The 71341-nt window shown below is 50.5% G+C and overlaps 1 long non-coding RNA gene across 1 annotated transcript; it reads right to left on the reverse strand.

Annotated features, from left to right (window-relative positions):
• Nucleotides 1-20488: 20488 nt before the first annotated feature.
• Nucleotides 20489-28647, reverse strand: LOC115335239. The gene is made up of 3 exons (XR_003921399.1): nt 28567-28647; nt 23017-23077; nt 20489-20772 (listed from the first exon to the last, which is right to left on the reverse strand). It is a non-coding gene; the product is annotated as an uncharacterized LOC115335239 (long non-coding RNA).
• Nucleotides 28648-71341: the final 42694 nt, after the last annotated feature.

Genomic DNA, 71341 nt, shown 5'->3' on the forward strand with positions numbered 1-71341 from the left:
CGCCTCTCCCCCCCTGTTCGAATGGTAGGCGTAATATCATGAGCTGGGTGGTAACACTACGAAGAAACTAAGTGATGTTTGCACGAGATGTGCCACAGAATATCAAAGACTCGTCATCTTTTTATTCCTCTTCGGATATGTAAAACTCTAAGACTCGAGCAAATGGAAAAAAAAAAATTCTTTTATGTACTCTCTCAGCCAGCGCCCTTGACAGATTTGTACACCGAAGAAACAGAGTGGTGTCAAGGCTGCAGTTAAAACCAGGACATGATCGTCAGTTGGGAGGGCAGGCTGCAATACGCAGGAATACAAATCTGGGAAGCGAGCAGCCTGCCCGAGCCAGCAGCTCTGCCTGCCTCTGCCTGCCCTGCCGCCCCGGGCCAGTCGCTTACCCTCTGTAAGGGCAGAACGAGGACGATCTCCCAAACCGGAGCTTCGTTTTCCATCGAGCTCCCGACAACCTGTACGAGGCTGGGCTCTGCCCTGCACCTGGGAGCAGGACGAGGGGCTGCTGGCTCTTCTTCTTTGCTAAGAGAGCAATGAAAGCGCCAGTTCCCCCCCAAGAATTCACTTTGTTTTATTCTGCGAGGCACTGTTGCTAAGTGAAGAACCCATCATGTGTTATCAGTACATTTAAAAAAAAATTAGCTGATATTTAACTCTAAAATTATGTTGCCAAATAGCACGAATTCATTCAGAAGATGATTAGGAAGAGTCTTAAAATGATATGGGCTAATTTCAGGCTGTGTCTTTGTGTGCCGTTGTTTGGGAAGCCCTGACAGTGAGATAGATGCTGGTGGGAAGTTATTAGAAATGGCAATTCATTTTTAATCCCATTACCTTGACACACATCAGTTTTTAAATCAAGGGATATACCTTTTCAGATGATCCTGCTGTTATTAGGTGCTGTCTATTGCTCGGGGCGGGGGGGAGAATAGGTAGAATTAATTCTAAATATGCACTATAATGTTAGATTGATTTCTTTATTAGCACCTTTTATAGTCAGTTCTCTTCATAGAAGAGCTCTGTCATATCTCCTGCTGACATAAAAAGATAGCCATGATGTTTTAAAATGAAGCCAATAAATGTAGAAATTTGTGAATGTGGGATATTTAATGGCAAATCGTTATAGATGGTCCACCAAATTGGGGAAGCGAAGACTGAATTAAGCCTCCTGAGATCTGACATCCTATTTGCAAGATAAAAAGCACAAGCAGAGGCCTGGGTTGGGGACTGATGAATAATTCGGAGGTTTTACGCTACCCTTCCTGGGTTTATAATAGTTCCTTCAGTCGTGGTCTGCATTGTTCTAAGTTGATGAATCACCACCAGGTTTCGTCATGTCTTCCCAGTACAGGCAGTGTCGCCAATTTTAACCTTGCTCCTCCACTGGTTCCAGCAAAGCAAAACAAAAATTATCTCGCAGATCAGCTTGTATCCATCTAATATCCCAACGGTGAAAAAAGCAGCTACAATTTATTAGCAACATCAGTGTATTTTACTGCTCATCTAAGAATATCGTTAATATTCTTTCATCACCTTCTCTACAGCTTTAAAACCTGCTTCATAATATTGAACTCACAGCTAACCAGGAACAAGCAAAATTCAAAATTTTTATTCCTTGGAAAATCCCTGTGTTTTCACATTTTGGCATTGTGTCATAACATCTCAAAGGATGGTGTGTAAAAAACAAAACTGGATTTCAGAAGTTTTGGAACATTTCATTTGCTATTTTTCCACTAGCACATTTTCTCACTCCAAAGGTGAAATGTTTTGGAGCAGTTGATTAAATTGCCCCGCTGTCACTGGATTCTGAATCAGTTCGAGATTGGTTTAATATTGAAAAATAACATTTCCCTCCATCAGCAGGTTCCTGCCAGGGGTGGTGCCCGGGACATCAAGGCGTTCGTCATCCTTCTGCCTGACTTAAATACCCTTTCTCTCTCTTTTACATTTATGAAAATGGCAATTTCCACGGGAATATCATTCCAGTGCAGCATTGCCAGCCATGGCTGCTGCTTTCTGTGGACTTATTCCAGCAATGGGAACACATCAGCAGGTTTCTCCCACAGCCCTGCTGAGCTACACGTGGGATGGAGGGATGGAGGGATGGAGGGATGGAGGGAGGGAGGGCAGGCAGCCACACGCTGCCCATGGCCAGGGCAGATGGGGCTGGTTGAGGATGCCTGGGCACACGCACGGGTGCATCACCTGAGCCTGCAGAAGCATGCAGAAACATAGCCGAAGAGTCAGCCTTGGCCTTGAGGAGCTCAGAGTGTTAGTTGCTGGCAGGGTGCAGGCAGGGAGAGCCTTGCCTCCCCCGAGGCTGGATCCCCAGGATGTGCGAAAGCTCTGTAAAATCCCTGGGAGAGCAGGAATTTCACTTACCTCATCTGTTTTCTCCTACTCTACCGCACTTAGAGCTCTCTTCCCTAATTGCTTTGCCTGTTGGTTTGCGCTCAAAGGCTTTCAGTGTGAGGATCTGCCCCCGTACTGCAGGAACTGGGCTGCTGCTGTCTGCGGGGTGTGTTTGGCACTCAGGAGTTATGGCTCAGGGTGGTCCATGGGGGAGACACCAGACCCCTCGTCTTCCCCACAGGCACCTCTCTGACTCTGGATCTCGTGGCCAGATCTGATGAACAAATCCTCTCTCTGCGCTGATCACAGATCCCCCCCTGGGGCTCCCCCAGATGCACCCCCTTCCCTTGGCCTGTGCAGACGGGACAATACAGTGACTCTTCAGAGAGGAAGGGGATAAAGATGTGCTCTAGCATCGCTCGTGGTCCATCACGTGCCATGGGAAATTTGGGGTCCTTTGGTGGGATTCCTAATGGTGGTGGCTGGAAAGGGGCAGTTCTCCAACGGCCAGACTCCACAATCCAGTGAAATACTGTGTTTTGTAATCTGTGTACATGTCATGTAAATCAGTGTCCTTACAGAGCTGCAACATGTGTCTGGGTTTTAATTCTGGGAACTAACAGCAACATAGCAGGAAAGAGCATTCATCATCTTGAGTAATGGATTTTCTATGACTATATACTTGCTCCTGCATTCTTCAAGGGCAATGTCTTGACTCTCCCTCCTCTCTCTTCCTCCCCTTGAGGCATGGAGGAGGACAGCTCTCCGGAGCTAACAGCAGCAAAATGCTTTACATGGAGGGGAAATTGCAGTTGGTTTTCCTCCCAGCAGACCCGAGTGCAGCAGTTGCAGTAAAGCTCCGCGTGCTGCTTGTGTTCCTCTGATTAGCTGAGCAAAAAACAGAGCACGTGGGGACAAAGAAATGGGTGAAAAGTTTCCCCATGTTGTACAGTTATTGTCTGGTACCCAACGGAGGTGGATGGGGACCTGCAAGGTCTGGGCTGCTGTTGGCTCTAAATCAGCAGCTAGCAGGGGGTTGGTTTCAGCAGGAGTGAAATTGAGCTCTGTGTGATCATTGCAGTAAAAACATCCCCTCCGTTAAAGCCAGATGCCTCCTCCAACAAAATGCATGGTCGTGGGAAGAAAATGTTTTAAGGTCCTCCTTGGAACGGCAGGAGAGGAGAGGGCAGCGGTGGGTGGGCATTGCCCGGGGTGGTCACCTCGGTGGCCGGAGCCCAGCACCTCTGCCCTGCGGGGGTCTGCTCGTGCCCTTCATTGTAGGCAGAAATTAGAGTTTGGTGTTTGAGCAGAGCGAGCTAGGAAGAGATTTCATCACTGACGTGAGCAGGAGCAGCAGCGGTGCATCGATGGATGATCAGGGCAAAGAATGGGAAGTCGGGATTTCTGAGACACGGTCCCTGCCTCTGCCTCGCTTGGCCAAATGGTTTAATTTATCCATGACTCATTTTCATTCTGCGTAAAACCTGGGGATGTTGTTACTCTTTGGCTTCACAAGACACAGTGCAAATGAATTATTATTTGTAAAGTGCTGCAGGTGCTTTGGGTGAAAGGGAATGTTGTAATTGCAAAGCAATGCTATTAAGTGGCAAATTGGATGAAACCTTTTACTAAATGAACTGTGTTTCAAAACACTGCATTTGCAAAGACTGTTCCGTTGTAAAATGATCCCACTTTTTAATGTTTCTTGCTTTAATCTTAGTTCTTAAAGAAGATTTACAGTCTCATCAAGTCCTGAGAGTCAATGTTAAATTATTGTAATTTATTCCACATTATGTTACGTTAGGTTTTGCCACATATGGTATGTTACATTAATTTAGCTAATGTATGCTAATTTTTTGCTAAATTTATGTCACAGGACCCAGATAGTATGGAGATTGATGCCTTAGAAATTAATGTAATAATAGTAATAATTAATAGTAATAATATGAAGGCTTTGGCATTGCTGCATTGGAATCCCTGAATGCTCAAACGGAGTTTATTGTAGCTTTGTAGTGCGACACACTAGCTACTCAAAGAGAAAAGAAAGAGATCTTGTCTCTCCTTTATAGAGTCATATATCAGCCCCATAAAACACAATCCCAATTCTTGATAGCCCCATTGCAGCAAAAATTGTTAGTCTCTGTGGCATAGGACCTCCGAGCACAATAATCTTTTATGTCTGTAAACTCCACAACAGCTGGACATTAAATCTCTGGATTAATTCAACAAGTTTCCCTGTTTCTCTCCGCCCAGTAACCAAAGGCTTTTTTCTTAAAGAAAGTACTTAATATTTAATGGCAGGGCAGGACTCTGTCTCTCTCCATCCCCGCGCTGGCACTCTGAGCGGCGTGATGCCGGTGCATTGCTTTCCAGCCTGCTTCCAGATGTGGCTTTTGCATCTGGTCCAGCTCAGCGGCCAACGCTGGCTTCACCCTCCCACCGTGCAGGGCTGCGGGGTGGGGGAAAGCACCCACCCACGCACCCTCTTCCCCGTGCTGCCTTTTTCTGGCGTTCATCGTTCGCCAGATCTTTTGGGATTTTGCACGTGAAGAATTTAACCGGTACGTCGTGGTGCGAGGAGAGTGTGGCCCCTTCCCTGGAGCCTTCCAGCCCCTGCTCCAGGCTTCCCCCGGGACTGCCAGGATGCAAACGCTCCTGGGTTTGCAGGGACACACGTACCCCAGTGAAGGCAAGTGGAGACCAGCCCCGCTGTGGAGCAGCAGGCTGGTTGATCTTCAGCAGGATTGAGCCCGCAGCCAAAAACACCCTGAACTGCATTTTCTGGTTGAAATTCCTTTTGTGCAAACTCTTCCTAATAAATCTGTCCTGCATTTATAGAGTTATTAGCGTGTACGTTAATTACAACAGGCTTTGATTAAAGGCATGGACCGTAAAAGCAGATTAACGTTCCCCTGATTTTAAGCTTTTACATGAAACGGTGTCTGCACCGGTTCAGAAAAACCCCATTGTTTCAGGAAAAATAAATCCTGTACCTTGCTGTGGGCAGACCCTGACCCCACCCCTTTAATCTCATGTCCCTTCGCTGCGCTGAATTAATGGGAGCTCAGAAGAATTTCATCTGTTGCTCTAAGCCTTTTTGGTGTTATTATTTAAGAATACTTAATCTCAAGGACAACAAACAAATATGAAATCAGCGTCAAACCATTTGTCCCACTTCGGTGGCTGAAATGCTGTTATTACCAGGGAGGGAGGAGGAATGCTGGATCATGAAATGGAAATATCTTTTAAGAAGGGAAACCACCAGCAAATCTGCGGCTGAGGGAGGGGAGCCGTTCCAAGTCCTCCAGCCCTGCCCCTGGAGAGGACACAGCTCTTGGGCTCGCTTGCAGCGTGGGGTGAGAAATCAGGGAGATTTAAGGCTATTCAAGCCAATCCCCTGAACAAACCATGCTCTGAACTCTGCCCTTGACCTCTCTTTCCCCTAAACCTGGTTGCGGCAGGGGAGGAAGAAGCAGGCGGGTGCTTGGTTCCTCTCCCTCCCTTCTCCCCAGGGCATCGCTGCACTTCTCCATCGTGAACCATCCCTATCCCAGCCTGGTGGGAATCATGACTTCAAGGCGAACCACACATCCCTTCGGTGCTTCAGACTTGCTCTTTACTATTTATAACGGCAGGGCAGCCTGGGGGTTGTCGGATTATTTTTTGTAGAGACAGTGGAGCTGCTGCGCAGGCAGGCAGGGTTAGGTCCCCTGCGTCTGCGGTGTGTCTGCAAGGATCCCGGCTGGCACCTCCGGAGCATCCAGCACTCGTGCCCGGGGTCTCTGCTGTGTCCTCTGCCTGTTGCTGCCAGGCGGAAAACCCACAAAGCAGTAAAATGGCTCCTCGGTCTCGTGGCAGGGACCTGCTGAGGCCTGTAATGCACGTTCCTTTATTATTTTTTTTTTGCAGAAAGGAAATGGCTTTTGTTCTGAATATGTTATTTGCAAACTATTGGAAATCTGTTTCCTCAAACCCCAGGCTGATGTGAATAATAGATTTTGAAGATTTGGTGCAGGCAACACAACCATGCGGGATGATGAAGGGAGCAATATAACTTGGCCTGAGGCCCATGTCTCGGTAGCCCTGGAGAAACTTTCCTGGTGACAATGACAGAGATTTTATAAATGAATCTGTTTGTTATTGGCAGGCAAGCAGGCAGGTGCCGTCACGGGTAGGAAAATCAGACTCCCTTTAGACGCAGTCCTCTCTGTTATACAATGTTGGCTGACAAAATATTACTTGAAATATGTGCATAGATATGCAACATCTTTAGAGAACTGAGGCTTGCCTTCTGATCTGCCTTATTTTGGGCTCAGTCTAAAACACACCTTGAATGTCCAGGCGTGGCCCCTGGTTTCTCCCTTACCTGGGTGCTGGGTCTGCAGGCAGCGAGCGCTGGGCACTGCGGTGGGATGCTGGGGTTTGGTCCTCGCCCTCAGATTTCAAGTTATTCCTGAGAGGGAACGCCCCAAGAAGTTGTTTGTTTTATAGAAGTACAGACCAGAAGAAAGGACCCTTTAACTAGCTAGTCTAGGAGTAGCTGAATTTTCTGAGCCTTGGCCAGTGCCCCAGACCGTGTATCACAGACTGGGAGAGACAAAGACCTCTCTGGCTTTGCTTTTCGCTGCAGATTTAGGCAATGACAACATGGTCTCAAGTAAAAGCCTCCTGCTTCCCCAGGCATTGGTCTCGGAGGCTGCCAGGCAGCAGGAGCTCTGAAAGAGCCCTTGCTTTTTGAGAAACCAGCTCCCACCTTCGCTTTATTTTGCTTGCTGGCAAACTGTCTGATGGAAATGGATTTCAGCTCCTCCTGCCAGATGGTGATGTGAACCAAGGGCTGCAGACAGAGATTGCCTCCAGGCTGAATTTAAAATGCCTCAGTACATTTTATTTTTGTCCAGGATGCCTTTTAAGAGCCATTCGGCTCAGCAACAGTGAGCCATCCTGCAAGCAGTCTCCAGGACGTGCAAGGGGCTCCTCCAGCAGAGCCTTTCACTGCAGCAGCCATCGGCAATTGCTTGTATTCCCCCAGATGGCTTGTATTGACTGGGATGGCTTGCATTCACTCAGAATGGCTTGCATTTACCCAGTTGGCTTGTATTCATCCAGCATGACCCAGTGCAAAGGCTCCCTATATAAAAGAACAGCTTTTTCCGCAGTCACAGTGGCTGTCCTGGGAAGCAGGGGCTGGGTAACAACCCCCTGGTTTTCACCCAGGTCCAGGCTCAGCACAGCTCTACTGTGCTGCAAGTGCCAAGAAAAAGCTAGAGAAATCCTTTATCTCATTGGATCTATTTAACAATCTCAGAGCTTGTGCAGTCCAATGCTGGAGGCCCCCCCAGGGGAGGGCTGGGAATGGGTTAGAACCTGCAAAAGCACTTCTCCAAATGCTAAGTGGAGAGCCCTACTTGTAACAACCCATCTGATGCCTCAGAAAGCAGTGTTCATCCTCAGCAGTGCTTGAGGTAAAAGGACATTTATGCAAAACAATGATCTGTTGTTTACTCAGTTTTCTGTATTCCCCATTCTGCTGCAGGTGATTTTTGCTCTTGAGCAAAAGTTCCTTCTAAACTTGGGTCCTGCCATGAAGTCATACTCCTGCGTTTATGACATCAGTTGTTGCTATGGCGGTGGTGTCAAAAATTCCTCTTTCATTATTGTTTAAAGGGAATTATTCAGCATGTTCCAGATCAAAAGCACTGGGATCTTGGGATGTGCCTCTGAGCTGCAAAGAAACTCGAACAAAGCCAAAAATAGCAATATTTGGATAAACTGGATGACAGCCAGATTGTCCTGTGCTCGTTTTCCTGTCTACATTATTCACTGCCCTTTTTAAGCTGCAGGGAGCTAATTCAGTGTCTGAGACGCATCTTCCCAGGAGCTTTCCGTGCCGCAAGGCACAGCCTCGGCACGCAGCCACCTCTGCATCGTGCGGGCTGGCTTCAGCCTCCAGCTCTCGCTAGCGGAGCCATGTGCTCATCTGCCCGTGTTTGACACCACTGGTTTCGGTGCGAGTCGTTCTTCTGCCTAGTCTCTTCGGTGACAGATGAGAAGTGGTACTCAGGACATGGCTGATAGCAGGCGCTCCCCTAAATGACCTGGGTTTTGATAGTGTGCAGGAAACTTCGGGAAACTCTATCCATGGGTCCATAGCCATGGATGGGCTTAGGCATCCTCAGTAGCTGTCTCAAAATCCAGACGTGATGCTGTTGAAAGCCCGGAGGTGAGGCTGAGTTTGGCAGGTGATATTTAAAGCAAGCCTTTGCTGGGAATATGAGGAGTCACAGTTCCCAGCCTTTCCCTCCCACCTCTCTCCTGTGGCTGCTCCCAGAGGGAGGTCATGCTGGAGTCACTTGCCTCTGGGGACAGCGGTGGAGACTCTCTACTTATTTTGCCAAAATTTTAAAAAACTTATTATCTTAGAGATGTTCAGTCTCTGTCAGCATCAGCTGATATCGGCCGTGGGCTGAAATGTTGGGAGAGGAAAAGGAAAGGCATGTGAATGCACACATTCACATGTACATGCCACTGTCATGCAAGCCTTCTTTCATTAGGCTAAAAATATTAAGGTGCAGGAGTTAAGCTGTTCATTTGTCTCACACCTGCTCTCGAAGATCTCTCTTCCCCCACCTCCTCCCCTTCGTACATCTAGCCGTTCTTCAAACTGCGACACAGGATCAGTCACTTGGCTCCTACAGCCTTTCCCTTGATCACCCAGCTGAGGGGTAGGTTTGAAGCTGGCAGTTACTGTCTAATGACCATTGATTTCCAATGGCAGTTAGATACCTAAAAATAAATAAATGAATGAATGAAATATATGCTTTTGCATTTGGCCCTGTATCCCCAAAGCTGGGGCCCTACAAGAGCTGGCTGCAGATGCAGAAGCATTTCAGTGCCTTCCCTAGAGGTATCTTCCAAGAAGGAGAGAGGACAAAACGTGCCACTGATTATGAGGATAAATGCTCCTCTCAGTAATGTGATACTCAGCACCATCTATATTCATTGCTGACAGACTGCAGTGGGTTGGCCTGGTATTGTCCTGCTTCTATACCATCTGGAAATCTTATTTTGCAAATGGCTTTGATCCCCGAGCAGCTGGTTGGGAGTGACGCCCATGCTTCCTGACCTCTCCTGGAAACAATCTGCATGGCCGGGTTCACTTCTCACCCATCTCACCACCTTCCCTCGCTCCAAATTGTCATTCTGGGCCACCTCTCCAAGAAATTGCATCTGATGTTTCCAGTCAGTGCAGCTAAGGAAGACAGATGCCAATGGGATGGATATTTCACAGCTCTCCCGAGCTCCCCGACCCATTGATGTAATCTGACTTTTATATCAATACCAGAGAGATCTCAAAAAGAGCTGGGGTATTTCAGCAATACAATACCACACATTGGTATGGCTCAGCGTGTGCAATAGTGATTTTTTAAGTAATCAAATGGTTTTCACAAATGAAGGGTAATTTCTTACAAGAATAAACTTTTTCCATTAAGAAAATATAAAGTGTGGAAGATTGGGTGGTTTTGTATGTGTGTGGTGGTGTCTTTTTAAGGCGAAATGTTGGAATTACTACTCATCATCAAAAATAGAGAGCTGCTTTGGAGACTGCATGTGAGAAAATTGCCAACTCTTATTGAATATCTTATTTACTTGCAAAGTAAAGAAGAAAGTAAATAAGAAGCTCTGCAAAATATCTGCATCTCAGGCAATTTCCTTGTGTGCAATCACATATGCCGCCTATGGTCTCTGCAATAAATTGTAATCCCGGTCGTTTACTTCCTCTCCTTATGTACATACATTATATTTTTGGTCAGCAATTTTGACTTCCCCCCACTTTTGTTGATGGGCGGAAGGAGGGGGAATGGAGAATAAAAAATGTTGCCATATTTTCAGCATGACAATTGCAATGGATATTTTATGTCTAGCTGGAAAGTCCGATGATAAATAAATGTGTGTGGTGCTGTGCCCCCAAGGTAGCCAATGGGCATCTGAGTGTTTTATTTCAAATTTCCCTGCATGCAAGGTCTGTGGCATTTTCAAGGTGAGATGGAGCTGTGAGGAAGGAGTTGTCCTGTCGGACTGTTGGAGGAAACAAACAATAGGCTGCTATCGGGCATTGATTTGCGTTGCTGTGCTGTTGTTGGCTTTTTCCCTACTCAATCAACCATGTCTTATAGATTATTAAAGTGGCTTTCTATCAGGGGAACCTAAAGAGGCTTCATAATTATCTGCTGAATTCAGGGCTGTTCTTTTGCATGTGAGTAAGGCCAGTGGAAACGGAGGTACCGAGGTCAGGGAGGCTGATGCATCGCCCCGTCTTGGAGCACACCAGTCTCTGGGCATCCCTTGGGTCTGCATCCATCGCACTGTGACTGAGGACCAGCCTCCCATTTTTGCTCTAGTGTATAACGTAACAGGATGGTCAGTTCACAAGCTATTTTTGCAAGCTCTTGGTCCTCCACTGCAATTCACTGAAGTCCTGAATTTTTTGCTGAAAACCTGTCTTCCTCCTGTCCAAATGTCTCAGCTTTCTGATTATTCAGCTCTGGCGTCAGCCACTTTGCTCCCTTCCCACAACAAAGAAGCACAACCCTGCTTCCAGTCTGGACCCAGCACTGGGCACGGTTTGAAGATGGCTCTTGGGTACGTGATGGAGGCAGGACCATGTCTGGGCATCTCTGGCTTGAAATCTCAGCTAATTCAGCCTTGTCTTCACTGCTTTCAAAACATTAATTCCAGTCAAGATCAGTTTTCCCACATCTGTGTTTTTCTGGCCAGATCCTCAGCCCACACAGCTCAGGCTATTCCATCAGCCCATCATCTTCCAAATCAAACATGTCAGCAGTGTCTCACATGAGCTGGACCTCACTTGGTCTAATTTGCAGATCTATGGTAGCTAGATTAAAGTTTGTTAAAAAAATAATAAGTAGAAACTTCAAAGGATCAGAAGAAGTTTAAATTGAAGTACTGTATATAACCTGTGCTAATCCTCCCCCACTGCCAGATTTTAATTACCCAAAGATATTAAGAAAAAGCTGTGTTTTGTGCTTGCAGTCTTTAAATATGATTTTAGACTTCCTTAAAGGAACAGCCCCAAGGGAGCAGTTTAAATTAATACTCTGAAATGGAAACCCACTTCCTTTCTCATTCTTCTGCTCATCTATTGTGTGTGTAATTGTCCTTAGTAAGGTTTCCATTGACTTCAGCTGCCATTAGATCAGACCCCAAAAGGCAGAGGGCAACCTCAAAACCCATCCAAGCAACAAAAGCACCGCTAGCATTGGCTGGGGTCCAAGCTGGAGCCCTCTCTGTCAGACACATTTAGATGGATGTGTTGGAGGCTTCATGCTATTAACTGCAGGAGTGGAAGTAGTGGAGAAATATCCCTATTCTCAGAGTGTAGCACTTTCCTGCTAATTTTTACTGTGAGCTCCAAACCCATCATTTCTTTCATGTTTGCTCTGGACCAGCAAATGCTGGACCAAGCAAGCCCCTGTTGTTACCTCCTGGGGGTTGTGGTGGGATGTAGGCTGGCGAGCATCACTTCTCGCTCTTGGATGGTGCCACTGAATATTGTGTAAGGCACATCTGAGACTGCAGAATGGGAATTTAATTTCCAGGACCAACAGCCCGGAACCAGAATTTTACAATTTCAAGCCTCAAGGGGTTCGTCTTACTTACGATAAAGATTTTATGACCCAAGTCAAAAATCACTCAGCTTTATACTTTCCTCAGTCATGTTACACTCCTTCAGCTCAGCCTCAGGCTTAGCCTGTCTTCCGAGCATCAGGAGCTGTCAAATCCATCCGTGGGCAGGGGAGGATGTGAGCACATGGGACACCAAAGGTGTTTTTAGGTCACCGGAGATGGAGGTTAAGGAGCTTACAAACCTGGTAGGCTTTTTCTGTGAAATGCTGGCTTTCCCCGAACCAGCAGAAAGAGGAGCTGTGCTGTGTAGTACCGCTGGCCACAACATCGAGATGTCTCACTCATAGGATACCAAGTCACGTCCATCAAGGTGGAGGTGGGGAACTTGCATGTGCCATTTCTTTTCCAATAGTATTTCATGACGCTGTGGTGGAGGGGTGTTTCTGCTGCCAAAATGTCCACGGTCTCCCTAAACAGATGGAGAAAGCATGCAAATTAGGCAGATGTCTAGTGCGTGTGTCCTGTGCCTCTCGACTCTGCATCCTGACCCTGGCTGCCCCTTACGACCGTAGTTTGGTGCTGGCTGAAAATCATTAGAAAGCTGCAGTCCCATTTCAGTAGATTTTGGAGGTGGACCAGCACATTACTCCCTGGAGCCATCTCACTGGCTTGTTTGCTTGTGCGGTTCCCGGGAAGCCACAGGAGGGACTTTAAGTCATTCTGAAAGACGTCCTGTCTTCAGTGGGCTCTCCGAGGGGCCATCATCTCTGGCTGGTGCAAGGCTGAGGACGGGGCTTTATTCAGGGATACTGCATTCCGATTCAGGCAAAATTCCCGTCAGTGACCGGTGGTGAGATGTATCCTATTAATGTGATGTTGGTGGCATTTTGGGGGGAGAAAAAGAAAAAAGTTGTATTTTCCCAAACTGTTATTCTCCTACATGCACGAGCAATTCTGAAATTAAAGCAGTGCGACTCATTCTGCAAGGGCTGTTAACTTTACATCCTAATTGCTTAATTAAGCTGTCTTGATCCAGGTAATAATTGCAAACTTTCTATCTGAGAAAGGTTTGCCAAGTTAAGCAAGAATTGATTAAACATTTATGCTTCTGACAGAGCTGCCTGCCCTTTATTTCCTTCCGTTTGCCGTGAAAAGTCTCTTCAAGCCAGATGTCTCCCCCCTGACAGGTTTTATTTCACCCAAATTTAAGTGTGTAACCAACATCACACTGTCAGCTGATGCCGGGGGAGCGCTGCAAACCGCTCCCGGCACGGCCGTTCTCTCCGACCCGCGAGCAGGGACGGTGAAGGAACATGAAACCCGGCCAGCTTTGCATTTACCTTAAAGGACAGTAAGGCACTTTAGCAGCAATAAAAATAGATTTAAGAGCTCGTCAGCAAAATTGCATTAAAAGTACCCACAGAAAAGGCGTGATACATATTCATCTGCTGTTCTTCGGGAGTGTGCTGGGTCATGCTTTAAGCACAGATCAAAAAAACTAGTGCAAAAGCTGCTTGCCCGTCTGAAAGAAAACATCGATTCCTTACAAGAGCCGAGCAGGCAGGCAGGGTGTCAGCATCGCCTCGGACACTGCCGACACGCTCTAATTCTGGAGGCACGACCTAATCCCTCACTCCTAGCTGGAGCATCTGTGATTCAGCACAAATCATAACACTTTGTCCAGCAACCTGTTAAGGGTAACCGCTACCACCGCCACGGCTGCGCTAGGCTAAGGGATGAAGAATTGAAGCCGGTGGGAGTTTAGGAAGGGAGATGCAGAGCGGGTCTTCCTTTGGGGGCATTTTCTGCTTCAGGGGGATGCAGCATCTGGCTGGCTGCCCTGGAGGACAGCTCTGTTCTCCAGGAGGTTTGGAGCAGCCCGGCTGGGAGCAGCCCCACGGCAGCCCCTCTCCACGCTGCTCCTGCTCCCTTCACGTATTAAGCAGGCACCCCCATGCTGTCAATGCTTTGCATCAGAAAGAGGGACAGAAGCAAAAAAAAAAAAAAAAACCAAAACAAAACAAAAAGACCTTGCAGGGCTGGGGATGTGGAAGCCTGTGAAATGTCCTGACCTTGAGCTCCTTGCATCCCTCCATCCCTGCAAATCTTGTTCATCTTGATGTGGGACTAGCATGGAACACGCCAGCTCCATCAGGCAGTGCCCACCACAGTTTTTCTGAGTGTGTTTTATCCTTGCTGTCCCCAGTTATATTTGTTTCCGCAGCGGGATGAGGGCGTGTAATTTTTTTCCTGCCACTTAGAGATTCGGATCAGGAAGCAACTAGTTGAGGTTGATATTGTCATGGTCTGACTTTCTGGGAGCCTTCTGAATAAATTTCCCTTTATTAGACACAAAGGGACACAAAGACACCTTCGTCCTCATTACTCTGGGATAAGTGCCCATCTCAAGTTCTGCTTTGGTATTCAAGGTCTCGTGTCTCTCACAGCTCCTGCTCATGTGTGTGAGAGCCGGGAGGGAAATGAGAGTCTTCTCCAGCAACCGATTAAGCAACCTCCCTGTGTCTGCTGCTGTCTCCATCTCCTGCAAAAACGCTGAGCACCGTAAATTAGAACCGCTTGATGGATTTCCTTGTGCCTGCAAATGAGGATGGATTCCACTGATGAGTACGTTAAGTGAAAGAATATATTTTCCCATTTTGTGGGGAAAAAAAAGAAGAAATTTTTAATTGTCTCCGCATTTTCAGTGTTGAAGAACTTCCACTTTCATGGGGGATTGGCACTGCTGGTCTAAATGAGAACATTTGTTCAGAGGCATTTTGGAGGAGAAATCCCTGCAACATCTTTTTTCCCACAGGCATGGCAGCAGAAGTGGGTAGATTAGTGTCTCTCTGAACTGAAATACCCTGGTCTGTAAGTGACATCAAGGGCTGTCTGATGTACAGTTATATCCACGGTTAAATACTTCCCCTCACTCTTACTTCTCAAAAGGAGCGGGTGACAGAGCCGAAGGCTGAGTTCACATCCTTGGGTGGTTCACCACTGATCCGTGGAGCTCAAAGACTGACTACAGGGAGGGCATCTCGCATTTATCCCCACTGGCCCTTTGAAACGCAGGGACCTTCTGAAGTTTCTAACGCTGTGAGACTGCAGACCTGATCTGTATATATGAGTGGTGGAGGTGGGACAGGCATTAGGAGGTTGAAAGCAAAGGGAAAGGCCGGGGAGGTGTGTTAAGTGATCGCAGGGAAGAGACGGACACGCCGGCAGAGCTCCGGGCAGGGGTAGCGGTGAGAGGCAAACAGCCCCTCTCGGCTCTCAGCTCTCGTCCCTGTTGTTCAGTACCAGGGAAGGGGACGTTGGCAAGCACAGAAATGCCCGTCTGGTTAATTTGGTTAGCTTGCTTTCTTTTCTGCACCTTGTGGCTGCAGCAAAACCAGATGATGAAGCAAAGCTGGTCGCTGTAGCATCATTTCAGCCCCTGGAGCGGTGGGAGAGTCAAGTGCAAAAAACTGCCTGTTTGTTTAAATTCTAAGCTGTTAAAATCAGGTGGAAGATGAGAGGGGACAGAGGGAAAGGACGGGGACAGCAGTCACTTTCCTCTTGTTTGCAGGCGAAGGGAAGAGCTGGCTGAAATGCATGCAGGAGCATGAGAGAGCCTGAAGAACAAATATTGGCTTCTGCCCCTGCATGAAAAGGAAGTTTGAAGCACTGGGAAGGATGCAAAACAAACCCCATCCCTCCTGTTCACTTCAGCTATCTAAACATCTCACAAGGTGAAAAGCATTTTGCACCAAGCAGTGGACGTGCCCTGTATTTCAAAAGCCCAGACGGTCCCCTCCTGTATAAGGAGAAAGTTGTGTTGAATACACAGAACGAGAATGAATATCAGGATGGGGAGTCCTTGCAGCAGCGTTTGCTGAGTCCAGCAAGGGACAGAGGCAGGGGTTTGGACGTGAAGAGAGTCAAGTGGACCAAGGAGGAGGCAGGGTCCAAGGGCACAGAGCAAATCAGCCCCACCACCACTCAGCAAAACCAGCGTTATCCACAGAGAGTCCCTCCAGCATCAGTGGTACCACACCAGGGCACAGATCCTGGGGTGTTTGGTAAAGGAAAGCTTTGCTGGTTTTCATTTAATTTTTTTTTTTTTTTTTTTTTTTTTTTTTACTTTATTTTTCTGATAAAAAGCACTGAGCAGTCGGGGCAGAGGGGGGTTTACGTGCTCACTATCGATTTCCCCCCATATTGATGAACTGAGGGAACGGAGAGGTTTGTGACAAGGTGAGCTCAGTTGAGGCACGTGTAAAAACCAGTTATTGGCTGAAGCTGAAAGTACCAGTCAGGTGAGGGCTGAGCAAAACCAGGGCATGAAACTCTAAAATGCTCAGATCTGAAAGAAAAGCTGAGCAACCCCCACAGCTCATCCTGCGACTGTCCCCAAAACATGATTTCTATTTTCTATTATGGCAGATAATGAGAGGGCAATGCGGGGGTTTGCTTTGCCCCCGTTAACGAAGGGGCTCTGAAAGGCCGATGCTCACCGTGCGGAGCTGCAGAGGGACCGTCCCCTATGGCAGGGAGCAGGCTCGAGCCCCCGGGGCTTCTCTTTAACTGGACCCCCCCAGTACTCGCATCCTTCCCCTCTTTAAGCAATTCCCGTATCCCCCACCCCAGAGCCGGCTGCATTTCAGCAGTCGATGGCAGGAAAGCACATCTTGTCGCCAAAGTCACAGCCACCGGCGCAAGGCCATCAGGGTCGCACGCGTCCGTTTAGTATCTTCCCACAAAGTCTATTGATCAGGTTTTACACACAGCAGCACATCGCCATAAAAACCCCAGGGAGCCAACGGCGCGTTGTTGATTTACACCCACCGGCCATCAGCCTTTTATAAGCATTAAGGGATCCATCGCAGTCCTGGCTTTCTGCCTTCCCACAGGCACGGCTCAGCTCTGTGTGCTGCCCCAGAAACAAACCCAGTACTCACAGAATAACTCCGAGGAGAACCCCTGGCTCCCCAGGGCTGTGGGAAATTCAAAAAGAACCCCTTTTCCAGCAGCTGCTTCCCACTGCAGTGCCCTAAGAGCCTGCGGGCTTCTGCAGCCCCTTCCCCCTTTAGAGGAGCGGTCCAGAGCCCATCACTGGTACCACTGGTCTCTGGGGGATGGATGCTGCTGTGGGATTTCCAGCTGCTATCAGCAAATGGCTGGGGTTGGAAAGGGAAGCACCGTGGGTGGGCACTGGTTTGGTCGTGGCGGCATGGGAACCCCCCCGGGGAAGGCAGAGGGGACAAGGGGAGGACAGCCAGCGCTGGCTGGTAGCAGGAGCTTGGCATGGAAAGGACCAGGGGGCTGGGGAATGCTCACTGGGATGGGACAGGGGTGATGGTTACAGGGAGCGTGAATGAGCATCTCTGACGGTGGGATCCTTACTCCACGGTGTTATCGGGGTGCTCAGTGGGATCAGCTCCTCGCTGTGGTGGGTTGGGAGATCAGCCCAGCACACCTTGCTGTTTTCCGCGATGGGCACAGGCATAACACCCCGACAGCCCACGGAGGGAGCAATTCCAGTCTTCTCACCAATCTCTTAATGATTTTGTTCAGCTAAGAACAAAAAAGAGCAGCATCTATTTGCCAGTCGGGTGAGAATTTAGCTTTAAAATCCAACCATCAGGAATAAAATGCAAATTGGTGCACTCAGGGCAGCAAAGAAGTGATCTGATGCCTTTGATTGTTCCTGCCTGGGTCTCGTAAATCATTGCTGCCTCAATCTTGTGCCCTGCTTTCTAATTCCTGCCATTACTACTACATTTATCCACTCGCATAGTTGGTTTGAATTCGAAATGTTAGTTTAATGTGGCACTGATGAGATGGCAGGCATTTATAAAAAGTACAGCATCAACTTGGTTTGTGGAGAATACAGATTTTTTTCTTCAAAACAGTAATAATACAAAAGGAAATAGCATCTCTGGCTGAAACTTCAAAGGCAATTGGAACAATTTTGCAAAAGATTTTATGCTCTCTATAATCATTTACTTATTTTTATTCTTTTGATTTCACCTTCCCTCTGATGCTAAATGCTAGTAGGCTGCGTATGATAAAGTCCATGCCTTGGGGGAATGTGGTCTTTCACCTATTTCATATGCAGCAATTATATGTCTAACACAAGATTGAAATCATATTTAAACCATTGACACGCGTGCCTGGCTTTAGTTCTCGTTTTGAACAGAGCCCGTGGGATGTGAGCGATACTCAGAGCAGATGAGACAGACCCTGGGAAATCTGTCCCTGCTGCCATGAGGACCGACACCGACGAACGCCACCTCCGTGCGAGCTGGCCCTGGGGATCAGCAGTGCCATGAGGGGCCCTGGCAAGGGCTGGCATCGGGCACGGCATCGCTGCGTTTACCCTGTAAATGATGTGTGTGAGGTTACGGAGGAAGGAGCGCCGGGAAGGGACCGGAGCCACGTCCCCCCAGCGCTGCTCCATGTCCCAGCTTCTCGCCGTCTCCCCTCCCTGCCCCACATCCCCCGTGCTGGTGGAGCACCGAGAGGAGAGGAGAGCATCAGCTGCAGCGTAGGGGTGGCTGTGCCCACCCGTGCACCCACCGTCCTCTTGGAACAGGAACGGACTGCAGTCTGATGGAAAAGGAAAAAGAAAAATAAAACAAAAAGAGGATGGAGCCAGCTGGGACCAGACCCCTTTTGATATCACCGCAGAGCGGGGAATGAGTTCATCGCCCCGCCGCAGCCCCTTCCTGCCGGAGCAATCAGGCCTAAAGCACAGTTAATTTCCCATCGATCGCTGTCTCCCAGATTAAGGAAGGGCTTTTGATCAGAAGTGTCATGAGCCCCCATCATGCAGAAAGGCCAGAGCCGATCTGGGATATTGATCCCCGTCCAGGCAGCGAGGCTGGCATTGCCTGCAGGCAGGGGAGCGGAGGATGCGCTGCTGAGCATAAAGCCGGAGCCGGGTGCTCTTGCAAATGGCTTTTCCAGCCGGGTGGGGGGCAGGATGGTGGCCGGGGGCACCCATGGGAAGCAGCAGCATCTCCCCATCACCGCCTGCTCGGGAAGGGCTGACCCATCTGCTCTCCCAGCTACGGCAGAAAACGCCAGACTGGCTCATGTTTTCAAACTGAAACAAAAATAATTTTCTTCTGGAGGCTTCAGAAGGCAAAAAATAAAAGACAATATTTACATTTCCCTGTGATGTGTCACTCTGCGTGGGTTAGTCATCACTCCTCCTGCGGAGGCCCTGCAGGTAACCGAGTGACAGGAGGAGGCTGTGACTCACCAGATGGGATACGTCTCTCCAATGTGACTTCAAACATGGGACATTAAAAAGGGATTGTCACGTTACAATAAATACCACTCTGGATTTCCAAGCAGCGAGCAGAAAGGCTGGTGCTCCGAGGAAACCTGGGTGCCCAAGCACCCTTCCCCTTAAAACCCACTGGTGTCACCTACCGATGACCCTGCACCGACTTGTGTCTGGTCTCTGCGGCTCGGTGTAACCGTCCTCCGTGTTCTTCCAAACAGACAAATAGCAACAAACCCCACCCCGAGCCGGAGAAACTCCCTTTCCCCACGCTGAGCTGCACCGCGGCAGGCGGTCGTGCGCTGACCGTTGCTCGTGGAAGTGTTTTGCCCTGGCGCTGTGACACCGGCTGCGAGGACCGCGGCTTCCCCAGGCGGGCAGCCCCGGCGAGCAGCAGCAGCTCGATGTGCTGATAAACGGGCACGTCGCTGCCAGAGCTGGAGCAGCCCCGGGCAGAGCAGGCTGGTGCTCTGAAGTCACTGCCTGACTTTAGGTACGGGAACTCACCTGGCACTAATGTGACCATTAAAACATCAGATTCCCGAGGGAATCTTAAGATTCTTACGATGCGATGTGAAGAGGGAAAGCAGGATGGGCTATTTTCCAGCACCAATGTGGCAAGGAATTCCCTGGAAGGAAACGTTAGCTGGGGCCAGAGCCGGGTACATCTGCCACCCCAGAGGGCTGGACGGGCTCCCTGCATGTGCCGGGATCCACTTCTATCGGCTTAAAAGGATTTACGTCACTTTGCACCAGCTAAAAATCTGCTCCAGCCCCAAATACAAACCTGGAAGTACACTCAGTAATACCTCTGTCGAAAGCCCAGCACCGGTGGCAGGCATTCAGCACCTCGCAGAAATCGGAGCCCGAGTGTCAGGCTGGCCCTCCGGCACTGCTGGCAAGGCTTCCTGCGTGCCTCAGTTTCCCCATTTCTCCCGGAGACACCCGCCGTCCTCCCGAGCCAGCAGCAAGGGGAACCCAAGGGGACGTAAAGCACCTTGAGCGCTTGGCAAGGAGCTTGCATGCAAACATTAATACCCATATACAGAATGATTAATTACTATTTGCCTGCTATTATCATTTGTTTTCTATCAGCATCCTTGGTCTGGTTCTCTTCTGAATCCAACTCCTGATGCCCAGCCAGGGATATTTTAGGAAATGCAGATTATATAATATTTACATCTGTGCCACTTGTTTATTCCTCTCTGTTGGTTAATTTTATTACTGCTCCTCTCTCACAAAAGCAATGATTTGCAGAGCCAAAAGCATGCTACGTGTTTTCAACGCTGCACTAATTTTAATAATTAAAAAGCTGCTGCCTTCCATCTGTCCAGGCAGGGATGGAGAGGGGCAGCGGGAGGGCACGCGGCTCTCATGCCCTCTCGTCGGGAAATCCCTCTCTGCACCAACTCGATGCTCTCCCAAAATGCGCTGGACTTTCATGCAGTAGGTCTGGTCTGAGGTCTGCAGGTTTCTCTTGGTTTTCTTGCCTGGAAAGAGGAAAGAGATCCCCAGAGGGGAGAATAAGTCATTAGGGAATTTTTTGAGGGCTCGAGGGAGGAGCTGGAAAACCTGGCCTGAAATAAAACTGTATTTGCCATTGGTCAGTCACCTTTTCTCTTGACAAAAATCAGCAGTTTAAAACAAAGGCCAGGTTGTGCTCCTTGGTGTTGCTGGGGAGGAACACCCAGCCTGGAGGAAGGGCTGGGGATGGAAAAGCTCTTCTCTCCGTCAGGCAGGGCTGCCCCGGGGGCCCCAAACCTCAGCTCTGTCCCCGAGGCGGGCAGGGGGTGCCAGCCCGCAGCGAGGACGGGGACACTGACACGGGGCCACCAAAACGGGGCTTCGCTGGCTCCGCTATAGCAGAGCGGCCGTCTGCAGGGATAAAAAGTCATTTTGACAGAAGCTGTGTCCTCCAGCCCCGGAGCGGATGGGTGGGTATCCGGGATGTCAGAATAAAGTCAATTTTACACTTCCAGAGCATGTCCGGAGGGTAAATGCATGGTTAAAGAAGCCTCCCGAAAGCTGCTGGGTCCAGACCAGCCCCGGGGGCACCCAGAGCTGCTGCCGGGGTGGGTGAGCTCCGCTTGTGCCAGCACCAGCACAAACTAGTGCAGACCGTCAGAGGCGGCTCGGCGCATCCCGCTTGCCAGGGGATGGCAATGCAAATATAAATCGGTCGGTTTGTCTCCTCTCAAGCCTCCATCTCCAGTCTCGGGCTGGGCGCTCGGTTGCCTGCTAAACCTGGCTCTCTGATCTTTCCTCGTTTAAAAGCTTCAGGCATTAACCTCCAGGACTGAAGACGTACACAGCTGCTCATTACCACTACAGAGCCGCCCAGGCTCCCTCCACCCTGCTCTGTTCAGCCACGGTGTTTGATAGCACTCCTATAGGATTCCCCCTCTGATAACAAAAGAAGTATCTGTAGCACATGGGGACGTAAAAGACAAATAATAGCAAAAGGTTAACAGTATTTTGTAATATAAAAACCCCTGGCACTACTACTGCATCTAAGCAAGGAGTCCGACTAGCATAATCCAAAGAAAATATAAAAGATGCAAATCAAAACAGGCAGAAAGGACAGTAGGACACGCGGTAGGAGGTATTTCTCTGTGGTGCAAGCTCTTTTCAGAGGAGCAGATGTCTCAGCTAGCAGGAAGGGGAAGAGGGGATTTGTTTATTGAGGGGAAAAATAATCTTTTAATTTGGCTCATGGATCAAAATCTGAAACTTCATCCCCAAAGACCCTATTCGCCGGCATTTCTTCTCACTGGTGCTAGCAGCAAAATCCAGCAAAGGCTGTTTGCAGCGGGCAGGGCTCTCCTTCGGGAGGCCAGGTCCCCAGAAGGCCAGCGAGGGCTGGCTGGACGATGGCTGTGCCACCAAACACCGTGACTCGGGGGACACTTTGTGGTGCCTGGCACTGCATCATCCCACACATCCATGCTCCAGCCTAATGGAGGGTATAAAAAAAAAAATTGAGCATGATGTATGGCTCCCACAAGACTTGAATAATTCCTGTCTTTTCTCCTCTCCTCCTGCCCAGTAAGTGCTGCCTTGAAAATCAGAAAGTGATGCTGCTAAGTACATCGAGGGCTGCTTTCTGAGACAGCCAGCCCATAATTACATGCAATGTTAAGTGCAGAAACATTTCCAAGGCTCCGCTGAGACCAGGGGCAAAGGGAGGGGGAGATTGTTTTAATTGAAAAAACATCCCCATATCTAAGCAAGCCTGTTGTGCTTTGCAGCAAGGCCAGGTCGGTGTCACGGGCGCCCGCCGTGCCGGTGGCCGTGGCTGGCTGCAGCAGGGGCGAGTGCCGACCCTCCAGCACGACCAGCGGCGCGGAACCGAACGCCGTGACCCGTTGCTGCTGGTTCAGGTGAGGAAGGCGAGGGCATTTCTGAAGGGCTTTTCTCGGAGCCGGCCGGCACAGCTGAAGAGCTGGCGGGGAGCCACGGACCCAGCAGAGCTGCTTCTCCATCCCTGCTGCCTGAATTAATAAGAGCTCGCTCCCGGAGCCACATCAGGAGCAATGCCCATGCAGGTGCCCAAGCCCTTTACAGTGCTCCGGTATCAAACCCTGGCTTAATTTGGCTGGCAAAATATCACAGAGAGCCATTTACCTCCCCTCCCTGTTCCCCTCGGGGGCTCAGGCTGAATATGCTGGAGCCCAGCATCCTTCTGGCAGGGTGACCTGTTCCTGCTGCTGTTAAAATTTGTCAAAAAAACCCACCTTTTCTCCAAGCAAGACCTGGAAGGACACCTCCTTGTATGTTTTGGGATCGCAGGCTTACCTGATGGCCAAAAAGCAACAAAGAAAGAAAAATCAGAGAGGGAGGGTTGTGCCCTCCCCGCCTGCACACGCAGCCCTGCTCGGTACCTGCACCCCGACACAGCCCAAGTGCCCATCGCTGATGTTTTTCGTTTCCTCGCATTTTCTTGAGGCCAAAAAAAGCCAAAAATCACTCGTACAAATATTTTTGGAGCACTAATAAAATGAGTTGTAACCGCTCAAAGGAAAGTGAGATGTTCACTATTTTTCCCCTCCATCCTTACAGGACCAAGCAGCTCAGCTCTGCGGTTTATCGAGCGCATCCCTGCCGCCAGCCCGCTGGTGCTCGGTGCTGGGACAGTGGCAGCCCTCACCCCAAAATTCTATGGGGAAAATAGCTGGGCCATCGAGATGTACAGAGACCCCAAGGCACCTTTCCTTTTTTGCTTTAAATGCCTCAATTTCTAGCCAGCTCCCTGGCTGAGCCCCCTCCAGTTTTCAATGCAGGCTGACCCAATGTACGCTGCTGCCGCTTTGTTAAGGTAAAAAAATCCTTCAAATTGTTTATGATGTTTGACAGAGCAAATGAAGTGTGCCCACCGATACCCCCAGTTGTCATTTTATATCAGGGCTGATCAAGATTACTAGGTTTTGCTGCAACCCAGCGTTCAGGCAGCAATTTCGTGGTGTAGGAGCTGATTTTTAGAAAAAAAGAAGAACCAACCAACCCAATGACTTAAAAATAGCCCTTTTGATGTGCATCACGTAAGAAAGCAAGCAGCCTCTGCAAGGAGAAAATAAGCACAGTTGACACCGCACTTCAGAGACCGCTGACTACTTTGCTCAATATCCCTGGAAGCATCTGACGTTGCCCATGTCGGGAGTTACGGCCCTGCGCCAGGACCAGCCGGTGCCCCTGCCCTCGTCTCTGTGGTTGGGGTGTTCTTTTTAAGTTTGTGGGCAGGAGCCACTGCCCCAAATGGCAAAATGGCTATAAAATACCATGTGTGGGGAGGCGATGGGCATCAGGTTCCTCCTCTACAGCCAACAGGCAGCACCTGGGATGTATGGGAAGGCTCAGAGGAGATGATTCTTCTCCTGATCCAAGTCCCTCCTCTTGCATCTATTAACTTCAGTTATTGGTATTATCAATAAAATTAATTAATAGTCTGTTATCTTCAAACAAAGAAGGGGTTAACCTGAAAAAAGGAAAGTTTGAGTTAGAAGTCTCCAGAATGGTTTCAACTTTTCTTCAGCAGAGGAAAAATTTTCTGTATTTCTTCCCATAAAAAAACAGGTTGTATTTGCCATGAATGTGCAGGCTGCAGTGATGTTCCCAAGCCTGTGTCTATGGCAAAAAAAAGATCTTTGCCAAAGACTTTTTTATTCAGCCCACACACAAGCTCACTTTCTGCTTAGCGAAAGGAATTTTCCCATTTTATAGGAGGAAAGAAAATATATTTGCTATTATATCACAACAGTCATACATACATACACGGGCCAAGCAATTTTCCCCTTGATAACCCCTTCAAAGGAGGTGTTCATCTGACATAAGTTACACATGGAAAAGTAATGAGTTATGTTAATTGAGCTCATCCTTGCAAATTGATATTGCTCCTGCAAATAGACAAAAAATCTTAAATATGTTTGCATATCATCTGTATGGAGCTCATATCCAATAGCAACAGGGTCACGCTGTGGCTCAGCTCTCCAATCTTACTGCTAAACTAAGGGAAACCGCGCTTTGACTGACAGGCGGTTTGACCTTCATTATTGTAGGCGATAAAAAAATCCCTGGCTGGAAGGATGCTGCTGCAGCAACCCCTCCCCTGTACCAGCCCCATTGCACCACCAAAACCTGACCACAAGAGACTCCAGGCTGAATTTAGACTTCGAAAGCGCATCTCTGGATGAAGGGACCAGTTTGTTCCCCTCCTTCTGCTCCTGCCCTCCCCTTCCGACACCCAGATTCAGTTTTCATGACCCGGTGCGGTTTTGGTCCACACTTGAGCCAGGTCGCCCCGGTACAGCCCCAGCCCGGCACATCGGCCAGCAACACCGGGCAGAGAAATCCCAATTATGGCGCTAAGCAGTTCTGAGACCAATTAACAGGGGCTGAACTTTAGGAGGCTGTTTAATTGAAGAGAGTTGAAGGACATGCGCCTGACTTGGGCTCTGCCAAGCCTGGAGGCACCAGGGTGCTGAATGATAATGAATTTTAAATTGCTTTGCTGACCCAGTAGCCTCTCGCCCACAGGGTTTTTGCAGTTGGGAGATTTTCATGTTGATGTGTGCCCTGTGAACTGGTCTAAGTCTGCATTTATTGTGTTTACTTCTCATATCAATGTGTAACACATATACACCAAAGAATTATATGGGTGTGCATCCAATTATGAAAATATAACATGCATGCATACTTCTCGTATGTACTCATTTATACATGCACACACACGTATAGGGCTATGTAGCTAAAAAAATGCAGAGGTGAGTGCTGCCTTAGCTCTTTGCATACAGACCAGCCCCTCGCCGTGAGCACAGCACGGGTCTCACCACTGGACTTGCTGAATGCAGCAGCGCCGAGGGTTTCGGGTGCATTAAAAGGAAAAATATATTCATCTCTGGGGATGCAAATATGAGCATGAGCTCTTAGCTGCTGTAGATGCTCCCATCAGAGCTAGGGCCAGTGCTATCACTCAAAGATGAATGGCTTTATCAGAACAGACACCCCCCCCAGCACTAGAGGACCGTGGTCTCTTGAAGATCCATGTGAAGCAGAGGGATGGTGTTGGGGGGCAGAGCGCTGTGACAGCCCCCAGGACAGCGGTACCCAGGGATGGGGACGGGGACAGGACATTGCAAGGTGTCTCTCTGCAGCGTTCATGGCCTCTCAGCCATGTCGCGTTATCGAACGTCCACTCATTCCTCGGAGCACTGGGTCATATTTTTGTGAATCCAAGAAAGTTTGCAACAAAACGACTGCTTCTAGATCCTATTGATCGAAGGGGAGAAAGATAGAGATCATTAAGTATTTAAATGGAGACAAACGAGTCTCTGTTGCTGTGACATCCAATAACCTTTCAGCCAGCCGCCTTAATTCCTAGTAAGTAAAAAAAAAAAAAAAATCATTTGTTCAATCAGTCATTAATGAAGCCATAAATCATTAGGAGAATAATTCCTCCCAAATTGAATTACTCCTTTCAATTATTTTGCTTTTTTTCCTCCTTTCCTTTCATTCCTTTATTCCCCAAGGAGCTGAGCAGAGTCAATGCATTGGAATTAGACTTAACCAGGCTGATGCTGCTCAGTAACTTTTTGACTTCTCTCTTTTCCTTTTTGGTTTCTTAGACCGTGGCAGGAGAAAATGAAAACTATGATGTCAAAGCCCATGGTTTCCCATGAGGATTACCTAGTAAGGGTTTCTTTTTTTATTTACCTTTTTATGGAATGACTCCTTCTGGAAAACAGAGAGCAGGAGCCTGTCTTTGATTTTATCTTAATGAACATTACTGATCCAGCGAGCTCCAGCTTGCAGCCTTTCAAGCCTTATCATTCGATAAAGCTGTGCCGAGACGTGATAGAGGTCCACACTGAAACAAGATTTAATCTGCCCAACATTTCTGCGCCAGTGCTCCATCCCTAGTGTAATCTTTACTTGTTTGCAGCCCAACACAAAGAAGGAATGTACAAGTGGCAGGTGCAGAAGCAAAAACTTCTCCAGGTCCTACAATGCTACGTGCTCCAAGTCTCAGGGTCCAAAACCAGCAGAGTTCTTCTATCAGGATGAAAAGGGGCATCCCTGGGGTAATTTTAGGAAAGGGTTTTCTTTTTCCTTCTCCATTTCATATTTCCCCCAAAAAACATGTAAGGTTTGTCAACTTCTCCCCAAACCCACACCTCTCCACAACCTGCGATGCAGAGACATAGCCATGCCAGATTTTTTTTCCACAAACTTCATTTACTCTTCCTTTTTCCCCTGACATTCATGCAGGGGTTAAAAACAATTTCTCTGTTTCATTCCTCATCCTCTGCACTGACCGTCAGCTCTCCCTAGCTGTACTTGAAAAAAGTTAATTCTTAATTAAGCTCTTCCATCCTGTTTGATATTCATTATTCTTTTCATTACTTCTTAACTCAGCTGAGTTTCTTACCTTCTTTTTATGCAACTCAGCCTATTCTCCATTCACTAAATCCTTTGAATCCCTGAATTGCATTTTTGTTATCCTTACTGTTATTGCTTACATCCTGTCTCGGCCATCGTGGCATTTAGGTTTTTTTCCCTGAGGCTTAGATTTGTGTTTGTGCGTGTGTGTGTGTATGGATATATAATACATAATTTGCTGAGCAGCATGCAAATTGCAATCTCTGGAAGAATGGCAACCTGCGTATTGCCAAAATGAGCATCAGTGAAATACGGGAAATTAATTTAGCCCCATGAAGTAGATAATTACTATTTTGCAGATTGAGAAAGTGGGGCATAAAGAGATTAAGGCCCAAGGCCCCAATCTAGCCAAAACCCAATCATATGCTTAATTTAAAGGAGATTAGATAGTTCCCTTAAAGCCAGCAGAAACAGTCATTGCTTAATATCAGGCACACAGGGAAATGTTTTGCTGAACAGAGCCGGTGTGGTGTTGGGACGAGGGGATGGAGGGACACGGCTCCGTGAGGAAGGGGTTGTGCAGATTCAACTCTAAGAAACCTGGGCTGAAATTCAAGGGCTGACAGTTGCCAGTGGTAAGAAAAGGGATGTCAGTAGGACTTGTGACCTCCAAACACTGTCAAGAGCCAGTTCAAGGCATCTCAAGGTAAGCAGCCAACGTAGGCAGAGGTTGATTCTTAAAGAGTTGCACCTACAGCCCCACCTGAGGTCTCCTCCGGCTCCTTCAGCAGAGCAATGGAGTGAATATCCAGGAGCTGAGCCCACTCCCAGCTCCCAAACCCTCCAGATTTCACCTTGGTTTTCCCCTGTCCCCACTCAGCATTGAGCCATTTCACACCCGTGCTGGGGTGTTGCACACTCATCGGAGCCACCTCTCCTTCCTGCGCTTTGCTTTTTTTTGAAGTCTACTTAGCTGATGATTGTTCCTTATTAAACTTCCCCTGGGGACAGTTCAAATCCGCTGTTTTTATGCCTGATTAGATTTCAGATACGCCGAGCCTGCCGTGTCACTGCAGCGGAGAGGCGGCACAGCCCGGCTGGGTCGCTCTGCTCCCCTGGGTCCGGAGCAGGGCTGGGCGAGCAGCTCGCACGGACACCCGCACACGACGACAGCCCCCATCCTGCCTGCACCTGAATTGCTGGGGAGGTTTAAAATTAATTGCTGTTACCTACTAATGTGGGTTAAATGCACGGAGGTTCTCAGTTAAGCAGCTTTACAAAATTGTATGAGAATTAATATACTATAGACTGCTGCTTCGTCAGGTTAATCCAGCCACATTTTTATTGCTAGATGCCTTATTACGAAGGTCGTGCCGTGCGTGCGAAATGGCGTGAAAACGTGCTTTTCCTACCTCCCAGAGCTCTTGAGGATGGGCAAATCTCCCTCCTCTCTTCCACTCCTGCCTTCTTTAGCTGGTTGGATGTTGCAGTGCTTGGGGCAGGGACTGTCTCTCCGCACGTCCTCGCCGGAGCCAGCAAAAATGGTCTGCGGGGAAACAACAGCAGTTAAAAAATCCCTGGTCAGTGCGATCCACTTTTGCCTCTGCCACAAGCCGTGAGCACCCGATGCGTGGGGAGAGCAGTTGTGGGGTGGGAGATGAATGCGACACATCCCGCTGTTTGGCCAGGAGTAAAACCTCAGTGGAAAGCAGGAGCCCTCGTTCCATCAGGGATGGAGAGGGTCTGAGCAGCCTGGCCAGGAGCTGCAGCCTGGCCGTGGAGGGGGATGATGTTGGGGGGGTGACGGTCCCGCTGCCTCGCGGGAGAGGGGCGTTGCACTGATGATCCAGAAGACTCAAATGCCGAATTTTACATGTTGGCAACACATTTGGGGGCCTCTCCCTGAAATTTCACCGGCAATCCTCAGCTTTGGAGCTGGCCTGGCATTTTAATGCTGATTTTTTGACATTTTGAGGAAACAGGAAAGCATGGTAAGGACATCTCCTCCTCCTACGGCAGAGCTGTAGCTGTGGGTGCCACACAGCTGCGTGCATCATCTATACCCATATTCACACATGTGTCTTCACTCGTAGCTCCTCGAGTTGCAGTCAGCAATTGCCAAGGCTGCTGTGGTCCATCTAGCCTGTCATATGTATTTCAAACTAATGTGCAAATACAGTTTTACATAAAATACCAGAGCAGAAGAGTTATGCCAGTCTTCTGGGAAAGTAATACCCATCTTAATAAAGTGTGTAAATACGTATTTATTTGCTAGACTGGAACCAAAGAGGCTGTTCTGGTCTGCTGGAGAAAAGAAATACACATTTTAAGACTGCCTAGGTACATAATTACCTTAGAGAGAGAGCAAAATAAATCATCAATGTCTTCTTGCTCTCCGGGAAGGAACTGTCCCGAGCTCTCCTTTAGCTCCCTTTGCCAGCAGTGAGCATCCCCAGGCACCATGTGAACCCACCCAGTGGTAATTAATGAGCCTGCGAGAGAAACCAGTCACAACCAGTATGCACAGTGGTAGGGCAGACCCTTCCTCTGAGCTTTGGAAATGCCTCTGAAAACATTTGCGTCCTACCCAGGGCAGGATATATTTATCACTACTGATGGAACGAGATGTCTACTCTACAGAGACAAAGTTAAATGCAGGAGAATTGATTTGGTAAAGATACACCAGCTTCACCTGCCTTCCGACGGCGCCTGACGCACGGGGAGGGAGTCGGAGACTCCAGGTCCCGGCTCTGAGCCGGGGTTTGGGAGCGGTTTGGCCAGCTCCCCCTCCATCCTTCCTGCCTCTGTTCCAACTCAGGACACAACCTTGCCTCCAAAAAGCAAAGCTCAACTATTTTGGGTGGTTGCAGTTATTCCGGTTTATATTAAAGTTCTGCTCGTCGCCCGTAAAGAGTTAATGGATAGATGTCTTAATGAATGGCCAGTCGATGACGATGGATTGTGCAGCCCTCCAGTCGATAACTCACTGACAAGGTCCTTATGACCATCTGCAGCAAAAACTCCTCATGTCTGCAATATGCTTATAACCGCTATAAATTATTTATTGGTCTTTTAGAAGATGTTTGCAAGTGGGCCCAGGAATAAAAGGCAGCTGGCTCCTCTTTCTGTCTCCCTTCTCCCACTTCTCCTCTGTAATGCATGCACCGGGGACAGGCTGCAGCTCCATCTCCCCCCCCAAACCCGGTCCCAGCCAGGGGGACAGAGCCTTGAACAAGGACACGGCTCCTCTCCTTCATTTTTAAAAGCTCTAGGCTCTCTCCTGAGCTGGTGGAAATTGGCTCGGCTCCTGGGGGGAGCGAGAGCGAGTGAGACATGCAACCCCGAATCTGCGACGCTGTGAAAAGGCTTGAGCGACGCGGCTCCCAGCACCGGGGGATGAGCAGGGAGGACAGGCACCGAGGCAGCACACAGACAGGGATAAACTTAGCAGCAGCCCTCGCCAGACTGTCAAAATCACATGAACATGAAGAGGCCAAGGACTCCGCACACTGAGATGCCCAAGTTGCTTTTTCTGAAGAGCCAGAACACACCGAGGCTGCGGCGGGGAGGTGCCAGACTGGGCTCGGTTTGAGATGCAGCTTCTGAAAAGAAAATGAATTATGCATCATCGCCCAGCCTGGAGATCATTGATGATAAATAATGCTAAGTAGGAGCTCGCTGCATGCTTCAGCTACAGCCTACCCCTATGTTGCCTTTTTCTTTTTTTTCTTTTTTTTTGGTAAGAGTACTATGGATTATGGAGTACAGTTTGCTGTTGAAAGAAGTAGTTTTTGCAATTGTTCTTTAGACTGGAAGACTTGCCTCCTTTTGCAAGATTCCTGGGAGCTGTTCTTCGGTTGCATCCTTCAATCATTGCTCCGAGCTGTGGGTCGAAGTGCACCCCAGAGAATTCAAACACAAATGTCAGGCAGAGCAGGGACTTCCCTGGGATTTGTTCAAACAAATGAATTTCGTATTATTTTGATGGCAGAAGAGCATCGAGCTTTGCTCCCCTCCGCCTCTCCTCTACATCTCCATCCCACACTGCATGGGGGGACTCAGCCCTGGCCGTGCAGCCCCAGGCGGGAGCTGGTGGGGCACCCTGGGGTGCTCAGCACCTCCTGGGTCCCGGTCTCCCCCGCTGCCAGTGGGTGCTGTGCTGTGGGTGTCATCTGTGACAGTTGTACCCCTGTGGTTCCCCATGCTGGGTCTTTCTCCTCCTGCAGAAAAGGGCTCAGAGAAAGGACAAGGGAATATCTCCTGCTGATGCCCACAGGACCGGGGGGCCCCAGCACCAGGCAGGATCGATCCCGAAGCACTGGGTCCCCGTGGGCACGGCTACTGCAATGTGGCCATCTCCTGAAAACTAAGGACATAAAGCTGCGTTGCTGATGGAATGGGGGCAAGGAAAATCACCTGGGGTGCAAGGAAGCCCATGGGCAGGTGAGACCCCCCCAAACACACACCCGCTGCCCCACAGCCCTGTGCACCCCATGAGGCTTTGCCAAATACTTTTAAAAACCACTCTGTCCCCTGTTGCCATGACCTGCCTCATCGCTGCTGTGCCTCCAGTTACCTCCTCCATTCCTCTTCAACCCAGGAGCCCATTTTGGCCACAGGCTCTCTCCAATTTATGCTGAGGGTGCTGCCATCCCCACCCCACCAAGCACACTCGCACTCAGCCTAATAACTGGGGCCAGCACCAGGGGACAGCTGAGCTGTGCAGCTTTATGGAGCAAAAGGGTTTATATCCTTCCCCCCTAATTATTTTTCCCTAAATGAAATACATACAAAGACTCTCTGCACCTCCGCTCCATACTAGGCTGCTTCTCTCCGGGTCACTTTTGCTCAAACTAAAATCAGAATTAAGGTCAGCAAGCTCAGCAGATGCTGAGGCTGGAGAACAGCAAAGGTGCTGCCCCATACTGGGATGGGATGGAGCTTGGGGGAAGCTCCCATCTCTGCTGCAGTTGGGCTTGCTGTTAATCCCTGACATTTCTTTTCCCCACGTGTCTGTCTCTTGGATGCTCTCCTTTTCTGCTTCCTTTGCAGTATAAAAAGGCATAGGGTGGGGGCTGGCAGGGTAGAAGAGCATTTAAGGCTGAAGATTTCTGTTGCTGTGCTTTTATTTTTAAAAAAGTCATTAATAGAGCTTGTCTATAAATGGTGACATCAGCCCTGTTGCAAATGGGACCCATTACAAACATACCAACAGGAGAAGTTTGCCTGTGCTCTATTTTTCAGATGTGGAGTGTAGAAGAAGCTCTAGGGCTGGGCATCTTCCACAGGGGAGATGCTGGTACACAACCCCATCCCTCAATTTACCTGTTTATTGAATAGAGATAAGGACACGTAACCACTTTTGTGCTTTGGAAACTGTGAAACATACCTGCAAAGGGGTTAAATAGCATCATTATAATTAATCACTCCTAATGACCACCTGCAAATAAAGGGACAGACGGTGCCTCCCACCGTGCCCAACCTCTGGCGATGCCTCAGAAGCTGTGCACGAGCCTGAACCAGGTGATTAAAATTCTGTATTTTCTTAACAGCCCATTGCCATTTCTGAAAACCAGATATGTAAATACAGCCTTTTCCTGGACGAGGATTTATTATACCTTCAGCACTTTGACAAGGGATGATTGACAATAAGAGCGATGGGACCATTCACCATGCTCTCGCCACACCTCTGCCAGGCAGCTGCATCAAGAAAAGCACAAAGGAAGGAACAGGGCAGAGCTTAAAGTGGGTGTAATTTATCTGCCAAGGATATCACTTAGAGAAAGCCCATGGGCTACAGCTGCAGGGTCAGGAACTGCTTCTATCTACTGGTTTCAAAACAAGCGGGGTTTGGCAGGAGCATCTGAAATATCGGGCTATGTCTTCGCTGAGGAAAAAGGTAAATGGTCATGATGCGGCCGTGGCAGAGGAGTGCCTGGCCAGCATTGCACCCTCCCTCCTGTCTGCTCTCCTCTCCATCGCTTGCTGAGGCGAGGAATTATCTGCTCGTCATGGTGGTAATTGGGGACATAATGGCCAGGCCAAAAAGAAGCATATCATGAGTAAACTGCCACCTGCCAGCGTATTAGACAGGGCAAACGCGGTTATCGGTACGTGGCTGTGCCTGCACCCCCATGCTCTCACCTGCCCTGCACACCTCCACGGCCCCGAGGTCACCAGATCGCACGTACCCAAAACTCCCGCAGGTTCAGCAAGCCCAGAGGCCACGGTGACAGCAAGAGCGCAGCACAGGGGAACTGTTCGTGTGGCCACAGACGAGGTTTAGACCTCGGCAATGAACCGGTGGGGTGGGGGGAGCGTCTCTCTTTTTTCAGCAGGTTGGCTCTGAATTGCTCTGCTCCCTTTTATTCACTATCCCAGCAAACCAGAGGAACCCTGCAGGCTCCTTTCCATAAATCTAAATAAATTCATCCACAGCACTGGGCAGGAGAGTTTACACCCAGGAAGCTGAAGCAAAGGAAGCATTACAGGCTGCATTTTTCCAGTCGTGCTGAAAACCTGTTGTCCCTATTGACATCAGTGGGAATTTTGAGCCTGCACCAGCTCTGAGCGTTTAATCGTACCTGACCTCTCTGAAGAAACATGGCAAATTAGTGGCAGAGTTAAGAGCAGAGCCTGGGAGTCTGGATCCCTACCTCCTTCGTTTAATCACAAGACGAAGCTTGCTCTTGATGGAAAGCAGACAGATGAGAACCAGAGAAGAGCTTTCCTGTGAATTGCAAATGTTCTGACTATTGCTCAGATCTGAGATGTTAATCCCAGTTTCTCCTGGTTTCTGCTCTTAACTCATTTCCACTTCTCAGCCTGCAAAGGAACCACGCAGTATGTGGCATTGCAAGAGCCTCTGAGCCCACGCTGCCTGGGTTTTGTCCGCTCACAGTCAGTATGGAGGGGCCAGTGGCATTTTGGAAGCCCAGTCTCAGCCATCTCCTCCACCGCTGTGTGAGGTATATTCCACTTGACCCGTACATGTTGCTTGCTAGGACTGGGGGATCTTCATCCCTACAGATTTTAAAGGCAGCTTAACCTGCATCTGCCATAAATGCTGCCAGAGGTTCTGGTCCTGCCTGGGGACAGAAGGAAGGTCTGCTGCCCATGACTCTGTGATTTCCCTGCACCCACAAAACCAGCTGCATAATCCAGAATTAATTTGGGACATCACATTGGGTTGCGGTCACTTCATTGCATGCCTCTTCTGTTATTTTTAAGCAAGCTCCCAACAGCCTGTGGGTCACCCAGTGGTTTGGCTCTGGGATAACTCACAAAACCAGCTGACCTTCTGAGGATGACTCTGTAGTCCTGATGTAATAAAACATGAAACATAACACGTTTTTCCCATAGAAACCTGCCGCCGTTGGTTAGATCTGGGGTTAAGGAGGCTGAGACTGCATGACACAAGCAAAATCTTCCTTTAGAAGATGCATTACTGAAGTAGTTTGTCTTGAATAGGCACTTTGCTTTTCCATGCATTTCTGCACTAGAGAGTGGGGAATTGACTCAGTTTCAACTACTTTAATTAAACTGAGTTAAAAATCCATCAGAGCAAATTTTCCTGCTATGCCTACACGAAATCTGTTAAATGAAAAAACCAAAATACAATGGCTATTACTTTCTGTCAAGTTCTACAGGATTTTCTTTTTTTAAGAGAGAGGTTGAACAGCTCGTTCTGCAGTAGTTAAATTCCAGCTTCCACTTCTAAGCTTTTTATTTCAAATGGATATATCTTTGTTAAACAAGCTGGGCTGAAATCCTGCCTTCTCCATCCATCCCCTTAGGAACTTGATAGATGCAACTGCACCGACACAACCCAGAGAGCGAGACGGAGGGTGATGGGACCAGGGGCAGGGGCCTGCATCGAGGTCCCCACTTTCACAGCAGAAAGGGAGATGTGTGCACCAGTGTGGATCCAGAGCAGGTCAGGTTTGGTTGCAAACAGCATTTAGTGTGTCTTCTCCAGTATGACCACGTCAATTACAAGTGACGGATCCATGGATGTAAAATGGGAAGCTGCTCCCGCCAAGCACAAAGGATTTTTTTTCCCTTTTTTTTTCAGTGAAGGAGGCTCATTTATACACCCCTTGATGGCTTAATATGTGGAATGCCAGCGGCAGCTTGGGCTGGGCTGGGGTAGGTGTGACAGAGGCGGCTGCCCTGGTCTCTGCCCCACTCAACGAGCACAGGGATGCAGGATGCTGCACTCATATCTTAATGACCACGGAATGCTTTGGGAGCCGTGCAGGGAAAGACTCTGTTTAAATGTAAGATGAGGCATTAGGATACATTTGCTGCTCTTACTGTGATAGGTGCCATTTCCAAAGGGTGAAAGGGCAGGTTCTTCATGCAAAAAGAAGCACATGGGATTTAAAATATGCCAACCACTGCTGCTGTGCATCTCTTAGTATCATCTTATACCAGCAACCTCTGCTGGGGAGATTTCCAGGAGGATTAAACTGAAAAACCCTTTTCCAGCATCTGCTGCTTGAAGAGAGAGGGTTGCTATGGAAACCGCATCTGGCCTATTCACATGAGTTTTATAAGGAAAGAAACAAATAAAAAATAAAGCAAAAACAACACACACATCGCACAAAAGAGAGGTGACTTTGTCTGCCTTCATGAAAGAAAGAATAAGAGTAATAATGAATAATAGAGCCTGGCTGTTTGTTTATGTACGCGTGTTTACCACCCAGCCTTCCTGGATCTCCTCCAAAGCCGGGGGCTGGCACACGGGCAGACGGGTGTTAGTTTAGCAAAGAGAGGAGGATCCAAGGCGATAACACGCGTGTTTGTGTGTGTGCCACGGATGCCTGCGGGCTGCCTGCGCGCCGGGGGGAGAAAGGCAGGGCAGGAGGGCTCCGGCCGCTGAGGACTTTCAGCATCTTATAGAGGTTTCAGCAGTCGGACCGACTCTCTGGGCAGTGCTGGTGGTTAGTCACTGACCCCTCCAGCACCCAAACGGCCCCCAGGCACCGCTGGCCGCAGTGGGGTCCCCTGGCTCCCAGCCGTGGGGTCCCTTCCCTCCTCTGCATCCTGAGGGAATGAAGCCTGCTTCCCATCGTCGACCTCCAGTAAGGGCTGTGGGGCTTCTCTGCGAGGATGGGGCCAACAGAGCCCGGGGGGTAATCGGTGTAATATAGCTTTTCTTGGGAAATTGATTGATACGGATCAGGAGGACCCCAGGGATTTCAGAGATGCTCCTCAACCAGTGTGAACGCCTAAAGCAGTGGGCTGCTTTCAGCACACTTCAATGAACATTCCTTGCTTCAGCCCAGCCCGACACAGGGCTGGGCCATTGCTCTTCCCATGCTGGGAGCAGATGGGTTTAGCAGAAGCGTTGTAGGGAAGGACGAGGGATGGGCCCACGCTGGCTGAGGCACCAGCCATTCTCTGCCTTTTCTCCATCAGCTCCAGTGTGTCCTTGGGAGCGGTTTCATTTTTAACGGCCTGATGGCACTGGAGAAATGTTGATGAATGCTCTCTGGAGCCAATCTCTTTATCAGCTTGATTTGTGTTTCAGGGCAGAACAGCAGATATTAATGATGGCTCCAAGCCAGCGCATTTGGACCAAGGTCTGGAGAAAGTCCATGATGGAGAAAGGCAGCCTACATGTGTGAACCTTCTTGTGATGGGGCACTGCCAGCTAACAGGTTAATCATGGCAAAGCACCGGGAAGAGGCAGAGTTTGGCTGGGGAGCTGGTGCCGGCTGGGCAGACACAAGGTGCCCACACGGTCCAGCACCTTCATGCCAGCAGCACTGGGGAGCTGGACCCCAAGTGCTCGCAGCCCTGCTGCTGCTAACTCCGTTATAAGTTGGAGAAATGGTAGCACGCAGAAGAGCAGTAACTTACTCAAGGACGTAAAGTACATCTAGATCAGGTGATTGATCCAAGCCTGATGCGTGCTGGCTTCATTTTGCTGAGCGCTCCTGGGGGGTTACTCCTCCTCCACACCCGCATGGGTGGTTTTAAGGCTGAGCCAGAAAGCTGTGCCGTAACCCAACCGTGGCTTCTTTCCGAGCTCATGCAGGCAGGGTCATTTCAGAGATCCATTAACATCACCAAAACCCCATTCAAGCCCAGCGTATATTACTGTTGTTTTCAGAAACACACACAATTTACCATCTGGCCTGGTACTCTTTATGCTCTGAGCTTGATGCAAATCAACATAGCTCCACTAATTGCTGGGATGCTAATGCTGCTCACACCAAGACATGGTCCGGCTGAGCAGGCCAGTGCCAGCTCTGCACCACACTGGCACACAAGCAGCGTGACTGTCCCGCAGCCTGTGAGATGCCATCGACCCCACAGTCCTGGTCCATGGCTTGTCGTGCAAGATTAACTTGCTTTGGGATGCTTACAGAGTTTAAAATGGAAAGGTGACAGCACCTCTGGAAAAAGGAGAAGGAGCTGTGATGTAAGGAAGGAATTTAGCCCTGCAGATAAGCTGCCCCCTCAAATGCCCCAGCATAGAGAGGAGAGGGCAGGTAGTGACAGACCGGTGTTGGGTGAGTCTTCTCCGGCAGCAGATGGGCTGAAATCCTCATCAGCAGATGCAGACGGGGAGAATATAGGAGTCAGCGCAGTGTGAAAGCTGGTGCCGAGGAAGCGTTGCAGCAATTAGCACTTCAGAAACGGCGAGGCACCTCCTGGATTGGGCAGGCTGCCTGCCCCTGGCCCTCCTGCCCACCACCTGCCTCCTCCTGCGGGCGCAGAGCGAGGCTGGTGCTCCGAAGATGTTGCCCAGAATAGTCACGGCCAACATCCCCCAGCCCCCCCAGGACCAGTCCTACCTCCCTGCTGCTCCAGCCCAAGCGGGGACTTACTGTTTTGCCTGCAGCAGAGAGACTTCACTCTAACAGTTAAAAATGACCCTGTCACTGCAAATCCGTAGAGCTGTGGTCGAGCTGCAAAAGAGTAGCCAATTTGGGAACCCGAAACAAATGTATTCCCGTGGCTGGTGATTAGGAAGAGGTTCAGATTAGATGTAAGGCACTACCTGTGTCTATGCTGGCTCATGGCTGTGAATCCTCAAGCATCCTCCCCAGTAACCTTCCTTTCTTCTTTATTTTGTTCTTTCATGACTGCTCAGCGATTTCTCTTCCCAGCACTTGAAACAAGAGAATAGGAATGTCAGGGCACTCCACTGGACTCATTTATTTACCCCTTACCTTCTCCTGCATGGAGGAAAAGCACCCTTTTACCTGCCTAGACCTTCTGGGACAAGGGCCAGCAGCAGAGCTGAAGCCACCCTGATGTCCCTGGGGAAAAGGCAGTGGCTGTTTGCATACCCCAGAAGGGGCACACAGGCAGTGCCTGGCGGGATTGCCAAAGAAAACAGGGCTGAAAGGGTCTGCAGGGAGCTCAGGTTGTCCTGCGACCTCCCCTTGCTCCAGATTTTTGCTCGGAGTTGAGGAGCTCACACGTGCCATCACAACAGGGTTTGGGGCTCGCAGGGATGGCTCAGGCAGCTCCAGCTGGGGTGAATTGGGAGCGGGGCAGAGGGGACTGCAACCTTCCCACTGCCTTCATGCAAGTTGTCCATAAAGGATTTCTTGTTTCCTTTCATTAGACTACTCAAGCTAATTATTTCAAGTGCACTGTCACAAGCTTAAAAAAACCAAACAAAAACCCGAGTTGCCAAGGAGCCAATGCTGAGCAGCATGGGCAGGGCTGGCAGGATGCAGGCAGGGAGGCAGAGGTCCAGCTTGAGGCAGGAGCAGGGACAAGCAGGCACCTGGTCCAGCTCCCAGTGCTCGCTCGGGTTAGCAGGGTCTGGCTGCTCGCTGGGCTGCCACGTATTGCCTGGTCACGAAGCAGCCGAGGAGGATGGTACCAGCAAGGCTCAACCAAAACCCAGCCAGGTTCATGCAGAAATGACCCGCAGAAAGAGCTGTGGGCTGGCACCAAGGATGATGCCCGGCTCCAGAGAGCCACGACCAGGCCAGGGCTATACAGCTGGCTTTAAAATGTCTGTCCGCCTCTTCCCCTCTTTTTATTATTCCTTGTTCATTAGCAGTGGCATTAAATCCCTTAGGAGTTTTCCACAAATTCCCTCTGAGGACAAGGCAAGGCAAGTGAGCTGCTTTCGTGCTGCCCCGGTGTTTGCTCAGCCCTGATTTACACCCCTTCCCAGAGAGCACATCGTATATTAGGGCCAAGCTCATGCTGCTTACCACGGCAGTATTTCTCCCCCTTTCCTGAACCGTGGCCTATTTTGGAGCTAATAAATCCCCCCAGCAGCCTGCCAGACTCCTCCTGTTCAACCCCAAAGAGGGGAAAGGGAGGAGAAAAAAAAAAAACAGGGAAAAAAAAAAACCCCTGGCATCACCATGGCAACCTGCTCTTCCCTGGCGCTGCAAAACCTTAAAGTTCCCACTCCCCATTTATCAGTTGTATCCGATCAGGCAATGATGACAGTCGGCATCACTATACATGTTACGGGTGTTGGATGCTCATGGCGAAAGGTTGTGCTTCAAAGCAAGTTGCATGTTTGAAGCATCCTCCCTCGGGCCAGCCGGAGCCGCAGGTCCCTCCACGGGCTGTTCTCCAGTGGGTGGCTGTGTGGTTTTGGGAAGCAGGACCATCCCCAGGGCACGGAACAGCTATTGCCTTGCCAAGACCAAGCGTGCCAGACGGGCTTTGTAGGGGCACGGCCCCACTTGGCCGGAGACGCAGCCCTCCCTGGCAGGGGCTGGTGCAAATCAGCCGCTGCAGGTTTGCTTGCTGCCTCGCTCACACTTCCCTTGCTCGCTATTAACCCACCTCTTGTTCAAAGAAAGACCCTCTGTAGCTCTAAGCACAACACGGATTGCTTATGAACCCCCCCAGCATGCCCAGTCCCGGAGCTGGGGGTGCAGGGATGCACATGAGCATCCGTGGGGCCGGCACCTTGCAGAGCAAGCATGCCACAGCAAAACCCTCTGTGCCCTTCACGTCCAACACAGCGGAGACTTCCCAGGCTGGTGAAAGCTGTCGGGAGCCAAGTGGCGAGGAGGGAGCGAGCTGTCCCACCGCTCGCCCTGGTGCCCTTGAGCTGCGGTGCGTGGGGATGGCGGCAGCCTCTGCAGGCAGGCAACGGCTGCGGGGATGGACTGCTCCAGCGGATGTTCAAAAGGGCATGCCAGCTTTCATTATGTCATTTTTATAGCTTATTACCGACCCCGCTGTGCGGAGAAAAGCTGCCAGAGGTGTAAGGGAGGTGGCTGTGTCCCCTGGCAGGGCGGCAGGACGCTGGATGGCTGCGGAGCATCCCACGGTGGGAGCGGGAGTGGGGCTGGGAAACACGGCTCATCCTAATGGATCTCAAAGGATGCTACAGAGGAGCTTCCCCCCCTGGAGGCACCCACCTTGTATAGACCCTCACCCAGGGTCGCCCATTCAGGCACTGCCACCATGTTGACGCATCTTTCTTTACCGCAGGAGAAGATGGTGCTCTGAAAGTGCAGCAGATGGGCCCGCGCCGAAGGAAAATTGCTTTTGCTTCACAGCTCAGGCAGCCACGCTTTATTTATTTATTTCATACCCCCTTATTTGCAAACCCATTTCCTCGCTCTCCAAGCAGGAGGGCAAGCGAGCGCAGCCGCTCCTGTCACCAGATGGGCACTAACGCTGCACCCTGGCCCGCTGGCATGCCCGCAGACAGCTGCCCAAAGCGGCTGCCATGCCGAGCCCCTGAATTCTGAGCGTTAATAAAGCTGGATCCCAATACTCATTTAGGCAAATGAGATGCAAGGCATCCCCTGCTCCTCCAGCAGCCCCGGTGAGCATGGCAGGGGGCTGGTTTTCCTGCAGGTTTGATTAGCTCTCTTGGGCAGGGAACGCAGATGTTGCAGCCGCCTCTTGGTGCCCCTCCAAGACGGGCAACGTTGAAGGCAGCAAGTGGAAGTGGAGTGCGAGTCTGGATGCCATTCAGGGGATTATCATTATTTAATTGTTGGTTTAAGTGAGCGCAGAGCCTTGTTGCCTCCTGGCACAAGCGTACGTTTTTGAACAAAGGGCTTGGAAAAAGCAAAGCGCTGTCCCAGAATGAGCTGGATTTGCTGTCTGTCGTCATGCGAGGTGGCACCGTTGCAGGGTGCTGGGCAGGTCTGGGTGCTGGGCGGGTCTAGGTGCTGGTGGTTTCCAGCAGTGAGCTAATTTAGCCGGTGGGTGCTGAGACCTGAAGGAGGCAGCAGCTTCCCGCCTTGTTCCACCTGGGCGTTACTGAAGTCGTTATTTATTTCATGAGATGTTTGACCAGGCAACTCCCCCCAGGTAAAAATGATGAAATACTTCTCTCCTTCCCAATGCTGGCCTTTGCCAGGGTTTTGCTTTTCCACAGTGCTGCAGGTCATCATTAGCTCTCAGTCCCCCTTTGCATTAAATAGTTGAGCTCTCCTTTACCAGGAGGGAAACTGAGGCACGGACAGGACCTTCCCTTCTTGTGAATGTCCCCTTGCAGCAAGGGCACCACAGAGCAGCCCCTTGCTGTCTGCCCCCCACAGCCCCCCGCAGCCGAGCCGTTCCCCACTGCTTTTGTGCAAGGCAGAGGCTCCGGTGCTCGTCCCGTCCTGCCGCTGCCCCGGCAGCCCTTGCGGTGCGTGCCACCACATCTCCCCGGGGCATTTGCTTAATGAAGATTAAAGAAGTGCTGCTGCAAATATGTCAGTCATAAAATAACATAAAATAATAAAAGAAATAAAGTGCTCCGGCTATCAGCCCAAGTGGAAGTCTCAATTAGCAAATATATCAATCATTGATGACATCTTAAGTAGCATTTACAGTGAAAGCATTACAAAAATGATTCGCAATTACAGCACTGCTGCATCTCTGCTGGGAGCAGAGCTCCCCGGGAAGCGGCGCTGCCTCAGGGAAGCACCACCCAGGTTCCCAGCCCAGTGCAAAGTCGGGGTTCACTGGCCTGGGTGGGATTTAGGGATATGGGCTCTGCAACCCTAAGAACTGTTGTTGTCTTTATAGTTGCCAGGACAGAGTCATGGAGGCTGTTAAGGATGCTGTGGTGTCATGAAATGAGTGGTTTGGACTGCTTAAAGAATCACTTCTAATGGTATTAGCAAAAGAAAAGTGATTTAATAGGAATTTATATAAAAGTGCAACTTCACAGAATTCGATGGCAAGGTTCACTCTATTGCTTAATACATGGATGAAACATACACAGGAAAATTAAGTTAGAAACAGACCAAAATTAGGTATATAGAGACCAAAAATGCAATAGGGAAAAAGAGAAATATACAAAGAAAAAATCGAGTTAGAATTGATTTCTCATGATTTGTACAGAGATAGGGAATGTAAAAAGGTAGGGGAGACCCTCCTGTTGAGTCACGAGGTTCAGAGAAGACCCCCTTTCTTTCTAAACTCCTGTGGGAGTCTAGGTGTGGCTGGATCAACTCTTAGTCCCAGACTTGGTCAATGGTTTATATCCAAAGAGATTATGAGTATAATAGCAGCCTGAGATTCATTCACAGTTGAATAAAGTTCATGACAGTAATTTAAGTATAGATTTGAAAAGCAGTATTTGTAATATACTTGCTATAGAATATTCAGGTTAGTACACACACATGCATAAAGACACTAAGAGATCTATATAAGCGAGTAAAAGAGGTATACCTGTTAAAAATTCCCCTCGAGTTCAGTGAAAATATTCACATCAAATGCTTCGGCATCTTTCTCAATGGGTGAAGGGTTGAGCTTCAAGGAGCAGAGAGTATCAACCCAAGTCTTGTCAGCTTTCGGCCAGCTAAAGAGTTTGCGAGCCCTGAGAGGCGTCCCGCTCAGAGGGAGATGCTGGTCGTAGCCCACTGCAGTCCAGGAGAGCTCAAAGGGTCTCACTTAGCACCACTGCTTATAGGTTTGGGAGATTATTGGCTTTAGTCATCAGCAAATTACTGGGATTCCAGCTGCGCTGGTACCGTTTCACACGAGTTACAATTCAGATAAGGAAGGCTCCAGGGCTGTTGGAGAATGACTTAAGATTCAGATACGGGATGCTGCAAGGTTGTCAGGAGAGGGCTGGGATACGTCTCAAGGTTGTTAGGAGAGAACTAGTTATCTTTACTCCCGTCCTCCGCCTCCGCCGGGCAACAGCAGCATGATTCCCTGTCTTAGCCATGTAAGAGTTCCTGGTATGGTCAAAGGATGCTTAACCACCCGGCTCATTACACTTATGCTAAGGCCACATTAGATTTCCCGGGTTCGTCAATCAGCCCAGAGAGAGGGAAGAAATTCACCACCACGTGTGGCACAGCTCCATCGAGGGTAACATTTGCTCCCGCCTTGGGGCGGAAGGGGCTCAGCCAGCGCATTGCTGATGGTGGTGCTGGGCTGGGGCTGGGGACAGAGGGACAATACGCAGCTGGGTGTCACCCAGCCTTGCTCCAGCCTCCTGCTCGGGAAGGGGTTTGCTTTGCAAAAGCAACCAGGCCTTCAAAAGAGCCATGCGGACAGGTCCCACCTGCTTGTTCCTGGCCCCGGTACAGGGGGGAATTAGAAGCCCCGTGGCACTGGATGCAACGAGTGGGATAACGGTCCAACATGCCCTGCCAGCATCGCCCCACTAGGTACCCACCGCCTGCCCGCGCCTGCCTGCGAGCTGCCCCTCGTGTCCCCCAGCCTGGTGGCCGTGTCCAAGCCGGGGACCAGCCCACTGGGGACGGAGCCAGAGATGATTTACAGCTCCACTGCTAATGCCTACGGCCCGGGATAAAAAGGGATTGGACAAAGGCACTGGAACATGCATAGTCATTTATGAATATTACTAGATTACAGGCAGCTTACAGGCTCCCAGCTGTGATCAAACCCCTCCGGGCAGCCACAGCAAGATAAAGACAATGGTATGTGCAACAGGAGGATTAAAGCCTCTCCCAAACCTCCTCCAGCCCTGAGACATGTTTCTACACACACACAAAAAAACCCCCATTGTTAGTTAGTTAGTTTGTTTGTTTGTTTGTTTGTTTTAAAAGAATTTGTTGGATTTTGCCCAAAGCCCCAGCTGCAAACATCCCATTTTGGCAATCAACTTCAGCAGTGGGAAGAATCAGAAAAGCAGCTTCTCCTTGCAGAAAGACAGAGAAACACCTTTTTTAATTTTTTTATTAGAAACCCCAACATCTCCGACCAAAAAATTTACTGAGAAAAGATCCATTTCTTTCTGGTTTCAATCCCTCCTCTGCTCAAGCCTGCACACATTCCTGCAGACACAGGCACTTTGCTGGTGTGATTTAATCAGCTGCGTAACCAGATGCAAAGGCTGAACGGAAGGAAGACGCATGGGGTGAGCACGGTGCAGCCAAAATGTTTCTGTGCTCAAAGTGCAACCTCAGCTCCCGGGTCTCCAGCACCCCAGCAGGATGCTGGCTCTGCCCCGCAGGGCTGCTGGCATTGCTCTGTGTCATTGCACACATTTACACGGAGCAGAGGGGAGCAAGTGCAGCAAACCTCTCCTGGCAGTCTCCTTGATGCCCTGGGTACAGGCAGATTTCTGAAGAAGTCTTGCTCGCAGCTGCAAAAGGGCTTCATGGCGGGGAGGACTGCATGATTTCAGGTTTCCCGAAGCATGTTTCATCCCCGCAGGTTTGGGCACTGATAGGAGACCGTGGTGCTGGTGGGATCCTGAGACCCTGCTCGCAGCCTGGCGCCGGCAGCATCCTTGCAAGTGCTCCCTGAGCCTGCCAGGCTGAAGGCAGCTCTGCTCGCCCTGCAGCCCCCTCCCAGCTCAGCTGCTTTTCCAGCTTAGCTGACATTCACCCAGAAGTTCAGAAAGTTTATGGTAAATTTGCTCTCGGTGGTTGGTCTCGTTACAACCCTCTCTAAGGAGCTGCAGTGATCAAAAGAGAGAGGAATTATTCAGAAGAGTGTAACAAGGAATAATGTGTCAGCAAGGGAAGATGGGGAGATGGGAAGTGAGAGAGTAGCAGGAATAATAACTATTATCTCTAGGTGAGTAATTTGCCCAAGGGTTTGCTTTCTGGAGCAAAAGGCTGAACTGCTGATGGGGACTGAGGGAGCCCAGATGATGGGGGCAGCTTTGGGATGTCCCACGCAGGACAGTGGTGTACAGCTGAGCAGTTTTGGAAGTGTTTCTGGATGCCTCGGGCCAGGCTGTGCTACGTGCCCGCTCCCAGCCCTCACAAGAAGCTCCCTGAGAGAACCGCAGTCAGGTTTGGGCAGCCTCCGGTTATCCCCAGCGCAGTGAGGGATGCGGGCTGGAGGCCAGTGCTTGGCTCTACAGCCTCCCAGAGGGCCTGATCCTGCTCACACACTGGGGCAGCTCGCACGCAGGCACCGCTCCGATCCAGCAGCGTTGCTGTGACTCCATTAACACGTAGGCACAGCCGCTAAATTACATTTAATAAATACCTAATGAGAAGATGACAGCCACTTCTGGACTCTCAGCAGTCCCTTTGGTTATTCACGAGCTCAGAAATGTACAACTCGGCTTCAATAATTGATAGTCCACTAATGCAGAGCTCAGGGGTAGAAGGGGCCCCATTAATTACTGCTGGGCAGCCGCACGGCTCAGGCACCAAATGCCACCAAGCGAGCGTTCTCAAAATGATGCTAATAAATACAGCAGTTCTGCGCGCTGCAAAGCACGAGCAGGTCCTGTCTGCTCCCTCTGGAGACAGGCCGATGGTCCAGGGGCTTGGCAGGGAACTACAGCAAAGTGCAGTTAAAATTAAGGTGTTTCAGGAAAACTAACCCGACTGCTGGCTCCAGGTTTGCAGTGATTTCTTGGATGCAGGGGGGCTTGGGGCCAGGCGTGCTCCCTCCAGCCCCAGGTGTCCGGCCCAAAGCCATCTGCTGCTGCACACCGCTTGCTCCAGGGTGGAAACTGGTCCGAGAGGGCTCTGATGCATTTTCCTGTCTTAGAGCAGGGCAATCATCTTTCTGGAGTGCTTTTTGAGCCACTTGAATTATGGCCAGCAGCAGGTTCTTAGCATTGCCCTGCGGCTGGAGGGTGGGAGCTGTGCGGCTCCTTCCAAGCTGGCTGCAAGGTTAGGGAAAAAAAGGGGCATTTGCAGAGTGGGTTATCCAGTAAAGAGCAAAACAGAGGCAGAAAGAGGAGAGCTGCTCTACAAACCCCCCAGGAGACTGAGCCCTGTGTGCCTGCTCTGTTCCCTGGGCAGCCTCAGCCCATTGCGACACTTCATCCATGCAATAAAAATGGTGAAATTTCCATCTACAGCAAGGGAGGAAGAGAGATGGCCCCCAAGTCTGTAAAGAGTTATAGAGCAAATGATCAAAAAGTCATTGTAAATCCAATCACATTAAACCCTACACTTCAGAAATGTACAGGCGTCTCCCTAAAGCCTTCCCCTGCTGCGGTAATGAATCTCAGGGTAATTTGCACAGCACCTGTCAATGAGACAATTTTCACCTTTCAATGAGGTTTTCAGGATGTTTCAGTCAATGGGATTTTCCAGGGGTAAAGGAGGAGGGAGGGTGCTGCGGGGGCAGAGGAGGCTGGTGATGAGCCCAGGGCGAGCCAGCGGTGCCTCGGGTGAACGATGGGCTCCTGGAAAGTCAGCATAAGCCTGGGCTGTGATGGATGTGTCCTGTCTCCCCCAGAAAAGCTTTCCTCCCCCTGCCACCAGGAAGGGCTGCTCTTGTATTTTGCTGAGAAGAAAACAATTTCTGCAAGAAAAAATGGTGTTGCAGCAGAGGGCAGCTGGGGAAGCAGCGGCAGGTCTGGAGAGGAGAGGGTTCACGATGTCACTGCGCAGGCTGCGGGGTCCCCTGTCCCCCCGGTGATGCTCGGGGTCTCCTGTGTCCCCAACTCCTCGCTGGTTTCTGCGTGTGCTCCCAACCCACCTCCTCCCGAGAGAGGGTCTGTCCAAACAGCCAGCAGACACCTTGGCAAAACAACCTGTGTTTGAAGATGGGAAAGCACAGAGGAGCAGAGATTAATGGAAAGTAAATAGTTGCCTCTGTGTGCCTGGGGCTGGCTCAGCGAAGGCGCTGCCTCCAGTGCCATCGGGCCCCGCAGCAGTTTGCCAGGAGCATCCCGCTGATGGCATGTGCTGGAGCTCTGTAAATCCAAGCAGCTCCTACAGGTCTTACCTGGGCTCAGACACTTGTTTGTCCCTTCAAAGCTCCCTTAAAACTTTTTAGCTAAAGTGTCTGGCACAAACCACTCATGCTGGATGCAGGCAAGGTGTCCTGGAAGAGAAGGATGTTAAATAAACAAGCCCTGCACATACACACATATACCCACCAAAGATGCAGGAGTTATTAATGCATATGCATAAAAATGTCATTTCATTAGGAGCACAATAATACCTCGGCCATATGGTGTTATATTTACCATCCACACTCAAAGCACAGCCCTTGTCAGCTCTGAAAGCTTCTAGCTAAAAAGAAGGTGGAGGTGATAATGGATTTTCAAAGAGACAATTATTTGCTGGCTCTGTCACGACGCATAGATCAATGGCAGATGTTTCTGCCGTATCCTGACCCATTTTTGATGCTGAAAACAAGTGCATGTTGGGGCTGCCTGGCCTGTACAGAACTTGCAAAGCCAATCTGGGAATCATCCGTACCTGCTTGTATTTGCAGCTCTGGAAGGGACAGGAGCCATTTACTACTCTTAGGGACAGTGGGATTGCACTGGCACTGCTGGGGCTGGTCCAAACTGATGGGCTCGTTGGGAAGGTGGCCAGAGGGCAATTCCGGCTCCCTCCAGCAGCCGGGATGGGGCTGTGGGAATCCCCATCCCAGCCCTCCTGCAACGGGAAACACTCACAGCCTGCTCTGAGCTGGCAGGTCTGTCGCTTGACCTAACGTCGAAGAAATGCATCAGTTCACTTTACTGATTACAACTAATCCGGGCCAATTTCACATCTGTACTGAGAAAGTCTTCCCTGGCTTCACTGTGGATCAACCTTTAAATAAGGGCTCTGGCTGGCTTTAAATCTCTGATTACAGCCGTCACGGGGGACCCGTGCTGTCTGGGGGATGTCTGTGCGATGGGTATGTACACGCACATTTCAGGGGCAGGGAAAGGGCCTGATCCTTTCCATGGGAGGGGAGGCAGGGGGCTGGGGTGGGCAGAAGGAGCAGTGAGGAGCTGCAGAGACCTCCCCGTGTGGCTCAGCCCCGAGGGGTACGGAGGGTCCCTCCCCAGCGCAGCCCAAAAAGCACCGTCTTCCCTCTGGGGAAGCATAACTTTGCGGGCAGAGTTTTTAAATGTTTCCTGGCTATGTCCCGCCCGGATGCTCTTTAAATCTCCATCCAGTTAAGGAGTGTCACAGCACATCTCCCCCAGCTGTAAGAGAAGAGATTTACAATAAAACCATTAGAGGGAAAAGCAGACGAGGCAGGATCCGCTGGGCACCTTTGGATGCTCAATGAGGGAGCACGACTCATGAATTTGACAAATCCTCCCCCAGACTGTGCTCAGACCCACCTAATGCTCAGCTGAGCAGCTCGTCCTTCAGCTGGGGGAGGACAGCAGCTGGGAGGTCGCTGCTCCGGGGAGCGATAAAGGGAGAGGGGCAATTCTGTGACCAGGGCTGCTCCCCAAACGAGGATGGATGGAGCAACAATGCACCCCAAGCCCCGTCCAGGCATCCCAGCGGGTGCAGCACCCTCTCCTTCCCACGCCACCAGCACCGCAGAGCTCACACCCCTGCCAATGCCTGCGGCTCCCGAACCACAGAGCCTGAACAGCGTGCGGTGGTCTTTGCCCATCCCTGCAAGGTGAACCCTCAGCAGGCAGCCCAGGAAAGGGGTCCCTTAGGGGAACTAGGTCCTTTAGGGGATCCAGGTGATAAATCCCTCCATGGGTGCTCCGGCCACAGCGCCTGGGGCCTGGGCATCAACTCCAGAGCATCCCCCAGCGCCTGCAGCCCCGCACGGGGTGGGTGTCCCTGCATCACCCCCAGCCCCTTGCAGGGAAGCCTTGTCTGGGTGAATAATTCTTAAGCATCATACTGAAGTACCTGGGAGATTATGATAGTTTAGGCAAGCAGATGCCTCCCTAGATCAGCTTCCTGCTAAATTAGCATTAGCTTTTTACAGCACCGGCAAGCTGTCGGCTGCTCAGAAGCCCCACTCCCAGAGCACACCAGTCCCAGAGCACACTGTTCTGCTGGGCTTTATAAATGACTTTGCAGTGTAATAAATGGCCTGCATCAGCTACAAGAACAAACGGTTTAGGTTTCAAGACCCCAGAGGTGCTGTGCTTCGTGCTAAGCAAGGTAGGTTGGCTGCGGAGAGCAAAGTGCTTCCCAGTGGCACTGCCGACCTGCCTGGGTGCTGCTCAGCAAGGCAGAGCCTGGACATGGGGTGGATTCCTCCCTCCCTCCTCTGACAGCAAACCCAGGAGGTGTGTATCACCCCATTTTGCAGGGAATAACGGGAGGCAGCGGGAGGAGGCAGACCCCAGCTGTGCAGAGCTCTGTGCCTTTTCAAAGCCCCCAGCAAAGCATGTCCAGGGTTGCAAAGGACACCTCAGGCAGGGGTAAGTTTTAAGTCCTTGCTTTTACCAAAAGCCCATGTAGGATTGATGCTCCCTGCTCCCAGCATGTCCCTTGTCCCCATGAAGGTGGCACTGCTGGGGGGCTGACAGCCCCCACGCTTGACAGGAGCTGCACCTTTGCAACCTGCCCATGCTGCCGCCCAGAGACCCTGCTCCCAAAAAGCCCCCCGACTTTCTGATGCAAAGACAGTTATAAAAGGGACATCTTGGTCCCAGCTGGTCCCCGTGGCATTGCAGGGTGAGGGACAGGGAGGCTCTGGCTGCCTTGCAAAGCGGAGAGTTCCAGGGCTCAGTCCTGAGACCCCAGGGGAGCCTTTCCACGGCGCCTGCTTGGGTGCTGCCTCCCTGCATCCCCACACGCACCCACGTCTGCCTCTGCTCCCCAAAAACCCCGGGCTCCCACCCTGTGCCGCTGCCGGGGCTGGGGCCGATTTGATTTCCAGTCCTGAGGAGCACTTGTCTGGTATGGGCTGGTGAATAATTTATAGTTTGCTCATGAGAAGGCAATAGGGAGTGTGGAGCGGGGTGGGGGAGAATAAATATATATTTATAAAAAATGGAAAAAGCTAAAAAAAAAAATAATAATAATGCCCAAACCTACTCTGTAAACTGTTCCTTTGATCTAATCCAGAATAAATTATACATAATGGAGCTGGTTGGTTTTGCTTGCCGACAGCATGAATAAAAAAGTAAAAAGCAAGAAAGCAAGCCAAACCATTTGGGCTAATAACACTGTGCTCAGTGCATATGCTTCATCTGGTATTATTTTGCAGCAGCTAGCACAGATTTTCACGCGAAAGAAACCCATTTTTAAACTAGGGATGAGCTGGCGGTAATGCTCCATGGTGTCTGGAGCATCCGAGAAGAATCTTTTTCTTTCTCATGCAAGACCAAGACATTACCCAATATCTTCCACTAAAGGATCTGGAGGTCACCAGGTCTTTCAAGACAACGCTTTGCTGCAGGTCTTAGGACAGATGCGTTTACCAAAATTCTGAAACAAAGTCGATTCAACAAAAAAACAACCTTTTTGATTTACAAAACAGATCCACAGGAAAGTTTTGAGAACTCCAGATTATTCTCCCAATGCCTTCGCCTTCCCTCCTCTTCCTCCCCCTCCCATGGAAGGGGACTATTGAGTGAGGCAATTTAACAAAACTGATCTTTCATGAAGAGCTTAGCTTATTGCTGCAGGATGCATATTCATCAAGAAACACAGTCCATAAAGAATTCCCACCCAGCTCGGGAGCCGATTCGGTTTCAAAGGCTAATGGAAAATCACTACTGTTAAGAAGTCAGGCTGCACGCTTGCACTGACTTTCTCAGGCGAGAAGGGTATTGACCAAATAGCCAATGCTCCAAAAATAAAAATATTCCGCCGGCGTTAGTTTCAGCATCCAATTAAAAATCCTAGCAAAAATACCAGCCCTTTTAACCATGCAATTACAGAGCCAGGGAATCAGACAGGTGCTGATATGGGGACAGCCAGGGTCAGCTGCTAGCTGAAAATGCCTCCTCAGATTTACTCTTTTGTCATGAAATGAGAGAGAGAGAGAGATCACCAGTGGCAAATGGCAATCAATTAGCTTGGGAAGAAAAAAAGGTCTCTGAAGGTCTGCACTTAATCAGCATCCTCAGCTAAGGAGGGCTGCAGCCTCCCCCCAGCGATGCCGATGCTGAGGCCGATGCCGAGGCCGGCTCAGCCCTCGTGACCGTCAGTCCCCTGGCAGAGCAGATGCTTTCGGAAAAAATCAGCCTGCTCTTTTTTTGAAGGAAGGCCACAGTTCTCCTACGGGATTGCTGCTTTGGGATCAAGGAGAGCTTCCATCACAACCAGTCGCCTGCTCTGGACGGCTGCTGCCTGCAGAGGGGCTGCACTGGTGTGGGGACAAGCCAGCAGGTCACTCCCTGCACCGTGAGCTCACCACAAGCTCACCACAAGCTCACTCCGAGCTCAACGGCAGCCTCCGCAGCTGATGGCCTTTCAGAAAATTCACACAAGGAGGCTCACGGCAAAACCAAGGGTGAATTTAATGTTTGGCTTGTGAAATTATGGTGCATATCAACACTCAGTCACATCTGTACAAAGTGAATGGGCTGCTTCACAGCTCTTTTAGCTGTGACCCTCTTTTTCACCATTTGAAATGTCTGTTTATTTGTTCGCAGTTCTTTTAAAATCCACCTTGAGGGAATTCACTTTCCTCCTCCCATCCCAGCTCAAGCCACGATGCTGCAGCTGCAGCACCAGAGGTGTGAGGGGAGAAATGGGAGCAGAGTCACCGCCTTCATCCCGGGATCCAGAGCATTCTGAGGGCAGCAGTGCTCGCGCAGCCCTGGAGATGTGCTGAACATGTCTTGGCTTCTCCCTAAAGGTGCTTAGCCGTGCAGGAGGGGAAGAAACATCTGTAATGACGCTTAATTCTTCTCTATAGCTTATTCAGTGGTGGAGCCAAAGGGGTCTGAGCTATTCTCATCATTTTATAGGTGGGCAACCAGATTGTGAGGTGGTGTAGGAGCTCATGACCTGTGGAAGAGGAGCGATGTAGGGACAAGCTCATTGTTGTCGAGCTGTGGGAGGGTATCCACAAATCTCATAGCTGCACCAAAAAGACAAGGTCAAAGCAGCACCTGAAGCCATTTCAAGCATCACGCGTGCAGGGCTGATCTGTGCTCCAGGAGGATGCAACTGGTTGCTTGCCAAACTAAAGCACCGTGCCATGACTCACACCCACCCGGAGAATTTCCATTCGCTTCAGGTTCAGGGGGTCTTGCTTGCATGTAAGAGATGTGTCGCTAATTGGTACGCGGTTGCTGTGAGTTATTCAAAGGAAATATTAGCCCTGAAGCCTGGGTCGAAAAAAATGAGTTACCTGCGACCGAGCGGAGACGTGGAACAAGACAAGCAAAGTTTCAGCACCTTGCAGATCAATCACAATTATAAATCTAGTTAGAAGTAGATGAATGTTCACCGAGGTCACTTAAGGGCACTCTTATTAGAGAAGTCTATTAGCAAAGAGGCTAATAATATATGTTAGGCTGCCAAATAGTCTAATTATAAACATCACATGATGGCACAGGCTCATCTACTCCCTGCTGGTGCCTTGCTTTCCTCCAGCTTCATGCTGGAGATGGCACATTTTCTTGGAGAAGATGCAGATGTTCCTGCAGTATCCATGGGTCCAGCTGTGTCCGTCTTCACCCCCCCGTGAGCCCCCAGCTTCAGCGCGGCGCTTCTGCCGTCACGTCAGCAGCCGTCTGCTCCGGGGCTGGGGACTTGGCTGGGGTCAGGCTGGAGCTGGTGTCGACCACCAGCACTGCCCACGTCAGAGCAAGGGGACACAGAAACCTGCTGAGCCGTGTTTTCAGGGACAGAGAACTGTGCAGAACACCTCACTCGTCTCAGACCCCTTTTTTCTCTGAGGGCTGGTGTAGGTTGTCATGGTTTACCTGGGACATCGCCTGTCATATATAACTTGGTTAATCAGCCCGAGGTTGGTTTCCAAACCAGTGAGGAATGAGGGCCCCTCGCTGCTTGTGTGTTTGACCTCGGTGCAACCAAGCGCTCCTGGATTCATGACATCTGGCCAGGTTTGGGGTTTTTGCTATTTTTTTAAAGCTCTGCCTTTGCTTTCTGACACTGTAACAGCCTTGGTTGGATTAAATACAGTTTTCATCAAAATTCCTCAACCCACTGGGGAAATGTGACCCCCCCCCCCCATGTTGGGGTTAACTCCCGCAGCACCAGGCTGCCCGCAGCGAGCTCCGCTCTGCTCTGCAAGCCCTTCTCTTGGCCCCTTGCAGCCCACTGTGCCCATGCATGCCTGACATTGGACCAGTGGCCCTGAGCTGTGTCCAGCCTGGAAAGGCAGGAGAGATCAGGACCTTTGGATGTGTTTTTCACACGAGGAAGCCCCAGGGTGAAGCTGAGCTGGTTGCTGAGATTAGTCTAATGCACATGCTCCCCCGCTGTACTCAGGGTGGAAAGCAAGTGGTATAAATGATTTCTAGGCTGAATTTTTACCTTATCATGATCTGCATTTGCACCGTGTGTCTGGCACAGGCTCAGCGAGGCTGTCTGCTGCTCCGCTCCACGCGGGAAAGCTGGCTATCGAAACCATGCCCCAGGTTTCTGAGGACAAGGCATTGTGTAACGTCTGCCCCCAGCACGCGCTGGATCAGCTCCCCAGCTGGTATAAATCAAGAGAGATCCATTGAGGTCAATCCTGGCCAATTGTATCCACTTAATCTTCTCTCAGGAGGCACCACTTAATTGATTTGCAGAGCTTGCAGGGAGCAGGCCACATTTGCCAGGCATCCTCCGCTACCCACCCATCTTCAGAACCCACTCAAAACCTCTTCCCAAAAGTACCAGAATAGAAACATCTTAAACAGCGTCTCTGAGTGCCTGTGCCACAGCCCGCCTGGCAGAAAGCCGAGAAGCAGCTCCTTTCGGCTGGGATCCAGGATGGGGAGCCAGGCATCCAGGCACCCAGCGCTGCCGAACCAGGCTGGTCCAGCGTCAAACTGAACCAGCTGCCCCTAAAACCATCAGCTTATCCCAGAGGGTCACAGGTAACTGCTGGTGAGCACCCCTCACCCACTCACAGCCCTTTTCCCCCATAAATGACTTTTTTATTTTTCATATCACAGCAGGAAAAAAATTCCTGGAGGTTGCAAACTGCCACAGATGTCTCCAGCTGATGAGTTTCCACTGGGATGTGTTGGACTTGCTGGGGTTTGACAGGTTTGTTTTGGGAAGGAGAAAGGCATCGAAACGATGTGGTTTGGTTTTCTGCTTTGGTGGTCCCTGTCAGCAGCCCCCGAGGTGCCGGCACCTGCAATGCTGGGGCCGGCAACATCCCCCCTGTCCTGGCTCCCACCCCAAACAGCCTTCACTGCAAATAGCATTGAATCTATTAATTTAAAAGTAGGCAGGATGGAAGCTGTCCCCGTCAAAGCAGCCGGTGGGCTGGGAGGGCTCTTCAGCTGCTGGGGGCTGGGTAGTTCTGTTGCCATTGTGGTTTGGGTTTTTTTTTAAACCGGGATTTATTTTCCATTATATTTGTCTGAAATGCTTGGGGGCTGAGGTGGAAAGAGTGAACATCTGGGAAGGAGGATTCTTGATAATTCATATTCCAGGATGGTCCTGCTCTCAGCCCCAGCAGGGTTCTCATATTTAATTAAAAATTGTAAAATATTTACACCTATTAAGTGCAGTGATTTCTCTCCCTCCCCAAACCCTCTCCCCATTTGAGAGCGAGGGAGATGAAGCAGGGCAGTGATATTTGTGCGGGATCCTTCACAAACACTGAAGTAATTAACAGCCTGGGAGTTTATGGCCAGGTTATTTTTTCTGGTGGATGTTTCCATCACTGTAACCACTGCAGCAGCTTCTGACTTTAATGCAAAGCACAAAGCAAAGGGAGGCTTCGTGCGGTGCTGAAAGTGTTGGGGCTTTGCAGGGGAGCTCTGCACAGTCTTCAATGCCGGGAGAAAAGAGAGTCATGGAAAAAGCAGCTTTCCCTGACAGATGATCCCTGTGACCAGCCCAGAAGCAGCTGCACTGGGGACACAGCATGGGAGAGGCAGCTCAGGAGTCCCATTCAGGGAACTTCCCAGCGCAGGCGCTGGGTTACAGCACTGTCCTTCAGCCATTTCTTCCCAAATTTCTCAGTGCATGTGAAACTGGAGAGAACTGGGACAACCCTGTTTTTCTGTGCTTTCAATGTTTGTTTTAATCAGTTTGTTAAAAATTGTAATATTTCATCAACAACTGCGTTTTCTTATGGGAGACGAAGATTGCTGCAGACAAATTTATTCTGCAATAGAAAAATTGCATTGGAAAGCTGGTGTGTGTTCATCCTGAGGCCCAGGGAAGACGCTGCTCTTGCTCTCAGCTGAGCAAACATGCATGGCTCCAGGCCGGGCACCGGCACGACGTGCCTCCCAGGGCCAGGCACGTGCTGCAGTCTGAGGGCTTGGACCTTTGTATTGGAAAGGGAAAAAATAGCAAAGACCCCAGGATATCCCCAGTGCCCGGCAGCACCATGAATTTCCCTGGGGTGCTGCGGGTCCGTGCTCAGCGCGCACTGCAGCCGATGGAGCCGAGCACGTCGGGGAGTCACTGGGTGCCACCGGTAAAGAGGAGTGACCACGGGCACAGCTCCCCATCGCCAGCACCCACCTCCCCATCCCTGTCCCCTGTGAGCAGCCTGGCTGACCCGCTTCCACAAAATGAGCCGGATTTTTCTAAAGCCTCTCTAATAGCTGGCTAGTTTGCAGGCTGCATGCTCCTGCTCCCCCAATCTCGAGGGGAGAGTGCCTGTGGTTTAGGGATGCTTCCCTCCCAGAGGACTGCTCTGCAGCTCCCACCGAGCAGGGGGAAGCCACATGGGTCTCATCCTGCACCCAGGGGCACGGCTGCCCCATGGGATCTCTATGGGACAGGGCAGTGGCACGCTGGGGTGCCCAGCTTTGGTTGTCTTCCACTGTCACAGCTGGTGAAGCAGTGGATCCAGCTGATCCCTGGTTAATTTAACCTCACTAATGAACCCCCTTGGCTAATGTAGCACAGCAAAGTATGGGAGAGAGGCTTTTCTCCAGGCAGGAGTCTGTGTGAGAGACACGGAGAGATGCAGACAGCATCCCTGGGCTCAGACACGCAGTCTGCCCCTGGCCAGCGACCGTGGCAGGCAGAGGCTGGACACGCTGCCCTGGTCACCATTCCCATGCTGCAGCTGCTGGAGGTGAAATGAGTCTTGTCTTTGCAACCAGAAGGTGACGCAGGGCAAAAGTGTTTTGCAGCTGCAGGATAAAAAGGGTGTTTGAAAGCCCCATCTAATGGTTTGCAAATTTTACAAGCACCTAATGGGGTGATGAGTACTGCAAAGCTCATGGGTCGTGTTTTTGCAATATAATTACCTTTGTTTCGCCTGCCTCTGCCTCCTCCCTATGCTCTTGTAAACACCCATTCCCACAAGCATCCCTTCTACCCTAGGGATTCTCCCCATCCACTTCATCGCTCCTCCAAATATATCACAAAAGTCTTTCTCCTCTAATGGGTAGCATGCTTCTTTAGGATATTTAAAAATCAGGATTTGCTATCTACTGCTTCTGCCTGTTGTATTGTTTCTAATTTTCTTGTGAAAAACAGCAGCACTTTATTGTGAGCTCTGATTCACTACCCGCAGCGTGACAGCCCTCTGTGCTGGTCCCAGGCACAGGCAGGTTGGAGCTACCCTGACACCACAAGCTGCAGAGCCCCCCCATGTGTGCAAACCCAGGAGGCTTTATATTCTCATAACCACCTTGCTGGTAGCTTGACATGAAAGTACAGGGCTGTGCTAGTAAAGAGCTTTTCTCCCCTTTTAGAGGTTTTATTACTTCTTAGAGGAGCATGAAATACAGCACCAGGGCGAAGTGGCCCTGTTCGCCCTGCCTCTGCCCCTCGGGCATCACCCGCACCCTTCCTGCTTGGTTTCTTTCATGGGACGGTCTTGCACAGCATTTCTGGTCACTGTTTTGGCCCATCCTTGAGACCACGGTGACACTACCCACCCCAAAAGCACTAACCCACTGTCCATCTTCAGAGGAAGGCTGTACCCTGCAGAGACGGCGATGTCTGACCGTACCCAGCTCTGATTTCCAGACCAGCACTGGAGCTGAGACCAGCAAAATCCGCTCTGCCAGTGAATGCTGGCGCCACGTCCCAGAATACAGCTCCAGCAGTTAGAGCCCACCACGGAAAACCTCTGCTCCAATGTCCCTCCACTTGCGGGAAGGGGGCCCCAGGAAGGGATGGCAATGGGCCATATCAATAAGCATCCCGGCATCCTGAGGTCCCGATAGCTCCGCAGCTGTAAAGTGCCCTGAAATCCCCAAATTGGCTGTAGTATTTTATATTTGTATTACACCAAAATCAAGAAACCCAGACTGAACTGAGGCTTAGGGCAGGTCAAACACATAAAACAGGCAGGCAGTGAGCTCAGAGCAGGCATGGGACACTGCTAAGGGCAGTGTTATCATGTCCTTTGCATGGATGAAAAATGAAGACCAAGGTCCCACAGCACGCTGGCAGAAACCTACCATCGCCCGCGGTGCATCCTCCAAACGCCGCTGAAGCCCCCCACCAAAGTCCCGGCCTTGAGCCTTGCTTGCCCTAGAAGTCTCTCCTGGCTGGCCTCTGCAAACCTCATGACCCCCCAGCGCAGGCAGGAGGCAGCCAGGAAGGGCTCACTCTCCCAGAGAATATCCTGGTGGGACCATATGCTGCCCTGCACACCGTTCATCTCCAAGGAAGGGATGTGTTGGTACCGGGGGCTCAGGAGCATCAGCGAGGGTGTCGCAGCGGAGGCAGGGAAAGCAAGGCTGACCCAGGGTGCTTTGATGGAGACATCTCTCAAGGAATCCTAAACAGCCTTATTAGATGTTTTATTCAGTTTTTATAAGTATTCCTTCCTGTGAAAGAGTAAATGAGGAGCCTGGGGCAATGCCAAGGGGTCTCTTTTTGTTCCTCTTGGCAGTACATCAGCTTTGAAATTATTTTGTGCCATACGGAAAAACAACATGCAAATTCAGGCCCTTCTCCCTTATATGTCCCCCTCCCCTCTCCTCCCTGCAACCTCTCTCCTCTTCCTTCTGCTCATCCCCCCTCTTTTAAATGCAGATCAGCCCTGGCACTCTTCATTCACTCTCTCCCTGTGGTTGGGAGGTGGCAATTGTATTTTTCCAATTCAATCTGTTATCAGAGGGTGGAGGGTTCCTTCTTTCTGTCCTTGCTTTTCTCATTGCAGGGTGTGGGGGAGGACCTGGTGCACAGGCAATGCAAAGAAGTAACAGAAATAAGGCCGGGGCGATGCACGCCTGCCGCACCGCACCGGAGCATCACAGCGTGCCCTCTGCTTGGGTCCGCACACCTGCCTGAGCTGCTGGCCAGCATGCTCGATGCTATATGAGAAATGCCAGTATCTGGAGCAAACTGGGTGTAGGAGCGGGATGGTGTGTTCCCCGAGGGGGAAAAGGGCCACTTTGGGTGCAAAGCATCAGTTTGCACAATCCTGCAGGAGATCCAGAACCATGCTGCCGGGGAGAAGCCAAGCAGGTCTGAGTCAGCTGCTGCTGGAGCAAAGGTTTAAGCTGAACCCAAGCATCATCACCAAAGCAGGTAGAAGAAATAATTGCTGCCCTCAGCATGCCAACAAGGAGGGAGAGCAGGGCTGGACTCTGTGGTGCGGGGCGGTGAGCGGAGTCAGGCTTTCCACTGATGGAAATCCACCGCGAGCGTAAAGTCTCACTCTTCAAAGCACCAAAAGTGTTTCCCTGCGAGCACAAGGCTGAGAAATCCTCTACTGCTCTTTTTTCCTATTTGAAAAACCATTTTTAAAAAAGAAACTCTGCAAACATCTATAAAAGTTGTAAATAAATTATAAAAGCAACAGAAGGCAAAGCCGAAGAGGAAAATCCATTGGTGGCTGAGAGGCAGCAATGTTCTCCCAGGGCTCACAGCCACCCCCAGCACTGGCCCAGCACCCACTGGGTGTTGTTGTATTTGAGTTGGGACTTGCCCCTCCATGTCTGTGTAGCTAAAAGGGCTTTGGGTAAGATCAGGTCTTCTCTTCTGATCCTGCCTGGAAAGCCCAAGTCAAACACAAGAATTTCTCAACGCGCAGTAGGAAAAACCCAACCCATTAGCTGTTCACAAGCCTCGCAGTGCTGCGCCTGGTGGTACTGTGGGTGCCTCTCGACAGCACCCTGAGCTCCACGGGATGCTGATATGAACAGCAGCTCTCCACACGTTTGAGCTGGGATTTGAATCTCCTTCCAGCATTTAAGTGCCCCTGAAAACCCAAGGAGTTAACGGCAAATCTTTCCTATTTACCCAGGAACCAGAAGAGGTGGGTGTGTTGCATCTGCAGCATGAACGCTACCCTTTCCCAGTAATTGCACAAGAGAGGAGCACTCAGCCGGGGTCAGGCTGGGAATACATCCAGCATTGTGTAGCTGAGTGGGCAGCCGCAGCAATGGACATTAAAGCAAAGGGCATGTTCCTGGCACCCGTGGGTGGCTGCGTGCTCCAGGGTCGGGGCAGGCGGGAGGCTGGATGCACAGGGTATTTGTGAGCTTGTTGCGACCTTGCAGTGACCAACGTCTCCTAGCGTGGCCGTGGGAAAACCCAGCTCTTGAGTGTCAACTGTGGGAATGAGCCAAGGTTTTAGCCAGTTTGGGCTAAAAATTGTGATTTCTGAGCTCCTCCGCCCTCCTGCACCATCCCATTGGCCCCTTCGCTCCCGTGAATCTCATGCTGATAGGGGTAAAACCAAGTGGATATATTCCACCACATGCCGTGAACTCTAACATCTTGCAATTATTCCCGCAGAGAGAAAAATACTCTGGTAGGAATTGAGTGAACTGAGCCCCACTGTGCCAGCCGAACATCACTTCTTTATCCACTTTTCAGGCATCTTAGCCTCTCTCAGTCTCTTCCTGGGAAAAAAGAAAAAAAATCTGATCTTGTCCCAGAAAAATACAGTAATTAACAGCTTCCAGCCAACACTCCTCTCCAGCACTTCTGCTCCAGTACATTGGGATCCTGCTCCATTGCTGGTCAGAATCAGAGGGTTTGCTCTGTCGGGGTGCTGGGGTTCAGGTGCTGCCAGGACTCCTGAGCCCAGAAACCAAATTCCCCCAGCTCCCTTCACCTTTTCCCGCTGCAAATGTGCCTGGAGATTTGCTTCACGGCACTAGGTGAGAGAGAAACCAGGCGGCATGGTGAGGAAATGAGTTATACCCAGGGGGCTGGAACTGCAGCAGGTGGGGATCCGGCAGCGGTCCTGAGCGGTTTGATCCAAAACACAAATAAAAAGAGAAAGGTTGCTCTGAAGAGCAGTCTTAGAAATGCAGATGGCCCCAGTCGCGGGGGGCTGGAGGGTCACATCCCCAGTGGACATAAATTGATGTGGTGCCATTAAATCCCAGGCAGCTTTTCGCTTCCCGGAGCTCTGACCCGCTCGCCTCCTGGCCGTCCTCTTGCCTCCCAGCCTTTATTAAAAACCTGCCTCGGGAGATGTGAATGGCATGAAATATTACCGGAGATTTGCATAAATAAAACTCCCTGAAACAAATTACTTTTGTGGTGCAAAAGTTCACATCAGAATGGCCCACAGGGCACCGGGGTCACTTTGGGAGCATTTCAGCATTGCTTAATGCTGTCAGCATCACGCTCCAGTTTTCCCAGTGACGAGGCAGGAGCAGAGCTCTGCTGATGGGACCGAGAACAGCCTCTCCGGAGAGCCAGCCTGCTTCATCACCTGCTGGGTACCAGCTGGGCAAACGAGCCTTGCCATGGGGCTCGCACCAAAGCCACCGGCGAGCAAAGGGAGGACACAGTGCACGTGGCTGGATGCCTGCATAGGTCTTTTGGGGGCTGCAAAAGGACCCTCGTTGGCTTTGGTGTCGCCCTCCAAGCAGCATCTCAGCCGGTGCGTGGCCGGTCAGCGCGGGTGGGCGTCCAGACCCCGCACAGCGAGCCCTTCCCAGGACCGAGCCCGGGAATTGTTCCCCGGGTCCCGCTGGTGCACAGCTCCCTCCAGGGAACGGGTTTGATTTGCAGTTTGGCATCGCAGGATCTGCCTGGGCAGGTTGGAGTGAGCTCTCAGCTTCTGGAAATAACTCCTCCACCACTATTCCATCAATACTAGCCTCAGTACAGTCGATTGCCTTTTGTGTTTCTTCCCAATGCACTGCAGCACATGTACAGACACATAAAAACACAAACTAGTATAAATTACCTTCCAGGCAAAGCCTGAGGACTTATAAATTGCTTAAAAATCAAAGCACATTCCAGGGGGGAAATGCAGTAAATTGGAAGGGGAAAAATGTGCATATAAGCTTTTAATAAAAACAGTGTCATGGAGGAATCTCACAGTCCTTTCAAGATGTTAATTAACTGAGTCCCAGTACACCCCTTCGAGGCAGAGAAGAGTTAATGCCCCTAACTATTTTCCAGATGGATGTGTACGTCAAAGCCTGCTGAAACACCTCACCCCATGGAAGGGGGAGCATTTCGGGGTGCCCTCCTGGGGTGTTGGAGAAGCAGTGATTTCGCAGCTCCGCTGTGCTCTGAGCAAGCCAAGAGTCAGCGCTGAATGCAGGTCTCCCGGGCATGCAAGACAACAACAGCTTTTCCAGGGGAAGGAAATAGCATCAGAGGGAAAATAGTTCGGAAAAAAAGCAAAAACGGCAAGCAAAAAAAAGGGGGGTTCTAAATGAAAAATATAAATTTAAAGTGCAACCCCAGCTTTCTTCATTTCAAAGCGATGAGGTTTTAATGCCAGAAGCTGGAAGACAACCAGCAAGTGATGGAAAGGAGATTCAGCTTGAATATCCCTGTTGGGAAACCAGAGACCTTCACGCTCCCTTGACTTCAGGATCCGGAGCTGTGATCAATACACCCAATATTGCAAGCCGGGTGATCGTAAAACATTTGCTTTAATTACTCACACACTGCAGCTGAACAGCGAGCCCGGGTTAAGGACTCGCAACCTCACCGGGGTCACGGTGGCTGTGCCGGGCAGCCCCTGCCCACCCGGCACGGCACCGCCGCCACGCGCAGGGACCAGCCCGGGGCTCCCGCAGCCGCCACGCCGTGTTTCGCTGCTGTACTCGCCCCGGGTCCAGCCTGCTGCTGACTTTCCCAGCAAGCCTTAGTATTTTCCTGGCTAATCTTAGCAAAGCCTGAATCGGAATAGGGATCAATGTGTGAAATGGAATATGTTGAGATATATTCTGAATATATAGCTGGGAGCATTTCATGATGTGAAGCCAGCAATGACTCTAGCAGTGTTTTTCCCCAGACTCAATCTTGGCACACTTTGGCTTTTCCTCCCAAGGACCCATTAGTCACTCCTCTGAATATAAACCAGGCTTGTGCGTAGCAAATCACCCAGTTCCTTCAGTCTTTCAAAGATTCCTCACATTGTAATTCCAAAATAACATCACAGTTCTTTAATGATCAATAGCAATTACTAAGTCATTTATATCCAATAAAGGCTGCAGCAGGAGGTCTGTGTGATACATTACTGTATAAATTCACACTATGAAACAGATTAACAAAGCATTATGAAAAGCAAGCTTATTATTTGCATGAACACGAGGCTCTAGAGCTAATTGAAGCAATCCAGCAAAATGTCAATGACTTCTTTTGTATATGAAATATTCATTAAAGGCGAGCACTTATTTGTGAGCGATTGTTTATTTATACCTTTTCATTTGCATTCTGCTATAAAACTGGCTGTCTTTCCATTAGGGCGCAGCCAGCACCGCTTTCCTTTGGAAACGCTGGGTCTTTAAAATTACCTCCTGTCTTGCGAGAGCGGTGGGGGATTTTTCTTAAGCGATGGTTGCATCAGCTGCATCAGGGCTGATGGGGAGGGAAGAGGAGCAGTCGCACGAGTGATGAGCCTCCTCGCTCCTCCTCATCCTCCCTCTGCCCTCTTCCCGGGTGCTGCCCTGCTTGTCGTCACATGGAGGTGAGCGTTGGAGGAGCCTCATTTAATGCCACCTTGGACACCCCGGATCCTCTACAGGAAAACCTGGGGGAAGTGCCAGCCTTGCAATGTTCTTTTTTTTCTGCATGTCGAGTTGATATTTTTATGCATTTATTAATGCTAATGAGCGTTGTTTGCCCCACGGGACGGCAGTGCGGCGCGCTGGGCAGGGAGAGGCGTAGGTGCGGTGACGGACCTTCGGAGTCTCCCCAGGCGCAATCCATGGCGATGCACTTGCTGCCCCGCAGACCTGCACCCCGCTGAGGTTGGTGCAGGATCGGGCCCTCATGGTGTCACCCCCCCCACCCCTTAACACCTCCCTGTGGGGTGAGCCCGAGGCTGGTGGGGGCCATGGGGTGGAGAAGCGGGGCTGTGCTCAGCCGAGAAAGAGGGCTGGTTCCCCTTCCCTCTCCCCAAACCCACTGGAAACGGCTGGTTCATTTTTTTATTGCTCTTGGCACTGGGTCTGAGGCATGGGGCAGCGAGCGCTGAGCAGGGCACGCGGAGTCAGGGAAGATCCCGCAGAGCCTTAAGGAAAAGCATCCCGAAAAAGAGAGCGAGCTGGAGGAACAGCCCCCCCGGTTTCGCACCCCCTCGTGCCATGTGCCCCCGGGGAGGAGGAGCAGCGGGACACCGAGGGTCCGGGCAGCATGTCCCCTCCCCACACTTGCTGCATTCTCCATTTTAAGTCACAAATGAAGTTTTTCCCGAGCCCATCTATTTGCGAGGACAGCTCTCAGACTACAAATCAATGCGCCACCATATCTTATTTGCTCTGCAGCCAGCTGAGCAAAACAATGTAGCACCAACAGAGACATGAATCTCCTTCATTTATCTTCGCGTTAGAAAAATTTCAAGGCTGAAGCTTTTTTTGGCTATTTGGCGGCACTGTCAGGAGTGTGATGCGTTACAAATGGCTGGACGGGGGCTCCATATTTGTTTTCTCTGTGATTTCCTTGGTCTAAATTGCAGTTTTACTAACACACGTCCCCAGTTATCGGAGAGATGAATGTTTGACCAACAGCTTAGGACAGGATGCGAGGATCAATCTTGCTTCACCTCTTGGAGGGAGGCTGCAGGGGAGATGAAATTGTAATTATCCCTAATAACGCCGAGGGGAAATGCCCGTGCTTGCACCAGCAGAAGACCCCATGGCCGAGGACCGGCTCTCAGGGGCTCAGGGACCCGCTCCTCCCCGGTGCTGGAAGGTGCAGGGGGGATCTGCCCTGGGGGACCGAGGCCCGTTCCCCGACCCCTGAACAGAGCTGCTCCTCAACTGCTGCTTTCCCTCTCCCCCAGACCACCAGCAGGACCTGCTGGACATCACCCCAAAAAATCCCATTGGAAAATCTCTTCCCGGCAGCAACTTTTAGGATTGCAACCACAGGCATTTCACCGAGCGTTTTGCTGCTCCCCTGAGCTCCCTCTCCCACGGAGGGCGGTTTGCCCAGACCCCATCGCACCGCTCACCCAGCGACAGGAGCAAGCAGGCTCTTTGCTGGCCCTTCCCAGACCTCTCAGCACGTTACCGGAGCAGTGAAACCCCCAGGGACCCCCGGCCACGTTGCACAGACGTGTCCGGTCCTCGCAGGTGGGAGCACAGCCTCCGTTTCTTGAGCGTCAGCAGGAAACGCCAGACAAACACAGGCAATAACCCACCGGTCCCGCAGCCCCCACACGTCCATCCTGCCATTAACAGCAGCTGCTGTTTTTATTGCCACTTTATTAGCAGAGATACCGAGGGGCAGAGACTTAATTTATTTTTTGAAAGCGCCTAGCAAGCCCTGCTCAGTGCTTTCCCCAGAAATGGAAGTCAGCGGGGCAGGGTATGATGGAAAAATACCTGCTCCTCTTGCAGGAGCCCAGCGACCAGCAGCGAGCACAAGGATGCAGGGGATGAGCGTGCTCCAGGATGCAGGGGATGAGTGTGCCCGAGGATGCAGGGGATCAGCATTCCCAAGGATGCAGGGGACGAGCGTGCCCGAGGATGCAGGGGATGAACATGCCCGAGGATGCAGGGGATGAACATGCCCAAGGATGCAGGGGACGAACATGCCCAAGGATACAGGGCAACAGGCTGTCCCCGGCATGGCCGGCTCATCTCAGCCCAGCCCTCTGGAAGTGCCCAATGGTGTAAGAGGCAGCCGATGCCCACGCCGCAGAGCTGCGGGAGGGGAAGGATCTGAGTGCTAGTAAAGCCATACAGCAGTCAGCAAATGGCTTTCGGAGCCACCAGCGGCACTGGGAAGCTGCTGACATCAGTGTGCTGGCTGGGCCCTTTAATGGCTTTTAAATCACAGAGGTTCAACAGGGAAAAAACAGCCCCTAATGTTTACTCACACTTGCGCAGTCTCTTATTTGCATATAATTGCTTCCTATCACAACACGTACCATCCAGCGCCACCTTAATTACAGCAATGAGACCTAACGCTGTACAGGGCGTGCTAGCAAACAAGTCCTCTGATGCCCTGAGGAGCTGTGGCCATGTCCTGTGGCAGCGCAGGGGGCACGGGGACATTGCGGCAGGGGATTAATTATGGAGAGGAGCACAGCAAAAAAAAGAGGCAGGTGAAAACAGGGGATCCTCCCCCCTTTTTTTTTTTTTAATTGATCCCTATCAATCATGGGGATCCCAGGGACACCCACTGCCAGCATCCAGGCATGGCTCACTTCTGCAGCAGGCTTTTTTTTCCCATTTAGCATGCAAACCCCGATCGCTTAACTTCAAAAGCACATAAAAACTTCCCAATAATCACATTAATTTGCTGTGATTATATAGACCTACTGCATGACCCAGCTCAAACCCTCGCTGTGCGCACCACCTGCTGCCGCAGCCTGGACCAGACCCACCACCCTCCAGCCCAGCACCTCAGAAATGGTTTTGAAGGGACATTTGCCGGTGGCCTGGGCCAGTTGCAGGGTTTTCTGTTGCTTCTGTTTTTCAAGTTAGAAGATAAATAAACTCACTGCAATGCCTCCTGGGCCTTTTGCAGGAGAAAAAACAGCCAGAGGCTCCCCTGAGGCTGGATTTGAGGTGAGGCATCGATGGGACGGAACACTTCAGACGATCCAGGACTTCCTAAGCAGCACCAGCTACCCAGCGCTGGCAGGGGTAGGAAAGCGCATGGCACACATCGTGCCTGTCCTACTTTCCTGCTCATGTGATGGTGCTGATGATGATGCACTTGCAATGCATTTTTTAAAAGCCCTAGTCTGTCTTGAGAATTTAACTCTGGAGACATTTTCTGAGGATGATGCTAGAGATGTTAGAAAACATCATTTGCAGGGAGAGCTGAGAACCAGCTGAAACCAGTCCTCTGTGGATCTCCAAAGCTGTTAATTAGACAAGAATTAACACCCTGGGCAATATTTGATTCCTAACAAGGGCACATCTCCATTTCACTGGGATTAGCATCACCTGGACTCCTCAAGCTCAGTAACATCCTGCGGTATATATATCTGCTTTGCTCCCTCCCTGCCTCTCTTAATGCTTGGGTGTTAAGAGGGCTTAGAAGTTTGTTAGGGCTTTCAGCCTCCCTTTTTCATTTATGTAAAGCATTTGAGGCTCAGGGAGAAACTTTGCTGAAGAGAGCCTGGTTACAGCAGGGCCGATGCAAGGTTGTTGCTGTGCGTGCTGGTGGGGGCCCTGCCCAGGGCTGGGGGAAGGACCTCAGAAGAGCAAAGGATGCTGCTGGGGGACTGTAGGATCTGCTTAGTCTGGATGGCCTTTCTTAGGTCCTTACTGGCCAGCATGGAAAATGAGGAGTTTTTCTTAGAACCACCAAAATTATTTTTCTTCCAGCAAGCAGCCTGTGGGGAGTATGCCTGCCTCTCCAGGCAGAGGCAAAATAAAAACCAGATCACTCCCAAGTCAGTTTTGTTACCAGTTTTCACTCTCACGCAAAATGCTGAAGCACGTTAGCAAAACAAGCAGTCTATTTTATTTTGCAATTAAATATTCACTTCTGCCACAACCACCTGCCCCTCAGATGCACTGGAAGGCAATCAAACACTTAATGGGAGCGCATTTCAGGTTCACCTGGCAGCTCGCTGGGTTTTAGAGCATCCCTTGAACAAAGGTTTGAATGCGTGGTGGTCTCTGCATGTCATTTCTGCCTGCAGCCCCTGCCAGCAGTCCTCCAGTTCTGGGGAAGCACTGTGGTCCCAGGAATTCAGCGTTTCTCCTAACAGGCCACTGGTTATGCAGAGACCATGAAATTTTAACTGAATGTTGCGGTTTGCCAAGGCACGCTCCTGTTTGGCAGTGAAGGAGGAGGGCATGGTGGATGGGCTGATGAGAGACAAACGAGGGAACAGATTTAGGCTGACATGTTAAAGGAGGTTGAGATGAGCTAATTATTTCACTAACAAAAGCTCTTAGGGGGATAAAGTGCCCTGTATTTTGTTTTATTGTATTTTATTTTTCCTCTTTCCTAGTCCCATGCTCTTCCTTCAAAGACGTCACTGCGAGCGAGCACATGTGTTAGCTCCAATGATTTATTCAGGAGCCACATTGGCTCTGCCTTCCACTCTGACAGCCTCAGGATCTCAATATTTTATATGGAAATCTCCAGCTTTCTGCCCCTGTTTCTGCTTAAAGCTGTTTGTTTTGTACACTCCTCTCTGGGGTGCAAAGACGTAATAGGTGCGGTGCTCCTCTGCTGCTCCAAAGTTTTTTCCAAGTTTTCTGGATGCTTTTGAATCTTTCCCTCCCCTCGGTCTCTCCAGCAGCCCGTCAGCAGCGTGACAGAGTGTGTGATGAACCCAGGACGGCACCACGTCCCCTGCCAGTGCCACTGTCCCCGTTCTGTGCCTGCAATTCATCCACGAGCCGCTTCTCCGGGTGACAGCCACGACGCGGCAGCAGGTTGCAGCCATCCAAGCTTGTGCCTGGAGTTAACCAGGTTTTACCTGGTAGTGACCCTCCTTGTGGGTAAAGAAACTGTCTTTTCTGGAGCTGAAGAAATGGCCCTTTTCAGAGCGGGTGCAGGAGATGGAGGGCAGGTTTCGTCTTTTTCTGCACTGAAACGTCTGCAAGGATTTGCTTTGTGCACAGAAAACTGTGCCTAGGATTTATGTTGTATTGGAGGATGCTAAAATCGCTGCTTTTCTGGGACTTGCAGGGGCCGCATCCTGGCTCCTCACGGCCTGGCCAGCATTTTGGGCACCGTGCCGGGCTCCAGCACTGCAGGCAGCGGCTCTTTCCCTGCCCAAAGACACAGGCAGCACCTGCGCACGGATTTGCACGTAGGATTAAAAACTGTTCCGAGGAAGAAGAGAGAGAAGCATGTACAACCTAATTTCTTGTAGGGAGAGGGTAATAACATCGATTAATATTATTCTCCAGAAATGGTTTTAATCAGGCCTCGCAGAAACACTTGGCAGCAGCACCGTGTAACTTGTTACCAGTGATGAGTTGCCTTCACTCTGTTCAAACTTTGGGAGGAGAAGCGGGATGGAGACCTTCACCAGGCGAGGAAGTCTGGTGGGATGAGCTGGTCTCTCCCCTGAAAACCAGCGCAGAGTCCGGCCCCACTGTCTTGTGCTGGTCTGGAGGGAGCTGCAGGGATGGAGCAGAGGGGCTGAAATGATGTCTCCTTGGGGCAGACCCTTCCTAGGGCTGGCTGAAATTTGGGGACTTTTTAATTTTAATGGCTGCATTACTCCAAAAATAAGTCTTTTTTCAAAGGCAATGACAACCCCACCCCAAATCCTTGGTTGCTCAGGCCAGCTTTTCAGCTCCTTGGCACTTCTTAACCTTTTTGAACCCAAATCTGTGTTTCGGTTGAAAGGAGAGAGGGATGTCGACCAGCTCAACATAAGCAAACCAGACCAGGAGGTTCAAAAAACTGCTGTTCTCCTCTGGAATATATCAGAGATAAGGGGGAGAGGGGTGTGCAGGGGAGCGAGGATGCCCCAGTACTGGGTGCATGCAGCTGATTTCTGCTCCGTATTTACATCCCACTGCATCCCACAGCATCCATATGGAACAGGGCCACTAGCAAGGGAGACGTGAGCAACCAGAAAGTTATGGTTCAATTGGAGAGAATAAAGGAAACAACCAAGACGATAAATTAATTTCAAGAGGGAGAAAAATTCATATCTTTTACTGCTCTCCCAACAAAAACATAAAACAAACAAATCAAAGGGCTGGAAGTGCTTCCAGTCTGGGACATGACCTGACTGAACAACAGATTTTAATGTGGAGGGAGCTCCCACGAGGATTAAACCGCTGATAATAAATTATTGAGAAATATTAGGCGGCGAATAGGCCTGATGCCAGATTGATTCACAGTGACGTTCGTGAAGAACAAATGTAAAAAAGCAAAAAAACCCTGAAAGCAAAGCAAAGCGCCGACAAGACCGTGAGCTTTGAGCCGAGAAAAAGGGAGCAAAAGCCTCACCCAAAGGCTGTTTTGGGGCATGAAAAGGACCTAGGCAGAGGCTTTTGTTCACATGGAGTATCTTCAAATCCCCAGGGACTCAAATGGGCAGCAGAGCCCAGCTGGGAGCAACTCAGTGGGGAGCAAATCGGGAATTTTCCCCCATCCTCATCCTCTCTACCTTGGGCAGCCCCAGCTTTCCTCTGCAGGAGGAACCCAGCCCTGGGCTCTGGGTTTTCCTCAGCTTGGCTGCAAAAGCTGCTGAGGAGCAAGAAAGCTGCCGTGTACTCGCGGTGCCGTGCACAAGCATCCTGGGGACACAAGCATCCCAGGGGCACGGGAGCAATCCTGCCCACTTGCTGGCTGCCTGCTGTAATGAAGGGAACAAAGGAGCCACATGCAGACGCAGCCATTAAAGGTGGCTCGATGAATTTAATTTAATTTTTTTTTTGTTAATGCTGTTAATCACCATAGGCACACGTCAGGAGCCTTATGCATATTTAAACTGGGCCAGGAGCCAGTGATTTCTTGTATGCAATTTCCTAATGTTAATAATGTTTCCATTAGACATATTCAGGAAATCTGCCATTTTTTGTCCCCTTCTGGCCCATACTTTTTACTTTTAATTATGACCCAGTGTCAGCTATTGAATAGGTTGACGCATTTGAAGGGTCTGCAAAGATTTCTTTTTAATAATGCAATTTCTTCGCTGTAATAGCCCTATAACTTGAGTAATTAAAGAATCACACAGGCAGTGTGCTCTCAGATGCTGCCCATTCATTCTCAGCAAAACTTGCTGGTGGAAAAGATGCTCCAAACCAGGAGAGATCCAGGAAAAATCCAACAGGGACTGTTGCTACCCCCTTCTTTGGAAAAGCGAGCTGGGTGCCACTGCTGCACCCTTGCAGATGATGCTCAAGCTGCAAAGGGGGGTCTCACGCCTCTCGCCACCACTTATTGCCCCAAGGGATGGCCCCGGTTTGCCTGCGGGTCTCTCTCCCCGCTCCATCCCATCGCCCCTCAGTGCAGCTGCCCCGGCAGCATCGTGCCCCCGCGGGGGATGGCCATGGGGGGGACAGAGCGGAGGGACACCCTGGCAGGGCTGCCTGAATGGTTGGCAGTGGGCTGTGCTAAACATGGAGCATCCCAAGGAGAAGGGAAGGGTGCTGGCGCCAGCACTGCTGCTTCTCGGACCGGCCGTACCCTCTGATCTGCAGAACATCCCCCGGCTCGGGGGCACGAGCCCCTGCTGCTGCCCCGGGTGCAAGGGGAAGGTTTGAGCCATCGTCCTATGTCGGTGGGACACTGACAGCACATGTCGTCCCCTCCCTGGCAGCCACGGCGGGGAGGTGACAGACGTGCCAAGGGAGCCAGCCGGCCGGGTAATGTATCATCAGCCCCTGGCCACGCAGTGTCCTTTCCTCCGCAGAGCTGCTTGGAAAAATTAACTCTGGGACATGAGGAGGCTCCGAAACAGGGACTCATCCTGCCTGCCTCATGCATGGTCCCACCAAGCGATGCTCTCAGCACTGCAGGAGCAGGGGGGGCTCATCTAGGGCTGCTGCCCCTGAGCTTTGGGTCCCCCCCAAATAGCCCCTCACACCTCGTGTCCCCTTGGCTCTCCCCTCACCTCGTGCTAGAGGCATCCCTGGCTGTCACCAGCCCCACATGAGTGACTGAGGTGGGATTAAATGATGACAACAGTCCCTCCTGGTTTTAAAACCCATGGATCTGGGCTTCAGGGAATTATTCCCCAGGAGCTACG

The sequence above is a fragment of the Aquila chrysaetos genome, chromosome 24 (genome assembly GCF_900496995.4).
Source record: "Aquila chrysaetos chrysaetos chromosome 24, bAquChr1.4, whole genome shotgun sequence".
Classification (NCBI taxonomy): Eukaryota; Metazoa; Chordata; class Aves; order Accipitriformes; family Accipitridae; genus Aquila; species Aquila chrysaetos.